General features: G+C 35.7%; 4 protein-coding genes across 5 annotated transcripts; 2 read left to right on the forward strand and 2 right to left on the reverse strand.

Annotated features, from left to right (window-relative positions):
• The first annotated feature begins 7,111 nt into the window (after positions 1-7,111).
• LOC128986056 (lipid droplet-associated hydrolase-like) lies at positions 7,112-27,671 on the forward strand. Of its 2 annotated transcripts, none has more exons than XM_054406151.1 (5): positions 7,112-7,373; positions 7,838-8,052; positions 17,751-18,067; positions 20,630-20,818; positions 24,232-27,671. In XM_054406151.1, the coding sequence occupies exons 2-5, from the start codon at positions 7,839-7,841 to the stop codon at positions 24,445-24,447; spliced, it is 936 nt and encodes a 311-aa protein (XP_054262126.1). In that variant the 5' UTR covers positions 7,112-7,373; position 7,838; the 3' UTR covers positions 24,448-27,671. The 2 variants fall into 2 exon arrangements, with proteins under 2 accessions (XP_054262126.1, XP_054262127.1); XM_054406152.1 differs by lacking the exon at positions 7,112-7,373 and adding an exon at positions 7,551-7,640.
• A 9,698-nt stretch (positions 27,672-37,369) lies between these two features.
• On the forward strand, positions 37,370-53,341 carry LOC128985916 (zinc finger protein 182-like). Its single transcript, XM_054405901.1, has 2 exons — positions 37,370-37,703; positions 51,842-53,341. The coding sequence occupies exons 1-2, from the start codon at positions 37,668-37,670 to the stop codon at positions 52,868-52,870; spliced, it is 1,065 nt and encodes a 354-aa protein (XP_054261876.1). The 5' UTR covers positions 37,370-37,667; the 3' UTR covers positions 52,871-53,341.
• Positions 53,342-55,386: 2,045 nt separating this feature from the next.
• Positions 55,387-58,993, reverse strand: LOC128984038 (uncharacterized protein K02A2.6-like). Its single transcript, XM_054403322.1, has 2 exons — positions 56,627-58,993; positions 55,387-55,413 (listed from the first exon to the last, which is right to left on the reverse strand). Exons 1-2 carry the CDS (start codon positions 58,991-58,993, stop codon positions 55,387-55,389), a joined length of 2,394 nt encoding a protein of 797 aa, XP_054259297.1.
• A 135-nt stretch (positions 58,994-59,128) lies between these two features.
• On the reverse strand, positions 59,129-63,309 carry LOC128984039 (uncharacterized protein K02A2.6-like). The gene is made up of 3 exons (XM_054403323.1): positions 61,002-63,309; positions 59,858-60,020; positions 59,129-59,138 (listed from the first exon to the last, which is right to left on the reverse strand). Exons 1-3 carry the CDS (start codon positions 63,307-63,309, stop codon positions 59,129-59,131), a joined length of 2,481 nt encoding a protein of 826 aa, XP_054259298.1.
• Positions 63,310-72,089: the final 8,780 nt, after the last annotated feature.

Consider the following 72,089-nt stretch of genomic DNA (forward strand, 5'->3'; position numbering starts at 1 on the left):
ATCTTCTTTCAGAATATCACGTGCATTTTCTACGATTTACTCACCATTTAAAAGTTATTGTCAAATTAGATAAGTGACCTCCAAATTTTTAGTTGTTAAAAATACTGAATTAGGGATATTTTTGTTAAACTTTGTACAACTAAATCTAGACTTCTACTGGACCGATTTTGTTAACTAATGTATCGTTTGAAAGCCTAATTTGTGTAGATTTGCAAATAATTATGAACGTTTGATTTTATTAAATATTTGTGGTGATTAAAGAATAAAAAGCAAAAATACACTAAAAACTGATTTTTTCTATAGTTAATATTTTAAAATTTCAATTTATAGTTAACTTTAGGTTGCCTTTTTTGAATATTTTCAAAAAACGCCTAAGAGTACTTTGTAGCAAATTTTATTTTCTTTCGGAATATCACCTTCCACTTTGGTCGATTTCCTCACCGTTTAAGAGTTATTTGCAAAAAAGCTTAGCAACCTCCTAATTTATTGTGGTGAGAGAATATTGAATTGGAGAGATTTTTGTTAACTTTCTACAACTAAATCTACAGTTCTACTGGACCGATTTTATTAATTAATAGGTCAATAAAATCTGTGTAGATTTCCAAATAATTAGTAAAGTTTGAGTTTTATTTATTTATGGTAGTAATACGTTTGCCGGTATGAATAATCGAAAAAAAAATATGGTAGTAATAATGGGTTAGCCAGTATGCATCATTTGATCATATGGAACACATGTATTAACCTATAGTTTAACAGCTGATTGTTTTATAGTTATTTCCTTGATTTTTCTTTGTTTAAATTTAGTTGTTTACTATTTGAATTGGTGGTTGAGGTCCGTAAAGCGTGTTTCTAAAGTGATGTTTTTTAGGTAAGTTAAGTGATGTATGGATTTCATAACCAAAAATTATTATTTTAAACTGTCAATTATAAATTATTCAAATTTAATTTATAATTTACAGTTTAAAATAGTATTTAATATTCGTTATTTTGAAATGTTAATTATAAACTCAATATTTTACATTAGTTTAAAAATGAATAACTTTACTCTTCACTACATGGTTGGTGATGGAAACTGTTTCTTTAGAAGTGTCTCATTTTTATGCCATAAATCTCAATCCAGATTCATCCACGGATACGATCCACGGTAGTTGATGAAGTCGTCAATAACTGGGACTACTATTGTCCTTTGATCGTAGGGGATAAGACATATAGACTAGAAGTAAAAAACGCGACGGAATACAGAAATTTGATGACCAAAGATGGGGAATACGCCGGTAATGTCGAAATCGAAGCTGCAGCAAGAGGTTTTGACTGCCAATTCAAAATATATGCTGAGAAATTTGATTATTTTGTAACGGTTGGTGAAGGCACAACGATCTATAAACTACGATTCTCAGGAAATGTGGATGCTGGGCATCAAGAGGATATAATCTTACCAAAATCAAAACGTGGCCGTGCATCAAAAATATAGAAAAAGTAACAAATGTTCTGGCAGACGTGAATCAACAGCTCATAAAAATAAATTGAAGAAACCAAATTATAGTATGGATAAAGATTTACTCCAAGGGGTAAAAACGTGTTTATCAAGCAATCAAAAGGATGGAGAACCAGAAAATGAAAAAGAAACAGAACAAGATAGTCTGACCAACACTTCACTCAGAGATGATGCATCTTCCTCAACCTACTTAATTTGTGTATTGGGAATGCCAATACACAAATTAAATTTAAAAATTGGAGCTGTAATAATGTTGCTTAATAACACAAAACGGGGGTTATGTAATGGCACACGATTAATTGTTAAAGAACTCAAGCCCAATTAAATAATTGCAGAGGTTTTAACTGGATCAGCAGCACGTGAAATTGTATTCATTCTAAGGATTGACTTAGCACAGACGGACACAGATTTACCATTTGTTTTAAAAAGACGGCAATTTCCTTTAAAATTAGCGTTTGTTATTACAATAAACATAGCACAAGGCCAGACATTGGATAAAGTTGGGATATACCTTCCAGCAACAGTATTCAGCCATGGACAAGTAATTGTATGTTGCAATATCAAGGGTTAAAAGGTTTGAAGACATAAAAATTAAAATTATCCCTGGCAAAGAACAAGGAAGATTATTAAAACAATCAGATGAAGTCTTTACAAAGAATGTTGTTTACAAATAAATACTGTAAATAAAATATTTTTGCAAAATAGTATTTGTTTTTCATTATTTTTCTCTTTTAGAAAATCAGTGTATTTTCTAAACAATTTCATTCTTTAAAAAATGTTCAGGTACTTACAAGGGCATATATTATGTACTACTGTACTTTCTAGGGACCGTTGTATTTATTAACTACAACGGGCTCTGTTGCTAGTACAATAATAAATAATAGTCAAACTCGAAAAAATAAATAGGAAGATCAAAATTACGCAAAATAGTGGTTGAAAAATAAAACCAAGTGATATATCAAACATTATAATAAAAAAGTATGAATGAATAGTAAAAAATATTTATTCACGATAAGAAATACGCAAAGTGATATAACAACTATAATAATGGCTAAGTATGAGTTAATTGCAAAAAGTATATATAAAGACTACTGGGGAGAACGCACGACATACGATAAAAATCGTATAGTGGGCGAGCGCCCATTTGATTGTGTACGCCACTGCGAGTAAAACAGTCGTACGACAGTCGTGTATCACAGTGGCAGTGAACGACTGCTTCACGACAGTTTGTCGTAGTCGTGAGATTATCGTACAGTGGGCGAGCTCTCATAAGATCCAATGGTTCACTGTGGAAATGTTGTCGTTCCGACACAGTGTCGTACGACCGAAATCGTATAGTGGGCGAGGGGCCTAACAAAACGTTCAACAGCCATCGGCCTCGGTGGTCTATTGGTTAGCGTGCCGGGCTGATATACTGTAGGTCCAGGGTTCGAATCCTGCTCGTAGCATTAACTTTTTGTCCAAGATTTTTTTATTATCAGCAAGTTTGGTTGGTTAGGTTTGGTTATTACAGTTTAATTTTATTATTAAGTCATTATAAAATTTTAATTAATCAATTTCTAGTTTTATTTAATAAAAAGAATTATTTTTCCGATTACTAAACTTTTGTTATATTATTTCTTTATCAGCAAGTTTGGTTAGTTCGGTTAGGTTATGATAGTTTAATTTTATAATTAAAAAATAGTAAAATTGAATTCGAGGCATTTATAATTTTATTTTATGAACAGAACTATTTTTGCGACTAGTAAACCTTCATTGCCAAAGTGCTCTCTACTACAGCGCTGTTCACGGAGGAATTTTGAACTAAATGCCTCATTTGTACCTCCCCTAAGTCAGACCCCAGCAAGTTTGGTTAGTTATGTTAGGTTATATTTTTGGAAACATTTAATTTCATTATTGTTTATTGATGCTGAACAATATTTATCGTAGTTGTCTGCTGATATGTATCAATTTGTGAATATCGAAATATCGAGAAAAAAATCATCGATAATAATGAATGTTCCCTTTAACAGGAAAGTGCCGTTATTTGTCAGTAGGTAATTGAAGGATGGCGTGATAAATAGTAACAACCTAAAACCATCCGTAGTTTTAGAATAGTAAACTTGGTAACAAAGCGTGAACTTACCCTACACCGAGTTGAAAGAGCCGTGGCGCCTGACTGACGGACGTAGCGTCTCCCGAGCGCCGAGTACCCCCAGCGCCAAGGCCATAAAATACCAAAGGGTCTGCTCAGTGATGTAGAAGTGACGAGGGTTAATACCTTCTCTTTTAAAATGGTATCAATGAGTTTAATCTGTGAAGCAGTATAGAATGTATTGTATGTGAATACATGTAGGATACTGAAAATATAGTACCAAGAATGTTGTGTCACAACACCCCCTCCCCCAAAAAAACCTTAAGTGGATGAAGGTTACTGGTTAGACATAGTAAAGAAATTTTACTAGTTAGTTACGTTTCAATCATAATAGATACTATATAATAGTCTGAAAAAACAAACAAATTATACGTCTAATAACACTAGTACTAGTGTACAATTTGTTTGTTTTCCGGGGAATTTAATAACACGTACGATGCTGATCAAGAAGTTATTAATATAATAGTGCAATTATAATGATAAAATAGTGTTTGAAATGTAACTCCCCTTTTGCTCCTCACTTGGTCACTGGGAAACAGGAGTGAAGTCAGTGAAATATATCCTAAATCGGATTGTTGGTAATACTCAACTTACATATGAAGAGTTCACTGCCATTCACACACAAATCGAGGCAGTCTTAAATTCTAGACCATTCTCCAAATTACCGATGATCCTGATCTACATAGTCCAACGCAAATTTTCTTCTTGGTGCATCACTATCATTATAGATTATAACTGGAGTCACCACATTGTTTTGCTGGTTTTTCAGTTTTTCGTGTTGTTATGTTCTGTATTTCATGTATTTTATGACCGGTTGGTTCAAATTCGCTGTCAAATTCGATCCAATCAGGGGCCCATTTCATAATAAAGTACAAACTAAGTAAATCAGCTGATCGCCCAATGCAAATGTAATGGAAATTACAAGTTACAAGTTGTAACTTGTAACTTGTAGCTTATTATGAAATGGGCCCCTGATGGGGTTATTTTCTTCAGCAACCGCAAACAATTTATAAATGGATATTTCCAAACAGAGAAATTAAAATAGGATCAGTAGTCCTTGTTTACTGACGAACAATATCCTCCGTCAAAATGGCATTTAGGAAAAGTTGTACTAGACGTTTATCATGGGTCTGACAACCTCATTCGCGTGGTAGTTGTTAAAGAAGTACTCTATGTCTACTATCTACTGCCTGCCATAGGGAGATAAAATCACATGTTTTATTAATTGTTGTTATGATCTGTTTGTATTACATGTTTACATTTATCAGTTGTTACTAAACAATGTTAATTAAAGCATCTATTCTTTTTTATCCAATCAATTTCATCAATCACTAGAGGACCCATGCTGTTCCGCAGCCTTAAAATAAATATATTATCCGAGAAAAAAATCAAATTTATGATTTTTTTATTTTGTAAAAATCAATTTACAGTATCTTGAAATTTACTGATTCAAACTATCAATAGCTCAAATTAAAGCCCATAATTTACTGATTATTTTGAGTCGAAAACATAAAAATAACATTGAAAATACTGGAGCTATTAATTTTTAATCATAGAAAAATCTTATGAAAAATAATTTAATGTTGGTTGTTCACCTTGCGTTTGCTTGAAACTCGCCCGATTTAAATAACTAATACTGTAGCTTAAATGAAAGCCGGTATTTCACTGAAGGTTCTGGACCAACATTGCCTATATAGGATTATATAATTATAACTGGTGAAATCCATCTTAAATTGAAGTAAGAATTCAAAAGGTAATCAAATTATGTTTTTTATCAAAGAATACAGTAGGTAAATATATGCCGATGCTTGATGTGAAATCTTTGTGGGCATACCTTCAATATGAAACATCAATCATGAAAATCGGTCGGGTAGAAGAGCCAAACGAACTCGGCAAAGAAAAACCAAATTTAACTCCCACAAGAAATACATGGGGAGCAAATTTGGTTTACGTATAGGCCGTAGAAGGGAAGCTAATTTAATTAGGCAAGTAGTTATGCTCATTTCATATTATTCAACATTTCACTTGCATTCGTTATTACTTTTTTTTCAACTTTCAATCTTTCAATATTGTATTTGTATTAATATCGGCATGTCAACTCTGAAAAATGATGTAACCATAAATAAATAAATAAGGGCAAATATTGTAATTTTTCTTTTCTCTCAGTGTAAAAATACCTAAATGGTCTAGCCAGCCAGTCATAAGTGTAAAAATTAGTGATGAGTCAGTCCACGACCAACTTTTTAGGTGGCCGTGGTCAGTCAGTGAGGGTTCTTACTTTAATTAATAGAGGAGGGGAATAGGAATAGTCACGGCCGCCAAAGGCAGCCGTGGAATAGTTGATCCAATAAAAAGATACTTTTATGTTAAAGGGAACATTCATTATTATCGATGATTTTTTCGATGTATCAATATTAGGGAAATTCGCTAAAATCCGGATTATAAGCTATAGAACAAAATCGGAATTATAAGCTGCGCCACTATTTGACCATCATAAGTTGTGAAACTTGAAATCGTTTCATACCAATGATTTAGAGAAATGGTGGCATAGCTTATAATTTTTCGTGAAAGTGTGGCGTAGCTTATAACTGATTATGAGCTATGCCACATTTTCAAGATTATAATCTATGGAACAAATTCACGATTATAAGCTATGGCATTATAAGGTATGAGACCTCACGCATTCTATTGTGCCTACAAGAACGAAGAATAATATAGCATAAAATAGGCTATGTAAAATTATGAATGACATTTCGTGATACTTATGTGGTTACACTGAAATAAAACACCTAAACAAAACAAACAGCTGTTGATTTATTGCTGTGCTGACTGCTGTTGTTGTTTGGTGGCTCCAGGCCGGTGGGGCACACGGGAGATTTCTCAGGTGCCGTTTGACGTCACTAACTGCTGACGTCACTAACTGCTGCGTCTGAAGAACAGACAATTTTATAATTTTTCTATAATTAAATTAAACTGTCATAACATAACCAAACTAACCAAACGTGCTGATAATGGAAAAATCGAATGAAGGTTTACTAATCTAAAAAATAGTTTTGTTCATAAAATAAAATTATAAATGCCTAAAATTCAATTTTATAATTTTTAATTATAAAATTCAATTTTATAATTTTTAATTATAAAATCAAACTGTCATAACCTAACCAAACGAACCAAACTTGCTGATATGAAAAAAATTGTTGACAAAAAGTTAGTGCTACCAGCGGGATTCGAACCCCGCACATTCAGATTATCAACCCGCCACGCTACCCACTACACCATTGAGGCCGATGGCTCATATTCGTATCGTTGCGGTATTGGTCTTCCCTCAAATTGACGTCAGCAGTTAGTGACGTCAAACGGTACCTGAGAAATCTTCCGTGTGCCGTTTCGGCTCCCGGCTGAAATTAAAAAAAAATCATACAAACAAACCTAACCCACAGAGAAGTCTTCAACCTTCAACCATGGCCTTGCTTAGGCTTGATCTTGATTTTGTCTGATTCTGATTTGTTTAAGGCAAGGGTTGAAGGGTTGTTTGTCAAGTAATTGTAATTGTTGTGCTGTTTTATTAATCTTATGTCGATTATTTACAGTTCAAGGTCTATGTAAACTTCCTTGATTTCAGTACTCTTACTCTGGAGTTATATAGTTGAAGTCTACAAATTAATTTCTTTCTCATTCATATTATGTTGTGAGTGGAATGATCACAGTTTTATACACAACCCATTTTTAGTATCAAATTTTCAGGTTAGATTTACAACTAGCTTTCTTATTTGATTATTTGATAACCTAATATTATTCTGAAATTGATTATTTGATATGTATATTTTAATGTAAACTAGGTTATAACTACAGTTATAAACTATGACACCATCACCCTACATAACCTTTAGTGTAGATGTGACTGTACAATTGAAAATACCTGACAGTTGTTAGTTGTACAATTTTGTAGGCCTAAGCTATAGACTATGATTTAGTCAGATATCAAAGTGTTGCTTTTATAAGTACAAGTAGGTAAGTTAGTAACTTAGACCTCATATTGAATTGATGTAAAATTAACTTTTTTAATTCTCACTAACATTTTGAAACCACAGGAAGTTAAATAATGTTTTAAACAGGCTTTTAACTTACATATCTGCTTCATAGGTGTTATACTATTAAGTCAAACTTATTGTAATTTTCTTTTTACGTTATAACTTGGTTCTTTTTAGAATGACATACCGTGAAGGATGGATTGATGTAAACCAAGTCCCAACCAGAGTTCAGACTTGGGGTGGATGGATTGAGGATTCGTTAGGGGAGAGTAGTGGTAGTGATATCATAATATTTATCCCAGGAAACCCTGGTATAACTTCATTTTATCACAACTTCCTCAGCTCTCTACATCAAGAGTTGGGAGTTCCTGTTTGGATAGCATGTCATACAGGTCAGTGCCAATGTTAGGCCTACTTAATAAACCCTGTTCGGTAAAATTTTACCAAGCATTACTAAGTTAGTCTTCCACAGAAGAGCTCGGCTGGAGTTGTAAGTTAAGTTATCCTCAACTTCACATCAAGGGGTTTCCCTTTTGTTGACTTGGGTCTTAGGCTAAAACACCGATAAAAATGAAAGTTTAAGTTAACTTAATGTCTGGTTTAAGAAGTAAACATTGCTTGGCAGACACAAGCAATATGTTTGTTGCTCATATACTTGTGTTGTATTTGTAAATTTTACTGTAAGGGAACCCTTACCATCATCCCATCATGTAAGATCTTACTAAAAGCACAGAAAACATACTACTAAACTTATAACCCGGAATGCTAACCGCATGGTAAAAAGCATTAAGTGTTTTGAGAGAGCTTTGCCTGTCAATTCATAGGCAGCGCCACCAGCGTTGCTATGCTGAGTGCATGGCAACGCTGGTGGCGCTGCCTACGAATTGACAGGCAAAGCTCTCTCAAAACACTTATGCTAATGCATTTTACCATGCGGTTGGCATTCTGGATTATAGTAGTATGTTTTCTGTGCTAAAAGTAACATCCAGGCCTATAAGCTAGCCTATAACTTAGGCCTAGCCTATTATAATTTTTTAAGTGTTTTTTTTTGTTGGAAGGCCTTAACCTCCTTATTTCTTCATCAATTTGAATCATAGTAAATGATTAAATATTTTATCTTTATCTTCACCAAAAAAATACCTAGATACAATTTATTCACATTTCAGAAGATTCTTAACCCTCCGAATGTTATTTGTCGATGCTTCGACACATAACACACTTTGTGTAGTTGTGTCGATGCATCGACTCACAAACACTGTTTACGGCGAAGGCTCTATGACTGACAAAATCGGATTGAACTGGATCGAGTTAGGTATCGTTTTATTTTGCACATTCTAAGCTTTCTCCCTAAGTCTGTCTCTAAGCGCTTTTTTTTTCTCGAGCCGATCATAATTGTAGCAGACAGATGACGTGCGTATTTTTAAACAGCTTGGTTAACCTCCCACCGATGACTGATGTGTTTTATTACGTTTATCATTGTTTTTGTGTTAAAAATCAAAAGTAGTGATATACGTGGTGCATTATAAGAAGATTTAAGTGATTTTCAAGGGCTGGTTGATGATCCTGAAGAAGTAGGTAGTGATATTGATGTAAATTATCAGCCAGATTCCTAGCTATGGTTAGGCTATGCATTCTTAGCTAAACGCTATGTACCGAAATCTGTTTTTTGCCCATAACTTATTTATTTGCAAATCTACTTCCTTATATTATTATATTTTTGGAATCCTCATAAAATTTAGAACAAAGTGGCTATTTTCAAATATTTATAGGTCTATAATTATACAATTTCATTGAGCGCAAACTTATTTTTTTTTTGAAAATTTTCCAAAATATTTTTTTTTACCTAAAAACATTTTTTGAAAAAAATGTTGCTTATGTTTTATGTATAATATTGAAGACCATGATTTTCCAAACAAAATGGTATATAGGACAGTATAATTAACATTGTTTTTAAGCTTCTCAGATCCGTTTTAATAAAACCTTGCAAATGCGCAAAAAATATGCAGACATTAAGGCCAAAACTAGGGACACTCGGAGGGTTAAAAAATCAATTTAGGCCCAGCCTAAGTTTATTTCATAATTTAATTTTAACTTAAAATATTGATATAACTTAATCTAAGTTATTTGATCAGCTAACTGATTTAGGCCTATTTATAAGGTGGATTAGACCAACCAAAACTTTGATTTAAGCGTATAAATACTTTCCCAAATCTTTTACAATAGAACCTCTTTAATCCGAACCCCTGTAATCCGAACGTCCACTAATTTCTGTACTCTATACACAGTACAGTAGTTTTTTATTGTATGTAGGCCTATACTGTATTTATTGATGTACGAACCATAATTATTTCAATTGTAATGTATAGTAGGCCTACCGTTTATTCCTTATGTTTACTACTGTATTAAATAAACACTGTGTTTTGCTTTATAAAGCATTTTTCACTTTTCCCTAGCTTTTGTTATGTAAAAACAACAATATGTTCTGTAATCCGAACTATTCAATAATCCGAACTACTCCCGGTCCCAATTAGTTCGGATTAAAGAGGTTCTACTGTACTGGTAGGGCTGTTCTTTGACTTGACATTATCTATGACGACCAGTTTACTTTGTCTCTCAATGGGACGTCCGCAAGAATAACACCAAATGCATCGAACAAAAATTCACCTTCAATCTCACCGATATCAAACGATATTATCTTTAGTACTCTCCACGCTAGAGGCCCAAGTTTTTAGAGGACCTTCGGATGGTAGTTGGAGGAAGCTGCAAATAAACTCACACTGGTAGGCATACCTCTAACATACAATAACTGTACGACACCTTCACAGACGCATTTAGCGAAGAATTCCTTAGACAAAAAAAACCCGAACAGGCGTACAACATCGTGCTGCAGCAACCAGAAGCAATTTTTTGTCAGCTCGTTACAAACTGCAAAGCTTTTCATCGGCCTTAGCCAGTTGTTATGAGGGCACAAATCACAACACACCTCTTCAACATCCAGGAGGAACAGGCTAGCCAAAGAACAGCTTGGATATGTAGGCCTAGTTGAGGAGCAGAAAGTCATTACATATGAGATAGTCCAATCAGTTCGAAATAAAATTCAAGCTTCATATTTCATTATAGGCTTTGAAGGAATTGGAAAAACCTTCAATAAGTAACCTTCAGTATGTTCGCTATGTAACCTCGTCTTTATAACGCTAACCCGTATTTTTCACAGACAGGACTAAATCTTTTGGCAACTTGCGTGTAAAGGAATAGCTTCACAGCGAAAACCTTCAAACTTCAGTACCTCATCTCAGGGTCTAACGTCTCATCGATGCACACTCACACCGAGAACGTGACACAGCTTCACAGACAATGAAAAGTCTAAACTTAAAACACATGAGCAAATGACGACCCTATTTCAACTAAATGGTTTCTTAATCCTACAAACTTTAATTTCAATATTTTATTAGAATCAGTATCCCAACTTATCCATCTCCATTACACAACATTTCCACTGTGACAAAAAATTCCTTATTTCAAACGTAAAGTTTCCAACGACAGGAATTAAACCCCCAATATCAACTAATTTTATTCAAGAGCCATATTGTGCAAAAACATTTACGACTTTACAACAATGAATGCTTAATATTATTGATACTGGTAAATAAAATATTTGTAAGAGCAGGCATGAAACATTTGTTCGGTAAAATATCAATTAAAACCTGAAAAATACTCGAAAATTGAATTTTTGTCATTTTGAGCCCGACCCGAAAATTACCCGGACTCGAAGTGATCTTTTCAGTACCCAAACCCGAACCCGCCCGAACTTAATATTTCACTACCCGCAGACCCCTAATGCTTAGCCTATGTTTTGTCCAATTTGTTACCTACAGATTAACAGATTAATCTTCAACCTAAAATATAGAGAGTCTTGTAGATCTGTCTTTCGTACAAATAATATGCTGACCTTCCCATCAATTTTCATTTTTGAATCTTTGACCTTCTTAAGAAAAAATTCGACAATGTTTCATATTAGAGGGTCATCTCACCACAGCTACAATCTCAGGAGGAACTTTAACCTACATATTCCACTATCTCGTACCACTTTCCATAAAAACCAATCATTCTCCATGTGTATCCGTCTTTTTAATTCTCTTCCTAACTCAATCAAGGGCGAACATGATTTAAAAAAATTTAAGCGTGGTCTGAGGGAATATCTAGTTGATAAGGAATTTTACAGTGTTTCTTCGTTTTTAAATTGTAAATAGTTTGTACCTTTTGAAGTTTGTATCTTATTTTAATGGGTCTGATTTTATTTGTTTAGTTTTAGTGACTTTTGCCCTGTACATTTATGTATTATTATGGCAATAAAAAATTCTGATTCTGATTCTGATTCTACAGTAAACGGTTTATCTCAGTTCTGATTTGATTCTTTGCTAAGGGACATAAAAAGCTCTGTTGTATCTCCATTACAATTTGTTTATACTCATTAAGCCCTTCACGTTTGTCACCTCATACACGATGCTAAAAAGAACTCTATTAGCGTATCATGTTGATCTGAAACCTAAACACTAAGCAGGGCCCAAGATTGGTTGTAGCCTATTTTGGGCAACTACACTATCATAGCAAAGCTGGCTGACTAAAAAGCACCGTTTCCAATTTCCATTACTCATTTTGACCCAACAAAGTTGGGAGCTAAGCTCAAGTTGATTTTGGCACACTTTTTCCATTCCAAGCAGTTTGCGCCAATATTATAAATACACTATACTACACAAAAAGAGAGGAGCGCACCCGCACCTACCAGCTCTCGCAGGAGATCTGGGAACAAAAGACATGGATACAATGGACATTAGACAAGGAGACTGATTCAGCAAGAGCAACCTTGGGTTACTTCCCAAACCGCCGAGGTTTGGAGAGGTGGATTATTACTTCACCCAATTTCTGACAGGACACAGATTTTTCCAGTCTATCACAGTATCACATGAGCAAAGCCAAGACATCTGATTGCATCTACTGCCTAGCACTCCTGAACACACTTTTTTCCGCTGCCCACGTTAGTAAAGGTCCCGCCTAGAGGCTCAACATAATGTTGGACTGCTAGCTGTCAGTGGAAGACACAGTCATGCCAATGATGACAGAAGGTGAGGACAATTAATTGTACCTGTGTGTTACATTTTGTCAAGGGTATTCTCTGTCCCAAGAAGCTTGACTTAACACTGACCAAGATGTAGTCTAGGTCATAGAAGAACTGAATGCCTGAAATGGTGCGAGTCCTAGGGCTTAAATTTCATGTTGGCCTGACTTGAAGAAATATGATATAACAAACGATCCCAGGTCTTTGTCCAACAGAGTAAAGAGGGATATTTAGCAATAAGTCTGATCCATTCAGAAGTCTCAAACCACATACTGACCACCTGTGTGTGTAATAGTATATTTCGTACCTAGGGCCGAAAATGAGGTTTTGCCGGCTCGAGATAGTTTTTAAGTTCGAGACAAACTCGAGAACTTAAAACAATGGAGAGCTGCAAAACCATTTCGGTCCGTGGTACAAACGCTATTTTTCACCACACTATACCCTTTTACCACTGTTCACCTCAATAATAATGCATACTGATAGTCAACACAACTACAACTTTAAGGTTATGAGAAGAAATAATTTGAGGAATCAGCAAAAATAATAAAAAATAGTTGCTAGGCAGCGGTGACAATAAAAGAATTCTATTGCAATGCTATGGATACTGATTGTGTATTTAATATGCATTCATGTTTTAAGAAAGTAAGCGGGCAGCTGATTTTGCAGGGGACATGACCCTAGGGATGTAAAAACCTGCTCGGTCCCCAAATGACATTGACAGCTAGCATGGCCAGCAAAACGTAACTTTCAGCCACCAATTAACGTATGTAAAACAGCTAAAATAATCATAGTGTGGTGAAAAAGCATTTTCTCTCCTCTCCTAAAAACAGGTTATCAAATCAAAATATCTTTGTTTGTCCATGAGCTTTGTACATGATTGGTACTTACATTGAATAGTGTCAATATATTATTGACAATTATGCCAAGGTATTGTTATTCGCTTAGCTTTAGCCGTGTGCTGGGATCTTTCCAGGGGTCTGAAGTTGGTTTTCGGCTTAGGAAAAAGGGTTAAATGGGCCTCAGATAGACATGGCTGTTACACAGGAACTGGCAAAATAAATCTGGCAAAAGATATTAACCAGTTTAAGAACCGCTCTTCAATGTCATTTAAGGCCTGTTCACACCGGCGTTGCCAGACGTCTGCAGACGTACTCGGTGTATTAATACGTCGCAAGTGCACTGTTCACACCGCAGCTACGTAGCCAGTGAGCCGGTGATTGTTCATTTATTTTATTATATTATTTTATATTAGTTTATATTTGTTAATTTATTCTTTATTTTTATTAGTGTTTCATGAATTTCAGTTGAGATTGCCACGGTTTAATTGCAGCTTTTATAGTACACTGAAAAGTCTGTTGATTAATGTGTTAATGTTGACAAAAATATTTCACTCTAATGTTAGGCCGTATATAGTAGACTATAATTTTTGCGCTATATTATAATATAAAAAAATATTACCAGAAAACATGCAATAATTTTGCTTATACATAAGGATTACATAATATAATAGTCTATGGTGTAAGTAAAGTCTAGAAATAATTCAATAATCTTTATATATAAATGCGAAATTCCGATCAACGCACAGGCCAAACCATAGCACCTAGAAGCATGAGATTTTGCATACATATTCCTCTCATAGCTTAGGCAGACAATAAGAAGCGATTTTACAAAATTCCCAATTGGCCCCGCCCCAAAGGAGGCCAAAGTTGGCATGGATTTTGTTTAGGAAGAATAATTAGTTTTGGGTTTTGTTTACATTTGTCTGCAATTTATTTAATCATCAGCTGTTATATTAGAGTTGTGTGTCAGTGAAGTTAACCTAATTCATTGGGATTTTTTAGTTTTATCCACTTCAAATATGTATGATTGTGATTAGTGTTGAAGAAAGTAGAATTGAGCTTAGTTTTTTATTGCATTTTAATTTGTATGATCTTATGATAGCCTACCTATAGTTCTGTTAATAGTTTTGTAGTTTTTTAAACCGTTTCATAGTATGGACACTGAGATTTTAAATGTTAATGACGAGTTCGTTCCACCTTGAGGAGTATGTTTTATCTATGGTTCCACTTAATGTTAATATCATTCACATCAGAGGAGATGGTGCGAGTTTATTTACATCACTCTCATTCATAATTCACCTTACACACACTAACTGTGCTCAAAGCAATTGTTGAACATGTTGTGAGGTTCATGATGGAATGGCCTCTGGTTCGTCGGTTGTGAGGAACTGGGACTACTTCTCAATCTTATCCCACAACAGTAACGGGAATAATTACCTTAATTTCAAATACTTCTATGAAATGTCTAAGCCATTTGCCTTTGGTGGGTTGTGTGAGCTGGTTGCGGCACAACTATTCATATTTGTTTATGAGGTTCCTTTATCGGAAGGGTGAATTATATGTCAAGTTGGGTGATGAACGTAATCCCATGAAAAGACTCAGATTTACACAATCCCTGTCTAGTCTAGCGGGTACTTCGATGTTTTAAAGCCACAAAAAGAGCCCGTTCCTCCCAATTAGCCTATCAGCCGATCCCGGAATCTCAACAAAATACATCAAGGCGTAAATGGCGTAGCAGTTGCACAGACAAACAAAGGAAAAAGCAGGTGAGGAACGCAAGCATAAAATATGAAGAAACTCATCATGAAAGACATTCGACAAAGATTCAATGGATGGTGAAAAATCTATGAGCAATGAGATACAACTGGAAAATAGACTATGAAGGAGATAGCTCGGTGGCGATAGATACCACGACGTTCAAATTTAAGTACTGCGAGGCCTTAAATGGAAAGAAGAAACACCGGGCATTTGCTGCAATGGTGGTAAATGCAAAGCTACTACCTTTATGCAGTCTGGTCATACTTACTTACTTACTTGGATACTTGAAGGCTTCGTCTCTGACCGGGATTCCGGATGGACTGCGTCAAATTTATTTTAAAAAGTAAACTGAGATGGCGGCGAGTTAAAAAAGTGGCACGTCATCTAATTCTTTAAATGTGTAAATAGGCCTATTTTGAAGTTTTTCCTTCACTGAGGTTTTAAACCCAGCCACATCCATACTTCTGACTTCTTCAGGCAGACTATTGTAGAGTTTAATTGCGGTCACTGGGAAGCTATTCAGGGATTTGGACAGTCTGCATTGAGGGGTGTCGAGGTTTCTAGCGTTCCTGGTGTTATGCTGATGTATATCTTGTCTTCTTCCATACTTAGAGATGTTCTGGCGTACGTGTATCAGACAATTGAGGACATATTGTCCATAAACAGTCAGTATGCCGAGACGTTGAAAGATAGGCCTATGAGTAAAATCTTTGCCTGTTATTTCAGTAGAGGTTATCACTCTCAACGCCTCCTTTTGGAGTATCAACAATCTACTGCATGCGGGAGCGTGACCCCAAATGAGTATACCATACAAGATATGGCTGTGGAACAGCGAGAAATAGACAGTAACAAGGTACTGCTCAGTGACCACATGACTTAGCTTTCTGAGGAGGAAGATCACTCGAGATAATTTGGTGCAAATCTGGGCTATATGGTGATCCCAGTTTAATTTCTGGTCAAGCCAGAAACCAAGCAACTTTACTGGTTGATTCTCTTCAGCAGCAATTTGTCTCCCAAGAGTGCAGATCAGGAGTTGGGTCTTGTCCTCGTTTAATTTTAACTTATTTGAAGCGAACCACTCCATTGTTGTCTCCAGCAATGTACTTGCTTCCCTCTTAACCCGTTCAATACATCTACCTTCCGTCACCAATGTTGTGTCATCAGCAAATAGTAATGCCAACTTAGGCATTGACTTCCAATTCTTCAGCGACATCTAGAGAATTCACAGCTGCTACACTAACTTCATCATTGTTCGCAACACTAGCATGAACATGGGCAACCACCCTGAGCATACACACTTTATGGACTGGGTGAGACATTATAATAGCTGCTTTAATATGACATGGTTTGGAGCAAAGCAGGTTGTAGCTGAATTGTACACAGAAGGTTGTTGGCACTTAAACACTAATCTATTTTTAATTTCAACCAATTTGAAAGTTTCCGTAGCGAAGCACGGGTATTTCCACTAGTGTTTCATAAATTTAAGCCCATTATATGAACCATAATAAACCATATTAAGAGAGACATTGTTTTTGATAAGGGGATTTGCAAGCATAAACAAAAAAATTTTGGGGACATTAAGTACACGTATGATGAAGTATTATTATATTGATCATATAAAGTTGTCTTAAGATTGTTATGTTATAGTCTAATTTTAATGTGATAGATTAATGCGATTTAATGATTTTTTAAGTCATAGTGAATTTTTATGTTATAGTCCAACATTACCACTTATAAATTAATTATGAGGTGGAGGGAGGGTGGCGGTGACAGCCCCGTGTGCTAATGCGCATGCGCATATTCGGCTATACGAGCTACGCGTAGCTAGCCGGCGTAGCGGCAGCGCCGTAGCTGCCATAGCTCACGTATTAATACGCCCTTGTGAACACTCTCTATGAATTACATTAAGAGCTATGTCAGCTACGTATTTCGAAAAAGTAATTATACGTCTGGCTACGCCGGTGTGAACAGTCCTTTAGGGGATGCTTGGGCTTCTCTGGCAGGATAGCGGAACAGCTTGGATTCCTCTAGCAGGAAAGCAGACTGCTCGGATTTCTCTAGCAGAAGAGCAGACTGCTAGGATTTCTCTAGCAGGCCAGCCAAATGCCCGGATTTCTATAGCAGGAAGGGGGCCAGCTCGGATTTCTCTAGTAAGAAAGCATTTGGATTTGGTTTTCTCTGCAACTCGTTATACAGGCTGCACTGTACTCATGTGTCTCCACTGCACTCTTGATTTCCCACTGTACAGCTGTCGGAGAAAATTTGTGGTGAGAGACCTCACAGTATTATTAATATATGCCTTTGGTTAAAATTTCCAAATATTTAGAAATAAAGGTACTGTAAATACATATCTTGATTGATTGTTTTTTTATCATAGGTCATGAAGTTCCACCAAAATCTTCTAAGTTGAAGTTCCCTCAAGACCCAAACTTGTATGATATGTCTGGCCAAGTCGCTCACAAGCTATCCTTTATAAAAAGTTTTGCTCCAGCTAACAGGAAATTGATCCTTATTGGACATTCTCTTGGAGCAAAGATAGTCTCAGAGCTGCTTAAAGATGAACAAGTAGCAAAGAATGTAAAGAAGTGCTTCTTGCTTATGCCTACGTTAGAAAGAATTGCTCAAACACCCAATGGAAAGTTCCTTAGTCGGCTTTTGGCCTACTTCATGTCTGTGATTCTATTCTTAGCTTGGGTAAGTAGATATGATTGACAAAAATTTCATAACTCTTTAAGAATCTGATGAATTTTGTTTTAATTCTAGTCATGCCTATTATTAGTTGTAGGGATGGTCAAGTCTCCTAATTACGGGAAATTTTTAATCTCGTTATACGAGACGAGATTTATTTTTGATTGAGATTTTTTCGAGACGAGAATAAAATTTTTTTTAAATAAAATAAAAAACGCCTGCAGAAAGTTAATGCAATACTCGCAATACAGGAGCGCTTTGTAGTTGCGTTTCCTTTTCGAAGGCGTTCTAATTTAATTAATTCTTTACATGTAAATATTACTTTAATTATTTTATCATTTGAGAAGTTTTGTAAACAAACAAAGCCAAAACAAGTAACTATTTTATACAAATTAATATTGCTTTTATTTTATGATTTATTTTATTTTAGGATAAGTTTAACTCTATCCTAACTGATATCACCAATAAGTTAGGTGTAATAAATATAAATTTTTTATGGTGATGTTTTGTTAATAAAAGATTTTAAATATTTGTCCTATTATTATTATTTTTGTATCCAAACAGTCATCTTAGAGAATCAGGTAATAATGTCGAACGTACATTTCCCGTTGTGTATGAAAAGGGAAATCCCGTCTCGATCTCGTCTCAAAATTTTATGAGAACTAAAAATCTTGTCTCGTGTTGAACTAAAAGTCCAATCTCGTCCATCCCTAATTAGTTGATACATTGCTTGATTTATAACTGTTTTTCTTTGTCACAGCTAATTTTAGAGAACGTCTGGGCGTAGAAACTTGGTAGGGTTGTCTAAAGAAAGGTCTTGGTCTGTAGATGAGCCATCAAAAGAGAAACGAGGTAAATTTACTTGGTCTTTAAAGTTCCCTCCCCAGATTTGTTTACGACCATATGGATAGTTTTAGACTACTTTTTAATGAAACAGCTGATAAGATTTAATAAGAATTTACTGAATATGTCAAAATAATATGTTTACATAGTTGGAAACGGAAACGTAATAATTTGCATTATTACGATATTTTTTTATTGTGTAGGTTACTAAGCTGTTGTGCAGTTATACAGTTTTTATTTAATTTACCCCGTTAGGACTTATTTCTCTATCTAGACCAATAACAAAGAGTTTAACAAGGCTTGATGATGAATACTCCCAACGAGAAAGACAAGAAAATGTTTTAAGGTAATTTAGGCTAATCATGCGATTTTGACAAACTTTTGGACTCTTCAGCTAAGTTAGGCGGTCCTAGGCACTCTTTTCCTCTGGCACTATTGGGGCAAACGCCATTTTGACCCAAAATTTGTTTTAAGGTTGTCAAACACATTAACGGGATGGACAAAATACTAGTTTGTTTTTTTTTACTTTATGTTCATTTCAGTAGGTTATGTGGGTATTTTAACATAAGTGTTACACTGAAAATAACAGCTAACCGAATTGAACCCAACCTAACCTGAAATATTCTAACATAACCAAACTTCTATTACGTTGGCAAGTTCCTTTGATGTCTTAAAAACCATGTAGATGGTTTCGTTCTTTATGCAATTTCGTGACTGCATTAAGTCCTTTGAAACTAGGTTGGATTAGGTAAAACCAATCTCCCAAATCTAAACTAACTTCAAAACCCTTAATTTAACCCAAATTCGCATATTGATCAATCTATTTTACTCACATTCGTAAATATGGCAAACGGGAATCTCAGGATGAAAACCACATTTCCCCCAAAAGTGCCTAGAATCATTGCCTAATTTAGCTAAAGAATACAGAATGTTGTAAACATTAGCTTAAGTTTGTTATCAGCTAGGCTCTGATTAAACCATGTCCAAACAAACTTGTGGTATTTGTAATCTGATTGTTAAATACCAAGCTATTTGCTGCACTGGTCCCTGCAAAAGTGGCATCATTCCCGATGCTTGAATGAGGCCAGAAAATAAATTCAAGAAGCTTACCATGCATGAAATTGCATCCTGGTTGTATTATAAATGCAAATATGACGTTGAAACTACTAAAACTTAATGATATTGAGGATATAGAAACCAAAATACTTGGTCTCTCTAGAAAAATGAAAACTTAGACCATGAAACATCTTTAAGCCTGGCCTCAGAGGTCGGGAATGCACTACTAAACGAAAATAAATTATTAAAAAAAGAACTACATCAGGGAAAAAGACTAAAAAAACTGAGTGCTACGTAGAGCTGGAAGACAAAATTTAAGCTTCAGAAGAAGTTATAGCAGAACTTAAAGATGAGAATATCAACAATTATTAAATCTTATCAGCTGTTTCATTAAAAAGTAGTCTAAAATTATCCATATGGTCGTAAACAAATCTGGGGAGGGAACTTTAAAGACCTTTGGGGCAGAACCCCAAGTAAATTTAAATTGTTTTTTTTTTTATGGCTCATCTATAGACCAAGACCTTTCTTTAGATACCCCTACCAAGTTTCTACGCCCAGCCGCTCTCTAAAATTAGCTGTGACAAAGAAAAACTGTTTCAAATTAATATATAGATTTATTTTTCTGTATTATAGCCCGGTGGGAGCTACAATTTTTACATATTTTCACAGGTATTTTCTCATTTCTCACACAAGTGCAGAGTGTTCCTTATTAGTGGATGGTTTTACCTGACTCGTCAACACAATGTAGACAGCCATTGTATGGATGCTGTTTGTATTCTGACTCTACCCTCTGTTCTGCGACGTGTCTTCAATCTGGCCTTAGACGAAATGGAGAAGATTTTGGAATTGGATATTGAGGTAAAAACACATAATTGTTAAGTTTATTTTATCACCACCTAGAGGCTAAATCAGTGAAATGAGTGTGTGCTATGTTGAATAACCCACATCACCGGGCCAACAATTATAGAATGGTAGGCCAGTTGCGCCTGAAGGCCGGACGAGGCGTGTGGGTGCGTTCCGCATGTGTTTGCTAAAAATATCATGTCCAGAGCTAAACAAAACCAGGTGGACTTTATTGCTATATTTAAAGAATCGTCGTGTTTTTGGTTGACAACATCAAAAGATTACGATGACCTCAAAAGGGAACGGCTTACAAAAAATTACTAGAAAAATTGTTTTGATAATTGATAATTTTTGATAATATTTTGTTTTGATAATTGACTGCCTCAGATCATTCAATAATTTTACATATGAATAAACTTGCCTTTTCTGTAACCAATCTTAAGTCCATAACTTTCATCTCTCTTTATTTTCACTACAGTTTATAGCTAACAACAAACCAACAACAGCAAGAGTTTTCATCATCCGTTGATGCCATGTTGCACAAACAAACAGAAGCACCTCAATGCTTGCCTTCGTATATTCCGGAGCATGTGGAGACCCCCCTATTTCTTGGTTTGCCTTAAGGCCGGCCTTCTAATATACCGAAGCGTGTGGAGTCTGCTTATGAGCTGATCTCATTACTATTCTAACTGCCTTTTTCTGAAGTAACAAAACATCACTTATATTACTACTGTTTCGCCATAGAATCAGTCTATAGCTTAACACTGACTGAAATAATGCAAAATAGGGTACACGGATATAATAACGGTTTTTAACCTATTCACTTAATAAATAACTCTTGACAGTTTTGAAAAGACAAAATCTATATGAGCTGACCAAGAAAGGCTGCTGTCAGTCGACACACAGAGGATTTTTATTGGCCTGTCCTCTTTACAATTTATATCTGAGCTTAAATCTTTGTTTTTTGTATGGCAAACTAGGTATCCATAGAGTATCTTTTATCCACATTAAGAAGTAGATTTAAAACCCAAACCAATCACCAGCTTGTAATTGTCTCATTCTCTGTTCTACAGCTAAGTTTAATCGATTATAATCTGTGTGGACAGTTAAGAATGTTGTATCATCTGCAAACATTGTGGTTTGGGAACTCTCAATACTAAGTGGCAAATCATTGACAGAAATCAAATGAGAAGCGGGCCAAGGACTGAGCCTTTTGGATCCCCGGTTTTAACTTCAATGCATCTGGAATGCACACCCTTTGCAAGGGCGGTCCTAGACATATATTTTTGGGGGGGGGGCCTGGGGGGTATTTCATACCCCAGCAAAGGGGAAAAATTTGGAAATAACGTGCTAAAACGAGTGGTTTTGAAGCTATTTTGAGGGCCTAGTTTAATGTGTTCAAGCTTCCCAGTTTATTTAAAGGTCAAAGAACTAAACCTGTATAATGTCATGTTTTTGCATTCTTGAGACTTGGGGTTTTAATATCAAAGGAATACCGCAACATTACAACACATTCAAGCATTATTGATTTACGAAAACACCCTTTCAACTCATGGTGGATGTATTTTCCTTCCACCATGCTTTCAACTGGTGCCAATGTGCATGCTAAACGGAAAATGTCCAAAATCAGACCAAGATTTCGAACCAGAGAACTCATTTTATCTAAGAAGTGTTTAAGAACTTGGACCCAAAACGACTGCATTATACCTGCCCAGTAAGCAACAGTTAACCTACACAAAGTACACTACCCAACTAACGTTGCCGTCGGCGTCCCGTCACTGCTACCGCCTGGAGAATTGGTTCTCAGTGTTCTCATTTTTTCTACGCCAGTGCCAGTGACATTTTACAAGGGGTCAACGTGAGAATAAAGTTTTTGTGCAACGATTTCGTGGTTGTGCTGGGAATTAAATCTGTCCCTTCCACATCTATGTCTGAGACACTACCATTTTGTTGTTGTTTTATAGCTAGCAACATGTCAATTGGGTTGTGGTATTCTTAAATATGATATCAGGTGCTCTAAATATGAATACTATTTAATATTGAAAGTTTTGAAATTTGCTACGGTAATCATTGAATTACATTACTGTAATTACAAATTCCTAACGCTCAACTCAGATAAATTAATATTCAACTACCTTTCAAGCTTTGACTATTGATACAACTTCTTTTCTTTATCCAATACCCAAACCTAATTCAAGTTTTCAATCACCTAGGTTCAAATGAATGATAACATTAAATGCCGAAAAATTAAATAAGAAGAAGAATGCGGCCGAACGTCGAATGTCAGCATCGGACACTGCCGTTGCTGTATATGGCTGAAGGTGTCCGTCGTCTGCCGATCTTCCCTACTTTTCATAACGTACAAAAAAAAAACAGTCAGACTCGAACGTTGAGTTTTAGGTTAGAGTTTGTAATTAGTCATTTCATTCGCCACAAGTGTAAAGACTTCAATGAATTTCAATTTGACAGAACGATTTGCAATACAAATTATTAAAGTTCCCCTGGTATAATAGTTTATATATATAAAAAATATTTTGGGGGGGTCATGACCCCCCTGACCCCCCCCCCCTGGGACGCCCTTGACCCTTTGCATCAACAAACTGTGATCAACCACTTAAATAAGAATAAGAAATTAATTGGGGAGGACAACAATGGATGCCATAGTGCTCCAATTTAGCCAGCAAGAAAGTATTCTATCAACACCATCAAAAGCATTTGCTTAGATCACACACAGTCACCTGAGCTTAACTTCTTCCCTCAAAAGCTTCCAAAACTCTCGAAACAAAGCAATCAATGGCATCCGTAATTGACCTTCCACTCAGAAACCAAACTGACATGCAGAAAAAGGTTGAATCTATCAAAGTGTGCTCATACCTAGTGCTTTACAACCTGTTCAATTAATTTACCTACAATAGGCACCAATGACACTGGATAGTTATTGAAATCCCTTTTGCCACCTTTTTTGTGAATAGGAACTACTCGTTCCAATGGTTTACAGTTTGCCTTCATACTTTTTATAGTGGATATAGTAGGACGTTTATCTTATCTTATCTTACTAATTATAATATTATAAATCTGAAAGTTTGTGTGTGTGTGTGTGTGTGTGTGTGTTGCTCAAATCACGCATAAATTACTGGATGGATTGGGCTGAAATTTGGCATGATGATAGTTCACATTCCCGATTAACATTTAGGCATATTCTTATTTCAAAAATCCAATACATGGTCTTCGTGGCAGCTGGGAGTTTGTTGAAGAAACGGATGGCGCTTCTGGGTTATGAGTCTCGATTTATTCTGAGGCATATGCAAGCAACGTACATCAAGTTGATTGCGGCCTGTTGTATTATAGTTGTGTAAACTGTGTTATTTATTCAGTAAAGTTTTACTTATGTAAATTTTATTTAATTACAGAACTGTATTTGATTTCAGGTTCTCAATTCCAATTGGCGCAAAATGCATGTTTACTTTGCCCGGAAAGATGGATGGGCACCACTTTCGTACATGGACTCTTTAAAACAAGCATTCCCAGATATTAATGCCAAAGTTTTAGGGGAGCAGTTTCGCCATGTGTTTGTTTTGGACAATCCAGAAGAGATGGCAGACTTGTTGGCATCACAGATGAAAACGGACATAAAGTCTTCTTAGGTTATGTATTTACATGCAGGTTTGTTGGTCAAGAGAGAGGAATATTAAATATAACTCCATAAGGTGTTTTGTCTCAAAATAGATGGCATAAGGTGTTGTCTTTCTTTTAGGTCAGAAAGTTCTTCTATTAGATTAATAATATAATTGATTTTAAGATCAGAAGTTTCTAACCGATAACTAAGGGGGATACAGGGAATATATTTAAGACACAAAATTTGGGTAGTTGTGAGGTTGTAGTTTCGTCTGCACAATGTAGCCATCCTGTAATGACATTCTCCTCTCCCCTCTCTCTCTTTGTCATATATTACTGCTCTGCTCTGTTGTGCATCACGGCATAACTTAACAGTCAACAATTGAAAGACAACTAGGGCTTTTGCCTCGTCATGAAATGTTGAATCTTCCTTCTTTGTCAGTGTTACATCCAAAGTGCAATTAAATTTCTTACTAATAGCTCAACTGAATCGTCACATTCCAGAAAAAACCTTTGTACATACACATGTATTAGTCAGATAGCAAAGATAAACCATTCCAATCTATTTCTGTACTTCAAATCTTATTTTAAATTTATTATAGTTTTTAACTTTAGATTTATTTGGTCCTTTGATGACTAATTGTTGGATAGCTAATTTGCAAACTCTGAGCTTAGTACGTTTTACTGAAGCCATGAATGGTAGATGTTTGTTTTTTATCAAAGAGTGATTTTATCCTCTTAAGCTCATGACACACTTTGTGAAATTGTAATTTGATTATTTAACCAAATACATAAGCAAGTCATTTGAAATGCTGCGGTTCGTCCAGCTTGAAATAAATTGTTTAGCTTTCCTCCTAATTATAAAATACTACAGCAAACAAATATGAAAAAAATAAAAGGTAAATTTTTTTATATAATTTTTTTATCATAGACAACTAGGAAACAGCTCCTACCACAAATATTACAACATAATGCCACACATATTAATATATATATATATTAATATACAGGGTGTCTAGTAGTCGGGAAAATCGGGAAAGTCGGGAATTAGTATTGAATTTCAAAATGGTCTTGAAAAGTCGGGATTTAGTCTTAAATTTGATTTCAAAGTCGGGAATTTTCATGATTTTGCCGCGATCGTCGTCTTGCGTTTACGTAACCGCAAAAGCCAATGATTATGTCTACACGGCCTCGGGAAATGTTCACGATTTTGCCGCGATAGTGGACGACGACGATGACGTTTCCGAAACCACGAGACACGACGATGACGTTTCTGTGACAGCGGGAGACTACGATGACGTTTCCGTGACCGCGGGAGACGACGATGACGTTTCCGTGACCGCGGGAGACGACAATGATGCCTACACGGCAGCGGGAAAGGTTCATGATTTTGCCGTGATCGCGGACGACGACGATAACGTTTCCGTGACCGCGGGAGATGACGGTGATGTCTAAACAGCCGTGGGAAATGTTCATGATTTTGCCGCGATCGCGGACGACGACGATGGCGTTTCCGTGACTGCGGGAGACGACGATGACGTTTCCGTGACCGCGGGAGACGACGATGATGTCTACACGGCCGCGGGAAATGTCCTTGATTTTGCCGCGATCGCGGACGATGACGATTACGTTTCCGTGACCGCGGGAGATTACAACGACGTTTCCGTGACCGCGGGAGACGACGATGATTTCTGCTCGGCCGCGGGAAATGTTCATGATTTTGCCGCGATTGAGGGAGATGACGATGACGTTTCCGTGACCGCAGGAGACGATGATGACGTTTCCGTGACCACGGGAGACGACGATGATATCTGCTCGGCCACAAGAAATGTTCATGATTTTGTCGCGATCGCGGACGACGACGATGACGTTTCCGTGACCGCAGGAGATGACGATGACGTTTCCGTGACCGCGGGAGATGACGATGATGTCTACACGGCCGCGGGAAATGTTCATGATTCTGCCGCGATTGCGGACGATGACGATGACGTATCTGAGTCCTCGGGAGACGACGATGATGTCATTGATGTCTACAAGGCCGCGGGAAATGTTCATGATTTTGCCGTTATCGCGGACGACGACGATCACGTTTCTGTAACCGCTGCAGTCAATGATGATATTAATGATGATGATGTGTACGGTACGTGGAAGATTTCATGATAGAATAAACCAAATTTGCTAGTTAGATTTTTTTATTGCTGTATTATTTCTTTACTTGAAAACACCACATTATCATAATACTACTTTATGAGGTTGGTGTAGTATTATTCAGAAAATTTGGTTAAGCTATAAAAATTGGTATTGGTATCAAGAATCGAGAATCGATACATTTTGGTATCAACACCCACTAATTGTTGAAAAAACTAGTCTTGAAAAATCTGGAATTAGTCTTGAAAAGTCTGGAATTAGTCTTGAATTTTATAATGGAAATAAACTAGACACCCTGAATATAGTTTTAGTTTATATTCTTTATGTTAACTGTGATCATATTATTTGTAAGGTGATTTAATACTTTTATTGGTTGGGTATTTGTGTTAATTTATAAACATTTTATACGGATTCATGTAATACAGCATGTTTTACATTATATAATTTTATCATATTCTCAACTAATTCACACTCAATGATTATTGTAAAGACAACCATTATAAATTATTATGAACTTGTAACTTATTGTATTGACGTGAACAAAAAACTTACTGTACTCAAAGAAATGTTTTTTAATGATATGTGAGTCAGCAGGGGCGGCTCCAGAGGCCAGGGCAAATAAATAAGGACATTTAATTACATGTAATAAAGGGAAAGCATTAAAACTCATTATTTTGCAATTAATTTTTTAAATTCCCCCCTCTTTGCAGGGAAGCCCCTCAAACCTCTTATCAAACTCCTTATTGATCCTTGTCAGGCATAGCCAAAAATTATTCCTAGAGCCGCCCCTGTGAGTGAGCTTGTTTATGATAAGAGGGATAGTTCTCCTCTGTTAAGGATCTATACTAGTTTCTGGATATGGAAGAGGCAACTACAGCTTAAAGGATGGTTTTGAATTCGTAATTTTACAGCAAATAGCCAATGATGACTTAACATTGAAGTGTTTTATATATTTTAAAAAAAAGAAACTAATAAACAAGTTTTGAAATTTAAAAAAGTTTACGTGTTTGTATGATTTGTCATGTTGTTTATATACTTTTATGTTATCAAATTGTAAATCCTCTAAAAACATTCCAATTAAAGTTTCTATTGAGTTTTGTTATAATGTGTTATCAATTTGTAAGGATCCTACTTCAAGTTAGTCTATGCAGTGCTCGATTTGTAAAAAAATGAGGTGCTGGAACTGTAACCCATATGTGATTAATACCTATTTATGTTAGTATATTTATCTTTCCAAAAGAGAGGTACTGGAATGCGCTTCCGCCCCAAATTGAGCACTGAATCTATGTAATGATACCTATTGTAGCTGACGACTTAATAGCTATAGGTACATAGCCAGTTTTCCACTTGACTTTTTAACTACTAGGCTACTGGCAAATTTTTACCAACCAGGAAATTATCGTCTCTTCCCTGGTCAGCATTGATTTTACTCCTTTACCATTTATGTATGGACACAGTTTTGTTGCAACACACAGTAGTTAGTAGTCCGTGGTAATACGTATCAAATCCACACAATTTCCTCCTGCTCAGTCATAGTTAGCTTCCAAGGACATTGGCCAAGTAATAGGCCTACTACTATTATATTATATATATTATATATGCTATTATATGTTATAGCATACTAATAAAAAACTAGTGTACATGTTGCTCGAATTCGAGCAATTGCAAAGTATTACAGGAGTTATTTTAAAACGAATAACTGTCATATTTACCATTAATTTAAAAGAGTCAACTCAAGATTACCGGTGTGTAGCTCAGACCATTTTTATCTTCGTTATTGATAAACCTAAAGCATTCCTGCCGGTTTTCTCCTTCTCAAAATGCCTCGCTGTACAGGCAACACAGGTCATTGATAGAGGGCCAATTGAGAACGAAAAGTCGTTTTGGGGTAGTGTTAGGGCGCATTTGTAACCTAATAGTTGAGATTGTCCAGGGTCAGGTGCTGACTGTGATGAGTTAAGCCTATTACGCGCCACGGTTCTGTAGCTGCGGTCGTTATCACGATTACGCCTCCTGTCTATGTTTCGTTGTCGTCACGTCGGAGGCATTTAAAAGAAAAAAAAACAACAAATAAACAAATTATAGCTACACAAAACAACGATAAATGCATAAATTCAAGTTACAATCATACTAACACGATCCTTCATAGCGACACAAAACAACGATAAATACACAACTTTAAGATACAACCATACTAACACGATCCGTCTTGGGGGTTATGTTTACATAAACTCAAATAGTAAATAAATGTACTCAATGCGTTTCATTTGAATTGAAAAATAACAGCAATTAAATTATACAGCTGATCAAAATGTAAACAATTATGTTCTCCATAAGGATTACATGGGAACTTTTAAAGCCACTGGGGCAGAGCCCAAGGGACTTTTTCAAAAATGTAAGGTTAGTTTGCAAATCTACGCGACACGCTCTTTCCAATGAGACATCAATGGATAAAATCTGTTAAGAAATGGCGGAGGAGTTCAACCGACAAAGTTTCATGTAGCGTATTAATTATATAGATAATCTCACTTAAGCAAAATTCTATTTACCTGATTGGATTTTTACTAAAATATTCCCTTAAAATTGTCAGCTTTGTTTTATTTTTAACCGACTTCCCCACTACCAACAAAAAAGGAGGAGGTTCTCAATTTGTCTGTGGCGATGTTTTTTTTTTTCTATGTATGTTCACCAATTTCTCTGTGATTCTTTTACCGATCAGTGTGGTTCCACCACCAAAATAACCAGGAGAGTTTCTATTTGGTACCTTATATATTATGTTTAAGTATAATATTAGTTTCGGTGAAAAATTCTGAAAACCTTAAATATTCAACATTTATTTTGTTTACATTTGTGCAGATTGTTTACATTTGTGCAGAGAAGGCAATAGATAATAATAACATTCCTACAGCTGTTAGTTGAAACCATTTAAATGAAGCTACAGACAATTCTTCATGAAACAGTTGCTTCATATTGATCAATAAACTATTTCTTGCCATGGAGCCTAAATTAATTACATTGAGAAAAATGCTTTTTGTTTTGGTTACTGATGTATTAAGTCTGTTCTTCTAGTCATATGATTTATTTGTGTTTAAATATCTTTTGTTGACAGATGATTTTTGTAAACATGTTTTGTAAACATTGGTTTAGTTTTGAAATAGAGTTTGTTGAAACAAGATGTGTGTTTAATATTCTTGGATTAGAAATAGAACGGTTACTATAGAAAATGTATTTTAACGTTTGACCTGATTTGTGTATACAGTAATTCTGTTTTTAGTATTGAATATTCTGACTTACAAAAACATATATGTTTCAGTGAATAGCTGTATGATATCGACAAATAAAGGTGTATTGTGAAAACCAAAGCATTTGTAAAACAGGTCTAAATATAAATTAAATGCAATTATTCCTTACACGACCTAAGAAGTGTGACAGTGCATAATCGTCAATTGTCTTAAAAGTGTTAAATATTTTAATTACTAAACATGCATTTGCAGATGTGGAATGTTTATTAATATTCTCTACCCAGTTACTATTATCATATCAGTACTATTATGCCTGCTTCGGAAAGTCCTAGGGGAAGATGATTTGCAATTTCGACTAGGCTATATCTTGATCAAACCCCCTACATGACTTACACCACTTTTAGCTGAACCAATCTTTCATATAATATTTTCCAAAGGTACTATACGTGTTAACGACCAATTTTCCACTTTTGAGAGATTGTTTAGTGCTGGTAGCTGAGGAATAACTTTCATATTGTTCCAAAAGGCTTGAGACGTTACTGTATTTCTTTTTATAATGTAGAAGTACACCGATTGCAGGAAACGATGATGTCTGACATTTCAATGTATCTAGAAAAGACAATTAGTTTTTCATCAGGCCTAATGTAATGGACAACTCTTTCTTTCTTAAGGAATATCTAAAAATGTTTATTTTCATTGCAGGAAACGATGATGTCTGACATTTCAATGTATCTAGAAAAGACAATTAGTTTTTCATCAGGCCTAATGTAATGGACAACTCTTTCTTTCTTAAGGAATATCTAAAAATGTTTATTTTCATAACCAATGATTATGTAACCTCAACAGGTGACTCAAGCAGTTTTAAAATAATTATTGTTCTGTGGAACTTTTGATTGTTTCAAACAGTTTTGCTTATCAAAAAACCTCAAGTGATTGATATATAAAAAATTATACAGTCACTAAAAATCATGAAATAATTTCTTTTTGTAAAAAAATACAACCGACTTCAAACGCTCTAAAAAGAATGAAATAATTTCAATAAAGTAAACTTTTGTATTATGCAAGCTCACGTATTTCAAGTCGGCGCGGCTCAAACTGCAAATATGATTGAAATTAAATATTGTGTGTGTATTTTGAAAATCAATAAATTGTAGCTGGATAACATAAATATATAAAAAACATACTGAACTGTTTTGTTTTATATTAAAGGAAATATTTTCTTGTATTTTATGTTTACTTCAGAATAAATGCATTATGAAAATAACACACACAAATGTTCTATATGAATAGGAAAATAATTTAGTTTGATATTATGATAGGGAAAAGAAGCTAGTTTAGTATTAAAACGTTACTTTTCAAAGTTAGAAACATTTAAATGCATTATAATCTTTTTAAAGATACTCGTTAATACCACTATAATGCCGATCTCTGATTACGGTAATAAAATAACACTTAACGCATAACTATGAAAAACACATGCAGATTAACACCTTTAGTTATAGATAGTCACCTGCAATATGGACACCCTCTTTCAATTTTGTATCAAAAATCATCATAGAGCCGTGCCGACTTAAAATATGTGAGCTTGCCTAATACAAAAGTTTACTTTATTGAAATTATTTCATTCTTTTTAGAGCGTTTGAAGTCGGTTGTATTTTTTTACAAAAAGAAATTATTAGTATTGAATATTCTGACTTACAAAAACATATATGTTTCAGTGAATAGCTGTATGATATCGACAAATAAAGGTGTATTGTGAAAACCAAAGCATTTGTAAAACAGGTCTAAATATAAATTAAATGCAATTATTCCTTACACGACCTAAGAAGTGTGACAGTGCATAATCGTCAATTGTCTTAAAAGTGTTAAATATTTTAATTACTAAACATGCATTTGCAGATGTGGAATGTTTATTAATATTCTCTACCCAGTTACTATTATCATATCAGTACTATTATGCCTGCTTCGGAAAGTCCTAGGGGAAGATGATTTGCAATTTCGACTAGGCTATATCTTGATCAAACAAAACCCCCTACATGACTTACACCACTTTTAGCTGAACCAATCCTTCATATAATATTTTCCAAAGGTACTATACGTGTTAACGACCAATTTTCCACTTTTGAGAGATTGTTTAGTGCTGGTAGCTGAGGAATAACTTTCATATTGTTCCAAAAGGCTTGAGACGTTACTGTATTTCTTTTTATAATGTAGAAGTACACCGATTGCAGGAAACGATGATGTCTGACATTTCAATGTATCTAGAAAAGACAATTAGTTTTTCATCAGGCCTAATGTAATGGACAACTCTTTCTTTCTTAAGGAATATCTAAAAATGTTTATTTTCATTGCAGGAAACGATGATGTCTGACATTTCAATGTATCTAGAAAAGACAATTAGTTTTTCATCAGGCCTAATGTAATGGACAACTCTTTCTTTCTTAAGGAATATCTAAAAATGTTTATTTTCATAACCAATGATTATGTAACCTCAACAGGTGACTCAAGCAGTTTTAAAATAATTATTGTTCTGTGGAACTTTTGATTGTTTCAAACAGTTTTGCTTATCAAAAAACCTCAAGTGATTGATATATAAAAAATTATACAGTCACTAAAAATCATTAAATAATTTCTTTTTGTAAAAAAATGCAACCGACTTCAAACGCTCTAAAAAGAATGAAATAATTTCAATAAAGTAAACTTTTGTATTAGGCAAGCTCACGTATTTCAAGTCGGCGCGGCTCAAACTGCAAATATGATTGAAATTAAATATTGTGTGTGTATTTTGAAAATCAATAAATTGTAGCTGGATAACATAAATATATAAAAAACATACTGAACTGTTTTGTTTTATATTAAAGGAAATATTTTCTTGTATTTTATGTTTACTTCAGAATAAATGCATTATGAAAATAACACACACAAATGTTCTATATGAATAGGAAAATAATTTAGTTTGATATTATGATAGGGAAAAGAAGCTAGTTTAGTATTAAAACGTTACTTTTCAAAGTTAGAAACATTTAAATGCATTATAATCTTTTTAAAGATACTCGTTAATACCACTATAATGCCGATCTCTGATTACGGTAATAAAATAACACTTAACGCATAACTATGAAAAACACATGCAGATTAACACCTTTAGTTATAGATAGTCACCTGCAATATGGACACCCTCTTTCAATTTTGTATCAAAAATCATCATAGAGCCGCGCCGACTTAAAATATGTGAGCTTGCCTAATACAAAAGTTTACTTTATTGAAATTATTTCATTCTTTTTAGAGCGTTTGAAGTCGGTTGTATTTTTTTACAAAAAGAAATTATTAAATACTGTAATATAAATTTTGAAAAGTGCTTAGGTTTGCTGTTACAAAGAATGTAGACAATAGACAATACATCGTTATTTACACATTCATTAGGAATAGTAGTATAGTGTCAATTTACTATTTTTTCTAAATGTGTGATTTAGGTGTTGTTTAGTCAAAGATCTGTTGATGGTATTCTTTTAAGGAGTATAAAGGTTGATTAATGAGCCATTGATGCAAAGCTCTGGTTTGAAGTCATCTTCTGTCTTGCTTCTTAGATCTGGAGGTAGCCTGTTGTAGATTGTCATTCCTGCGTATGAAGGCTTCTGTAACTTCTTTTCAAACTGTGCTGTGCAATGTTGTGGAAAGTTGTACTACATGGTGTTTCTCAGGTTGTGTTGGTGCATTTCGCCACGCCTTGTAAGCTTATTTCTTACCGCAAATAACACAACTTCCTGGATGTAGAGTGCTACAAGGGTAAGTACTTTGAGTGACCTGAATGCTTCCCTGCAGCTTCCGAGTCTGTGGAATGGAGTACTGCAGTTATTCTGACTGCCTTTTTTTGTTTTGTGAGAACTCTTTGCATGTTAGTGGCAGAGGTTCCACCCCATGCTACAAGTCCATATCTCATGTGTGACTCGAAAAGCGCAAAGTATGCTACTTTTGTTGTGATGTCATCTGTTGCATTTTTTATATGTTTAAGAGCATAGAGATGCTTTAACTTATTTTTTTACATATTATAATGTCCACATGAGGGGTCCAGGTTAAATTCTTGTCGAGTGTGATATATGCACAAGAACTTAGCTTCATCTTCCACTTCTACATCTGGAATAAGTCGTGGCACTTCATGAGATATACGGCCAAAAGCTATTTGAGTTGTTTTAGACATGTTTACTGCGAGATCACTGTTATGGCAGTATCAGTATCGGTACGCCATACTAAAGTGACACATAGGATTTTACTTCTAGATTTTCAGCTAGTGGTTCATTAAACAAGGTTTGTGTCATCAGCATACATAAGAGTAAGGCAAGCGTCTCCTATTTGTTGGGGCAAATCGTTGGTAAAAAGAATAAATAGTAAAGGACCCATAACTGACCCTTGGGGAACTCCCTCGATTTATTGGTTGAAAACTTGATCTTGCTTTTCTTATTAGGCTGTTATCTCTGTGCTTTAGTTCTATACAAACTGACTCCTGCCTGTAAGGTAGCTTTGAAACCATTCTCTTACTATCCCTGATACCCCCAGGAAATTCAGCTTTTTAATGATTAGCTATGGTGGTCTTTTTAACTTATTGTCAAACGCTCCTTCATTTGTCCATAACAGCCAGGCTGTCCTCGATTCTACTGACCAGCTCGTTTCACAGGACGCCTGACTGGTAGGCATGTTGGTTGTGATGAAGGGGTGTGTTAAGAAGCAACGCCCTTATATGCCTCTCCAGGAGTGTCTTGAGGAGAAATCAGGAAAGACTGATGGAGTGGCTGAAAGATAAAGCATCAGAGTAGTCTGCTTTTCCTTTAGAGGGAATGAAGACCCCTGCTGAGACACCAGGCCTGAGGAATGTGGGCACGGATGTAGGCCTGGCCAGGCTTCGCCTAAAGAGTTCACGTTTATATGAAATTGAGGGCATCCGGTCCTTGCTGATGAAAAAGAAAACCATGAGGTGCGAAGAAGAAACCCATGGTAGATGCTGTCCCCCCAGGAGACTTAATTAATTAAATGGGTCAAACTTGTTTGTTGCGAATTTTACTTTGTGAGAGTAACAACCCTCTTGGCTATGTTCCAGCTTTTACGACCAGGGGCCTATTTCATAATAAGCTACAAGTTACAAGTTACAACTTGTAACTTGTAATTTCCATTAGATTTGCATTGGGCGATCAGCTGATTTACTAATAATATTAGTTTGTACTTTATTATGAAGGGCCCCAGTCCTCGGCCATTGCGACATTCTATCGGTGCAGCCATAGACACTCCTGTGTTGTCACTCTTAAAAATACAGCCAGGGAAGTGAGTTTCCAGGAGTAGTTCAAGACCCCACCAACCCCAGTGGTGTATTGTCCTCCCGATAGCTTAAGATCCCTAGAGGCCAACAGGTTTGGACGCTCTAGAACCCCAGACTGTGAGACTGTTTACTTTCTGCTTCTGTGTACACTTTATACATGAACTTTGTTTGGGCTTTTTAATTGCAATGCTATAATTGTATTCTGTGAGGGCCTTTGTGATTCATAGATACGGCTCCGTTTGCATTGATTATTGATTAAATAGATTCCTAACGCCTGCCCTCATGGAACTCAAATTCGCAGTCAGTCCACCATCCAATGTTGGAACTGCGTTTTCTCTGTCCCAAAAACAATAATTGTAAATTGTCATGGAAGCAAGTGGTCATTGCGTCCTGTAAGTCGGTTGACTTAGCCAATGTCTACAAAAGTAGCTGGCCCTCCCACACACAGATCACAACCTGGAACTGCAGGTCAGAGCTTAGTGTGACCAGTCGTTCTCCTGGGGGTTTGGAAGGAGATATACATACGCACCTGTGGTCATGAACGATCCTTCTGACTTACGTGCCACGCAGTTTGTCTATGATCACTCTATGGATCGATACGTTGTACTGACAGTAATGCCAATTACATCTTGTCTGGTTCGTGACGTCAGTTGGTTACCTACATTACAATGTACAAGTTATTTAAAACACAATTTTGGAGAAGAGACTCAACTCTTGGATTAGTGTCAGAGCAACAGTACTTCCCTATCCATTGGCGTGGTGTGCGTTGGCGTACAAACCTAGGAGAAGTTGTTGATCACCAACGCACGTTGATTCCACTAAGTTCTCTCAATCAAAATGGTTCCCTGGACTCATAGGGCTGGTATACTTAGCCTGTTTAAACTAGCTCACCCTTTGTTTCTCCCAGGCCTGCAACTCTTCCTTGGTGCATCAGCCATAGGCGAGAGTTCTTGGATGAGGATAAGCGGCAGATTGAGGAAGCACTGGCAAAAGGTAAAAGGCAAATCTATAACATACTTTTCATCAAAATCGTTCTATTCGTTTTCGATAAAATCCTATTTCCCCGTTATTTTATGGGTTTTTATGAAAAATCGCCATTAAAAATAAAAATTTCAAAATATTAAATTATAAAATGCCAGCAGATACCTACCATGGATTTAATACCTAGATACCAAATTTCATCAAAATTGGACAACATGAGTGGTGGTAGCTCTGTACACATCCACACACACGCACACTCAGACACACACACACACACACACACATCACTTCTAAAACCACTTTTTTGGGTTCAGGGGGACCCAAAACGGATATATCCACTCAAAACCCAAACTCGAAAATTTGATGAAAACAAAACTTTCTCCATATACTAGGGGAAAAAAGTAAAAAGTAAAAGTGTCTATACAAAAACAGCTTAGAATGCAAAGTAAGCTACATGACAAGTAATCGAGCCTTATAGAAAAGGAACACGTATGGATGAAAACATTTTACCAGGTACAGCTGCCTTTAACTACAGGCCGCGGCCTGGTAGAATTGGCAACGTCGCAAGTGGTGTTGTTCAGTGACAGACGCCCCGATAACATGACAGACAGGTGACATCAGCTCATTAATTCGCACTTTATTGATTTAAATTTAAATTTATGAACATAAATTTATTAAAATATTGAAAATAAAACATACAGAATTTAAACCCGAAACAATATGAATTAAAATCTATATCTGTACATTTTTAAGTGGAGTCAATATTGTCATAGTCCAGTAACCAATCTTTCGTAAATACACAAATACCATTAGCTGCTACCAAACAAAAACAGCTGTTACAACACCACTTGCGACGTTGCCAGTTCGAGGGCCGCGGCCAAGATTTTGCTTTGAATGCGACTACTTCTTAACTTAGAATTTGATGCATTATAATTTTATTAGATTTTTTTTAAATAATAAACCTTTATTCGGTTTTTATCTTATATCTTTTTTTATTATCAGCAAGTTTGGTTGGTTAGGTTAGGTTTTTCATAATTGAAAATTTTAAAATTAATTTTATGATAAACATTTTTTTTATAATTAAAAAATTAATGTTATAGCTAAAAATTATAAAATTAATTTCAAATTTTTTCAACTTAGCGGTTCTAGCGACGAACGCTGACACTACAAGATATCTTAGCCATAATCCCTCCCGTGTGCCCCTCCGGCTCATCTCATCCTGCTTCCGGCCCCTGCCTCTGCCATCAACCAACCAGTCAACAAAAACAAAAACAAAGTCCACCTACCTAACCAAGAACCAACATCAATCAAAATCAAAATCATAACCTATCAAATCCCTAGGGACTGGGCTTGGCCTTTTAATAAGATAAGCTGTAACTTATTTATTGTTATAGGCCTACTGATGAAGCATAAAAGATAAAATAAAATGTTTTGCTAGTGTAACCTTAGTCGTGTAGCCTTAAAGTACTAACTAGGTACCTAAAGTGTAGAAAATGAAATTTTGATTGGAAGACTAATCAACAATGGCCAGCATTACAGCTTATACAGTTAATAATAAATTACATTTGGAATGTACATTATTTTTACATCTATGACAACAAGAGAGGTGAGACAAACCTTCATCATATCTAGTCGGGCCTCTAGGCCTATATAGGGTGTGCCAAAATCTGTTTTTGGTTTTAACTTTAGGATGTTAAGGGTTCTGCTAAAGGAAAAGCCGTTTTTGGATAGGCCTAGATAGATTTACCTTGTCTATTAGATACACATTACAGTTTAAAAGAAATCTAGGTTACAGTATAGGCTACTCTGTTTAACAAGTACTAGGGTATGTACGTGACGGGTTTAAAATAGGCTATTACAGTAGGTCTCATAGTAGTGATGGGCGATACGGACGCGTATCGCGATACAGCGATACGATACGTATCGGAAAAAAATATCGTATCGCCAGATTGAATCGGAAATCTGTATCGCGATACGCGAATCGTATCGTCAAAAATATCGAAAAACGATACGTATCGTATCGTTTTCCCCCTCCCCTACCTAACCTAGAAACGGCAAATTTATATAAGTACCTGGGGACCGAGCTTTGCTCGGGGAAAATCATTAGTTTACTCTGAAAACAGTCTAAGTATTGCAGATACATTAATCCATTCCCACACTCCATGTTGATATATGTATATAGTGAAGTCCATGTTTAAAGGTATTACTCTTTGGTCTTTGTGTATTCTCTTTTAAGTGTATTTGATTATTTGATTTCCGATTGAGAATAAAAGATGTCGGCTCATTAACTGCAGCCTAAATGTATTTCTGTCGATGTTAATTACAATTTATAATAAATAGTATTGAAACTTCAATTGTGTTTTTATTTAAAACATGAAACATGGTGTCTTATAAGTGGGATACAAATAAATTCAAGTGCGTGAGTAATAAATTAACATAAAAATGTGTTATAACAATGAGTGAGTCGGAAGATGAAAACGTGCTTCAACAAACTGAACAAAGGACTGTGTCTAGAAAAACTGAAAATTTCACAATGGTTCCATGCAATCTTCAGAATTTTAATTTCGAGGGCAATTTAGCCGAAAATTGGAAGCACTGGTATCAGAAATTTGAGATTTATCTCTTGGCTTCTAACCTAAATTCTGAAAATGACGCTAGGAAGGTTGCTCTACTACTACATAATTTGGGTGACAAATGCATAGACATTTTCAATTCGTTTAACCTCTCATCCGAAGATGCAAAAAAGTACGACGTGGTGGTAAGTAAATTTGAAAACCATTTCTCGCCTAAGAAAAACCTCACGGTTCTGAGACATAAATTTCTAAATAGGAAACAGCTGCCATCTGAATCCATCGATAGTTTCTATACAGACTTAGTTAACTTGAGCCTCGCTTGTGAATTTGACTCTGTCCGCGAAAGTCTTGTTTGCGATGTCTTAATATCAGGGCTTAACTCTCAAAACCAGAATATCAGGGAACGTTTATTGAGAGAGCCGGAGATTAACTTGGAGAAGACTTTAGCAATCTGTAAAGCTGCTGAGCTGTCTAAACAACACATCAGAGAACTTGAAGCAGAACATAATGTCCATACAGTAAACGTCCATAAGCAACGAGAGAGGGGTTACCAACAACCACAAACGTTCAGACAGAAACAGGTTCATCAGGACCAACGGAACAAATTTCATCCACCGTCACAGCAGAAATCAACTGGGACAGGTAGGCCTAACAAAAGTACAAGTGCTAAGAAGTTTATTTCAAACTGCCGTAATTGTGGGAAAAATCACGGTATTAACAAGTGCTCTGCGTATGGCCTAGTGTGCTATAAGTGCGGTAAAAACAACCACTTTGCCAGTGTATGCAAATCAGCCAAAAAGGTTTGTGAAGTAGGCCTAAGTTTAGATTCTAATTCGAGAGATGTAGCTATAAGGCAAGGTAGGCAAGACAGTTCTTCTAAAAGTACTTGTGCACAAGAATATTTTTCAATTGATACGGTATCGCTCACGTCTGAATCTATACCTAATTACGTGATTGACAAAAACTTTTTATTCAGTAATATATGTTCAGTTAATGATTCTGTTCCTAAAAATTACATGTGTAAAGCCAGGGCTAATGAATGGCTAGAGAATTTGAACATTAGGGAACACACAATATCATTTAAAATAGATACAGGTGCTCAGACAAATATCATCCCAATTGATTTGTTTAATAGGCTAGGCCTATCAAAGGCATTAATACGCACCTCAAATATAAATCTTAGTACACTAACTGGTGAAAAAATACCGGTACTAGGTATTGTAGATTTAGATTGCTCTTTCAATAGGAAAATGTTCTGTATTACTTTTGTAATAGTTGATGTGAAATGTTCGCCAATTTTAGGCTTAAATTCTTGTCGCGTGTTAGGTCTTATAGCAGCCTACAACGGTCAGGTATTGTCTGATGTTAAGAACCAAAGTGTAAATAATATTGCTCTAGGTCAAAATATGCACAGGCCTAATGAAAGTGTACATTCTGTTAGTAGCATTTTGAATGAATATAGCTCACTTTTTGATGGTAGTATTGGTAACATTCCTACAACAGTTCATTTGTCATTAAGTGAAGATGCTAAGCCTATTATTGAACCATGTCGTAGAGTACCATTCGCTTTGTTAAATCCTTTGAAAAATGAACTTGAATTAATGGAAGCTAATGGAATTATTGTAAAAGAAAATGAACCTACAGAATGGGTTCACAGTTTAGTTTTAATAAACAAAAAAAATTCTGGACTAAAGGTAGTATTAGATCCAAGAAACCTGAATAAGTATATACAAAGAACACACTGTCAAATGCCAACTATAGATGAAGTGTCATCAAAGTTTAATAATTGTAAGATATTTTCAACTCTTGATGCAAGCAGTGCATTTTGGATGCTTAAGTTGGATAATATTAGTAGCAAGTTGTGTACGTTTAATACACCTTTTGGTAGATATAGATACCTTCGTTTGCCATATGGTATCTCAAGTGCACCGGATATATTTCATTCTACTGTATCTCAAATATTTGAAGGTATTGATGGTGTAGTCACCTACATAGATGACATTTGCATAGGTGCTCCTGATAAACAAACACATGATTTAAGATTAAAGGAAGTATTAAAAAGAGCTAAGGATTTTAATATTAAGTTTAACTCTAGGAAATGTAAATTTGCTGAGAGTGAAGTTTTGTTTTTGGGTCATCGGTTTACTGAGTATGGTTTAACTCCGGATCCTTCTAAGCTTAAAGCTGTACAGGAGATGCCAATACCTAAAGATCGTAAAGACTTGGAAAGATTTTTAGGAGTTACCAATTACTTATCAAAGTTTATTCCAAATTATTCGACTGTAACATCTCCTTTGCGAGTTCTTTCACATAAAGATGTTTTATTTCAATGGAATGCCGAACAACAAAATGCATTTTTGACTTTAAAGTCTTTGTTAGTATCTCCTCCTGTTTTATCATATTATGACCCAAGTAAGCCAATAACATTGTCTGTAGATTGTTCCTCAACTGGTTTAGGTGCTGTATTGTTATGTGGTGATAATCCAATTGCGTATGCGTCTAGAGCGCTCACTAAGACTCAGTCAAATTATTGTCAGATAGAACGAGAAATGCTAGCCATAGTTTTTGGTTGCACTAGATTTCACCAATTTATTTTCTCTAGGAAAGTAACTGTTGAAACTGATCACAAACCCTTAGAATGTTTGTTTAGGAAGCCCATTACTGCTGCTCCTTTAAGATTACAGCGAATGATGCTAAAAGTTCAACGCTATGACTTAATTGTTGTATACAAGCCAGGTAAATTGATGTATATAGCTGATACACTGTCACGTGCAGCACTTCCAGTAGAAGGTAAAGAAGATATTGATGTTTTAGATGAGGACATCATTTGTGAGGTAAATATGTTAAAATCTTATCTTCCCGTGTCTGAAAGTAAACTAAACCTGCTAAGAGAAAAAACCAGTTCAGATGAATGTCTAGGTATTTTAAAGATGTATATATCTAAAGGTTGGCCTCAAAAGCCTGAAGTCAGTAATATGGTTTTACCATTTTGGAGTATTAAACATGATCTTCATATTGTAGATGATCTTGTTTTCAAAAATCAATCTATTGTTGTACCTAGTTCACTTCATAAAATGATGCTTGAAAGTTTGCATTGTGGCCATGTAGGAAAACAAACATGTGAGATTAGGGCACGCAATTTATTGTATTGGCCCACCTTACATAAAGACATTGAAAGTTTTGTAAATAAATGTAGTGTTTGTGCTAAGTTTAAGCCTATGAATGCAAAAGAACCGTTGTTGTTTCATGATGTACCAGATTTGCCTTGGCATAAAGTGTCAGGTGACATTTTTGAGTTTGATAACCAATATTTTCTTGTACTAATGGACTATTATTCTAAATATATTGAGTTAGTATCTTTGTCAGACATTACTTCAAAAACTGTAATCGAGAAATGCAAATCAATATTTGCTCGCCATGGAATTCCTGTTACTTTAGTAGTTGATTCAGGAAGTCAATTCACTTCTAACGCTTTTCACGAGTTTTCTGTGTTGTACGATTTTAAGCTAGTGATAGTTAGTCCAAAACACTCTCAATCTAATGGTCAAGCTGAGTCAGGTGTCAAAATAGCGAAAAATTTACTGAAGAAAACAAAAGAATCTAAGTCTGATGTGTATCTTGCATTGTTAAGTTATCGTAACACTAGTAAACAATATCAACCTTCACCGGCAGAGTTAATGTTTAGTAGAAAACTCAATGGCCTATTGCCACTGTCTAAAAGTAGTTTGCAGCCTAAAGTAACAAAACCTAACAAAATTTTGTCAGACAAGAGAAAAGATTGTATTAAAAAGTACTATGATAGAAATAGCAAAGAGTTACCCTCTTTAAATGTAGGAGACAAAGTGTATTTTAAGAAAACTGTTGATTCACCTTGGACAGCAGGAAAAGTTGTAGAAAAAAATAGAATCCCCAGATCCTATGTTTTGTCTGATGAGAAAGATAAAATGTTTGTAAGAAATAGGAAGATGATTAGGCCAGATTTGTCTAATGATACAGTTAATGAAACCATAATGCCTGAAACAAGTCCTAAGTCAGATTCACAAATCAGTTTGTCAGGTACTAATGGTAATAGCCTTATTTCTCCGCAAAGTAGTCCAGTGTTGTTTCAAAGACCAGTAGGCCCAACTCCTAGAATTTCATCAGAAGAACAAATTGTTAAAAGTTTCGATGGTTGTGTAAGCCGAAATGGTAGATTGATAAGAAATCCAAAGCGGTTGTCTTATGATTAGGTTTTGGTGTATATTTTGTTAGACTTGAAAGGAAAATGTTAAAGTTGTATTTTGGAAAGTTAAAATTTTCAATTTTATAAAAGAGAGGGGATGTTGATATATGTATATAGTGAAGTCCATGTTTAAAGGTATTACTCTTTGGTCTTTGTGTATTCTCTTTTAAGTGTATTTGATTATTTGATTTCCGATTGAGAATAAAAGATGTCGGCTCATTAACTGCAGCCTAAATGTATTTCTGTCGATGTTAATTACAATTTATAATAAATAGTATTGAAACTTCAATTGTGTTTTTATTTAAAACATGAAACACTCCAATACTGCTCGCCTTTACTACTTCCTTCCTTCACAACTCCCTACGTCTTGGACCTGTTTCCCTATCCTTCCCATAGAATTTTAGCATTGCAGACACATTAATGTAATTGCCACAGACAGTTCCCACACTCTGCACTGCTAGTGCTAGATATAACGCTAGTGGAAATGGACTGGACTGGGATGGGACTGGTACATTATAAAGTAAAAACCAAAAATACAGACGTCAAAAACTCCTATTTCAAACTACACATCCACAGAGTACAGATTTTGCAGTTTGCTCGGCCTGCGCAAAAAAAGCTTAAAAATATCGTTTTGACATGAATCGTATCGCTCTATGTGCCGATATAAATACAAATATCGTTTTAGGCGATATGATACGTATCGTTTTTCAAATATCGTATCGAAATATCGTATCGTCCCTCGCGTATCGCGATATTCCGATACGATACGATACGTATCGTACATCACTATCTCATAGTCAGACCTCTAAATCCAGGACCGATTTAGGTCCGAAAACGGAAACGAAACCTACTTTTTCGTTTTGAGTTTTCCAGAAGGCCAAAAACATAATCTGATTCAAATATCTGTCGATTAACTTCAGCATAAGTTTTTAACTTGAGTAGGCCTAGGCCTAAGTTGAGTAAAAATCATCAAATTTTTATGAAATTGTTTTCAAACATGTAACTTTAACCTAAAATAAGTTAACCTAATTAAGAAAAAGTGTTTAAAGAACCTGAATGGTTGCAGATCGGGGGGCTTTGTGGAGGTTTTAACTGGGTAAAAATGTTTTTTTTTTCAATTTTTATCTAACTTAAAAACAAAACTTTTCAGTTTCCTTCAAACCATTAACTTAAGTTATTGTTTCGAATTAGGCCTCAACTTAAGTTTAACTTATACAAAATGTTTTGAAAAATAGTAGGCCTCTACAAAGTACGGTAGGTCACAGTTTATAAAGAAGAGTCCGTTACTTTTTGCATTAAACAAAAGTAGGTATAAGTTAAGTTAGGCTAACTTACATTTACTAACCATCAGTTAGGAATTAAGTTATGTAAGAAAAAATCCATTAGTGTGAAAAACGCACTAACTTAACTTACTTATTGCTGAGTTATTGCCAGTTTCACACAAGTGAAAACTTCCTACTCAAAGATTGTTTGCAGTCTTATTGATAATTGCGGTAGACTTCCGTATCTGTTGTCAAAAACAACTGAATGAAAATATCGATCGATTATTTATTTCATTCGATATATCGTTTGGTTGCTTAGGTTACAGTAACCTTACCTAACTAACTAAGTTAAACGATATCTTTAATGAAATACCGAATCGATATATATCAAATAATTTTTCATTCGGTTGTTTTTGACAACAGATACAGAAGTTTAGGCCTAGGCCTACCCCAAATTGCCTCTTTCAATCTGGTTAGAAAATATTTTGCTAAGTGGAATATAATTTGGACTTACTTGATCGGTTATTATTTACTTCCCCAACTCACCTAAAACGTCCTATAAGACGTTTTCAAACTGTTCCTAGACACCAACACTAACGTTCTCAAATGACTTTTTTGTCGCCGAGACTACCTGTAGACACTACGCCTAGATTGACAATCTACAATTTTGAAAAAGCTTGAAAAACTCAACCCTAGATCTGGCGGTCATTTTATTCACCAACAGTGGTGGGTATATTTTGGCCCTCTGTAGTGGTACCATATCAATTATTTCGCCACAGAACAGTCCTAAGTTGTTTGTGAATATAAGTCACACACATTAAAGGTTGTGTGAAATATGATTACATAGAAATATAGGACCAACACTTTCCACCGCCAATAGGCCTACCTATTTTGAACTCTAGTTTTTCAAACTGTGTTTCTTGCTACATACTCGCTCAAAAATGTTTTACACACGAAAATGAATCCTCAGAATCTCATCTTTCTAATGGTAAAAGATTCATTGCGATTTAAAACGGTTTTTATAATTTAATAATAGAAAAACCTGACCCGTGTCGTCTTGGTCGATGATCAACCAGCACCACTGAGGACTCGCGGTTTAGTGGTTAATAATCGACCAGCGCAAGATCTAGAGTTAAACATCGTGACATGGCAGTTTCCTACAAGTTACTAGACACCTCACCAATATTACTAGACACCACACCCAGATTACTAGACACCATTACCAAGATGGAAAACTAGACACCACGCCGAGATTACTAGACCCCATTACACCTCCAGAGACAACTTAATTTGAGAATCAATTCAAGCCAAATGAAGAAAATATCTCAATTACTAAATAAAAAAAAAACATTGGTAAAGATTTAACAGTGTGTAATCCCATCTGTAAACACTTATCTGAACCTAAGGAGTAAATACGCAATTGTGATTATCTTATTCGGAGGGGTTTTAAGTACTGTAGGCTTATAAGTATTCTATTGTGCAAACTACAAAACGTTAACATTTCAGTACAACATAAAATGTCTAACAGATGTAAATAACAAACAATAACCAGGCGTGCAGAGAGAAATCACGGGCCCCTGGGCAATCGTTGCCGCGGGCCCACTCGACTCCCCCCCCCCCCACCAACACAACGCGCTGCTGGCTCTGGCTCTGGTTGATGGTCTTAGTGCCAATTCACACAGAACGGGCGTTAGGCGGAGATGTGGCAGAGGTGGAGACGTGTACAATGCACACAGAAGAGACAGGACAGTGGCGAGAAAAATTGTAGACGTTTTGGTTGAGGCTATCTGTAGTTATTTATGTCAACTGGTTTGGTTTAGTCCTAACTACAACTCAATGGAGAGCAGTGAAGAAGATGATGAAACATGTTAGATGTGGTACCGGTACTCTTGGCCAACTGGCAAAAAAGGAGAAGATATTGGGTTCATTCATTATGGTTGAAAAAGGGAGAAACCGAAACATTTTACGTTATTCGTGAGTTATATATGGTTATATTTATATCCAGAATGTTTCCAAAATTTCTACAGCATGTCCCATGAGTGTTTCTTCGGGAATTATTCCAAAGTATTGGCTTTACGGCATTAAAATATTGCTAAAAACAACATTTTGCAGTACAGACAACGGTCGCGCTACAGACTTGCCACTTCCGATACCCCACGAGGGATAGCAAAGGGAGGTGGCGAGGGCGGCCACCCGTGCCACGTCACTTGTGTCTGCATTAGCCAATTTGTTTGTATTGGAAAACGGGGACGGGACATAGGCATGTCCTTGCCAGGTCTCCATCCGTCGTCCGTTCTGTGTGAATTGGGCCTTAAACTTATTATTAGCACTATCACACTGCTTAGATTTTAAATACATTTTTAAGACCATTTAAAGGACTTTTGTTTTCTTTTCTTTTTCAAAAGAGATCTGTTATTTAAAGATCTCTTGCTTTTGTAATAAAAAGCTTGTTTGAGATATTTATATTTTCATACTTAAATATTTTTTCTGCTGTACAATTACGTTAACACGTTCACTGCCGGTTACCCCGGCGCCCGGTAGTCCAAGCCAACGCCAAGCTTGGTAGATGAAACCCACTAAGAGTTAACTAGGTTATAATTTCATGGTAAATTAAATATCTTAATACAAAGGTTCCTGGCATAATAAAGACACAATTTAAAAACTAAAACTAGTTACAAGTTAACACGTTCACTGCCGGTTACCCCGGCGCCCGGTAGTCCAAGCCAACGCCAAGCTTGGTAGATGAAACCCACTAAGAGTTAACTAGGTTATAATTTCATGGTAAATTAAATATCTTAATACAAAGGTTCCTGGCATAATAAAGACACAATTTAAAAACTAAAACTAGTTACAAGTTTATTAATAGTTGGTCAACGAGTAAACAATTACATTTATTCCCTTTAATATATACATTAAGCAACGCCACTACTCACACGGTAAACAGCAGAACAAAACAATAACCTCACTGCATAATCAAAACAAGGAACTGACACTAAACCAGTGTTTCCACTTCACTTCAACAGTTTCTCCCTTGCCAAAGCCCGAATCTTTATCAATAAATCAATTTATTATCATCAATAAATCTTAAGCAGACGTAAAAAATATTTTATTTAAAATACAACATGGATTGTGAAATTATTGAAAAAGTACGTTCAGAAATATTCTCTATTATATTATAAGGTTATAACTACATACTACATTTTAGACCAGGCCCAGCCTGGGCCCCTGGACAACGCCCTCGCTGGCCTCCCCCCACCCTCTCAGGGGCCTGACGATAACAATGACTACCACTGACTGAACTCTACATTACTCCCCTCCCTCCGCCGGTAGATATTCTGGTCTCTAGCGGTCACTGCTACAAGCGAAGATAGCCAGGCGGCGGGCAGGAGCTTGAGTCTGTTGAATCAACCCTGAACTCGCACAAACTATCACTGTCTGCCACGGCGATGACTTCGCGCATGATTCTTGATAAATATTTCATATTACGGTACCTATTTTTTCTTCATATCCATTATTTCAGGGGGGGCGTATACGCTCCGCTGGCATGTTGATAACTTAACCATTTTACCACTATCTCAACTCTCAAGTCAAATTTTTCAGAAGCGATTTTTTCAACAGCCACAGTTGGGCCCTATTCCCTTCCCTACCGTAAAATTAACTAGATGTAGAAAAACTGTTAAAATAGTACCTAAGTAATCTTTAAATTGCTTATCACACTAATTAAGCATTTAACAGGTTTCAAAGATTATCTTGATCGCCAGGGTATCCCACTGGCTACATGTATGGCCAAGGGATGGGTTTGTGTTCAACATTGTATTCCTGTTCCAACTCAAACTATAGTTTTTTCGGCAGCTGCTTTCTTCAATTTTTCAAAACATCTTCCGGGACTCATCGAAATCAGCATTTTGTTAGAGTTGTAAGCTGCACACATGACAACACTGTTTATACTCTTAAAATCCCCTAAACCTATCCCCTTGGGCTCTTACTATCGTTAAAATGTAGAGGTTAGGTTTGCAGGAATTTTGTTAAGTCGAGGTTCAGAACCAGCATTGGTCAATTAATATAGGTCAGGATTTGATCTCATTAAAACATAATTAAAAGAAAAATGGTCTGAAGAAGTTAAACTAAAAAATGGAGTATGCATTCAAGCTAATAGACACTGGAGCTGACGTTTGTGTCTTGCCCTAATCAGTTTAGGCCGGTTTCATACGAGCCACTAAACGCCCCACAATCGCGGAACGCCGCTTCTGACTGTTGTTGCGCGCTTGTGGCTCGAGAATCGCAGCCTGACGCAGAAAAGAAGAACCCCATTCACTTAACATTGGCGTGCCTTTCTCACGAAGTGGCGTCTTTTTGCGTTTGACGCTAGAACGCCCTGCAATCGCCTGCAGTGGCTCTGTCCTCGACAATTTTGGCGTTTGTAGCTGGTTATTGCCGAACTCCTACGAGCTGTAGGAGTTCGTTAAACGATCTCTCTGACATTCTGTAGTTGGTGAAACACTTTTCAGGATATTCACGAAGCTCAGAGTGTAGAGTGTAAGATTGGCTTGACATCAGCCTTGAACTTAAAATCGGAAGAACCCAATATCTGCGGAACACCTTCCTACGACGTCGTATCGCACGAAAAAGCATTATAAAAAATGAGCCTTCTTCATCGTCCATTGTAGCACTGAACTGTACTCGTAGTCTTTCCAAGCGGACTGGTGTTCTGGTGTAGTTCAGGAAGGTGCGGTATGAAATGGCGATAAACTGATGGAAATCGCACGTTTGTGACTCTTGTGAAACCGGCCTTATAAGTTAAAATTGTTTATGCACCCACCAAACTCAAGTAAGTTCTCATTTATTTCCAGACCCATACGACTAGCCTCTTCTTCAATAGTCTGAAACATTTCTTTTAGGTCTTCAGGGTGTCTAGCAACAAGCGCTATGTCATCAGCATAGGCATGCGCTTGTATTTTCCTACGAGTAATGTTCCCCCTCAGGTCTAATCTACACATGCAAGGTCAAATTAAAAAGCATATGATAGCGCATCACCCTGCCTGACACCTCTTGAAATCCTGAACATTTTACTTTGTTTACCACCCACAGCTACTAAACTATAAGTGTGTTCTAGTGTAACGTTTGTGAGCCGCACCAGCTTCCCTGGAAAACCATAACACTCAAGGGCATCAAGTGGTTTTCTCCTGTCTATACTGTCAAACGCCTGTTTAAAGTCAATTAACATGTGCAAATCAACTGCGTATTCATAAGTCTTTTCCATAGTCTGGCGCATGTTACATATTTGATCAATAGTTCCTCTTCCTGGATACTATATACAATAGTTTTATTTTTAATTTAAACTAGCTGTACCCGCGGGCTTTGCCCCGTTTAACTTAATTTGTGAGCTCGTTCGCATGGCTCAATCACGTCCTGGTTGAAGTTCGTTCGCTACGCTCACTCACCTTTAGGTTGGAGCTCGTTCGCTGCGCTCACACGTCCTGGTTGAAGTTTGTTCGCTACGCCACAGAAAACGTACTACTATAACCCAGAATGCCAACCGCATGGTAAAAAGCATTAAGCGGTTTGAGAGAGCTTTGCCTGTCAATCCGTAGGCAGCGCCACCAGCGTTGCCATGCAATAGCATAGCAACGCTGGTGGCGCTGCCTACGGATTGACAGGCAAAGCTCTCTCAAACCGCTTAATGCTTTTTACCATGCGGTTGGCATTCTGGGTCATAGTAGTACGTTTTCTGTGGCTACGCTCACTCACCTTTACGGTTGGAGCTCGTTTGCTGCGCTCACTTGCCTTCAGGTTAGCTCGTTCGCTACGCTAACTCGCCTCCGAGTTGAAGTTCGTTCGCTACGCTCACTCACCTTTTGGTTGCAAATTAGCTGTTGTCATAAATTTAAAAAAATAATAGTGCTGCACTCTGTTGGTAATCCTTGTAACTTAAATGCTATTGAACATCACAGAACAGAACCAACTTGTTTAATTGAAACAGCTGTTATGATTCATTAACTCCATTTAAATATGAGTACTGTACTCATTAGGTTAACATGGGAAATTCCAGAGCCACTGGGGCAGAGCCCGAGAGTCCGATCAGAATAAAAACCACTTAGTTTTCCTATTTAATGCCTAAAGAATCAGTGTACCAAATTTCAGCCTCCTAGGTAAGTGGGAAGTGGGAGAATTAGTGATGAGTGAGTCAGTCAGTCAGTCAGTGAGGGCTTTGCCTTTTATATATATAGATGCTGGATTTTTCAAATATTGGGTTGGATGTGTTAGCCTAATGTTAATTGTGTGTTGTATTGGGGAGTTTTTAATTATAAATTTAAGATTGGCAATCTATTAATTATATAAATTGATTGGTGTTCCAAAAGGTTATTCCATTGTAAAACGTTTACATATTATTAATTCAAAGGACCACGTACCAAATGTACCAACATTAATTAAAAAAAAGACTGGTTAATGTTTAACTATAGTAGAACATTGTTTACACACTAACCAATAGTTTGAAGTTGTATCACAAACTGTCCGCCATTGGGCGCCAGGGGCTGGAGAGGCCATGGCCAGAGGACGCTGTCAACGCAGCTTGTGAAGAAAGAAATTGGGGAAATTTAATCACTGAGGGATCTTGATGTCGGTTCGATACCACACAAAAGTTTAATGTTAACCAGCGGTCTAAAAATAGTCTTTCAATTTAACGCGGTTGCCTAGCCAAGTCAATGCACACACACTGAGGACACTGAGAGAGTTGGATTAATACACAATGTTACGATTAAATGGGTTAATTTACACTTTAAAGGAGGTTCACAAAGGACAATAAGGTGGCATCAATTAAAGTAATTAAAAGCGTTACATGGGAGCCACAAAACTACACGAGAAATAACTCACGATGGAATGCGATGAGTGTAACAAGAGTTTTTCTTCACTGAGGCAAAAAACCGGTAGAGTCCCTATTGTAACCGCGAGGGAACACCACACAAACCGAAAATTTCTGTTTCGACCAATAGGTGAGCGGGAAACGATGTGGTTCCGTTTTTGACGGTGTTGGAACATCATGGGTTGAATCTCCACCTCTCTCTCTCTCGCGCTTAGCGGTAAATTTGAATTTACGAATCATAAACTTAAAACTAAATACTTAAAATTGTGTTTTTAGTAAATTTTCTGGACGTTGTTTGTAGTTGTTGTATGCTTTTTTTTATTAACATTAGTATGTTATGGTGCATAATTCCAAACAAAATAGAGCAACCTCCCATTGCTGTAAAAATTATGGTTCAAAGGTTAAATTGCAACTTGTGATTTCCCTTATAAAATATCATAGTTACTACCACCGCTTGTCCATGATAAAGGTTGTTGACAAGCTAATGGGAGAAATTATGTGTCAGATTGCTGATACTGTTTATTTATTCATGTTGTGTTTGTAACGAATGTTCTGTGATGTTGGCATACGAATATAAAAAAAATGTAGCTTGTCTTTTACATTTTGTCTAATAAAACTATTACCAACCACAACTATCAACATGGAAGTTATATTTGCCAAAACAGTTTTTTATGGTATTATAGTGCATAAACATAACAAAAACACCCAAACATTTAAAAAGCATTTAAAAAAACCCAACATGATACTGTCAAAATCACTTTTGGCTTCTTTCTAATAATGGGTTTCCTACTATTGTATTTTACTCATATTACTTTGTCGTTTCAGGTAACATGGAGTGACATCTATAAATGTTTTTCCTCTAAAACTATAAAAGGAAAATCCAAACTTTACAGGATGAAATATAAATGCCCAATGTGTTTCGAAGAATTTTGTGAGGAATACCTCTTAAACAAACATATTCAAATCCGACATGAAGTAGAAATGGTTTTAAAAGAAGAGAATGTGACTATAAAACAGGAAAATAATTTTCTTGAAGAGGTTCCACTTGTTCAGACAAAAGAAATAGGAAGGAAACATTCATTAGACCATATTAATGACTTGGTGAAAAATGAACCATCCATTCCTGTTGAAGAAAACATGTTGTTAGAGTGTTCACAAAACCATTCTGGGGAAAACTCAAGAGAAAAATGTCTGTCAACACTTAATGAAGAAAACACTTTACGAGACCAAGATTCTGTAATATACCCTTTGGTTCAGATTGAATACAAGCACCACCAATGTCATCTTTGCAAAAAGACTTTTACAAAAAATGGACACTTAAAAGTACATTTGCTCTCTCATTCTTCAAAACGACCATTTGAGTGTGTGGTATGCAATAAAACTTTTACTCAAAGTGGTAATTTGAGAAGACATCTTACCACACATGTTAATGAGCGTCCACGCCAATGTACATTTTGTGACCAAACATTTGCACAAGTTGGTCAGTTAAAGTTACATCTGCTTATTCACACTGATGGTAAACCTTACCAATGTACAGTATGTGAAAAATCTTTCACACAAAAAGGAGATCTAAACAGACATATGCTGATCCATTCTCAGGAACGACCCCACGAGTGTCATCTCTGTGATCAAAAGTTTAAACAGAGTTCTCATTTAAAGAGTCACCTGTTGACTCATACAGGGCAACGACCCCATCAGTGCACAATGTGTGATAAAGCTTACAAAGAAAGTGGACATTTGAGAAGACATATGCAAACCCATGCAGATGGGCGCCCTTACCAATGTACAATATGTGACAAGGCATATATCCGCAGAGAACACTTGAAAAGGCATCTTATAACTCATTCCAAGTAATTGCCATAATTCTTCCTAGTTGTAAATAATTGAAACGTATAAGTTAATGTTGAAATGGGTTGTGAGTACCACAACGTCCATAATTCACTATTTTTAGGAATACATGCATAAATAATTCTTCACGGAGAGAATAAAGTGTAACACAAGATACCAAACACTTAAAATAGCTTTAGACCTCATTGATGTTTACACATATCTAAATAAAACATTTTCAGGTTCATTTTAAAAGTATTAATATTGTTAAAACTGTTCTATTAAAATAACTTTAGGAGACAAACAATGTGTATATGGAAGTAAAAACGTAGTAGCCTATCATTTTTCTGCAAAGTATGCCACATAACATATTGCTGTTAGAATTGTACAGTTATGGTTGTTTAAATTGAATGTTGTTTTAAAATAGTTTGATTAAAAAATCTTCCATTACACTGCATGTTTACATCAATAAGCTTTAATTGCATAAATATAAATTAAAAAATCGCTTAACCTCTTTCATTTCCCCCCCTATCTATTTTTAAGGGGAAAAAGATAGTTTTTTCTCTTAGCTTTTATCTTCTCTTAATAATTGTACAGTTATGCATAAAGGTAATGTTAACTATACCTATCTATATTGTTTGGTTTGTGAACTAAAGTCACTGTCGTGAAAACTGTGATGTCATGGATTAGTTTAAGTTTAACACATTCATTGCTAATGATATGTAATACTTTTATAAATGGCAAAAAAACATAAACATTAACATGATCATTAGTCCAGGCGCTAAACGGGTTGAGTATGCACTGAAAGTCTGACAAAATTTGACTTTTGATTATTGTTGGGGACATCTAGTAGATGAAAAAAATCGACGATGTCTCATTTCTAGGCTGGTCACAACTCGGGGGGGAGGGGGGGAAGTTGCGCGGGTCATCGGTTTACGTTTCCGCGTCTAACTCACAAACGGTTAATGATAGAAAGGTGAATTAAGCGTCTATCTACGCCTAAATATATTGTCCTTCAAAAAGGTTATTACAACCTTTCTTCTATCTCTTATACTTTAGGCGCTAATCAACATTTATTGCAAATAATAAAATATAAAAATACTTTAAAATGAAATATCGGAAATATTGCGCTTGTTTAGGGCATGTTACAAACTATTTATGGTTAGAAAAACTAACAAGTAGTACAACAGCACCAAGTTTAAACAAATCTGTGCAAAAACAACAGAGCTACGTTGATTTCAGTAAGAGTAAACGTGGAAAATTCGTAGTAGTATCGAGGCGCGCATGGATGGTACGTAGCCCACAGTCAATATAGGTTTGATGTTGTAAGTAACTATGGGAAAGCTGAATTTTTCTATGCTGTTAGACCATGTTGAGATGATCATTTTCCCAAAAGTCCCCACTCCTACCCCTTTGTGCTTTCCTCTACCCCCCCCCCCTTTTAGATAAATTTACAGTCTCTTAGAAATTAAGCTATAACTTTAAAACGGATAAGGATAGTAACGCAATCTTTAATTAATCATTTTGCGTTACGATACTCTACAAAAAGTGTATTTACCATGGTATCCTAAATATTCATAGTTAAAAAATATCATAAACATAAAAAAGTAATTTTTATGGATTAATTTATGAAACTTTTCTTTGTAGATTTTTTATACGAGGTCGCACAACAAAATGTTTGATACAAAATTTGGGGTGCATAGTTTACATTTTAAAATAATACATAGTTATTAACAGTTTGTTTGCATATAGTGGTTATAGATAGTACAGTATATTGATTTTACAGGACTCTGGCTTTTTTGTGCACCGCAACAATGAAACAATTACGTATATTATGGTTTTTGTATTTGAATTTGCCGCTTTATATAGATTATATTAACGTTATGTAGCTCATTCAGTACATATACAGACTATTAAATACAATTATTAACAAGAACTGTATAAAACTCAATTTAATCATTTCATAATGTTAGCTTGAACTAAACAACAACATTGCATTAAACAAACATAATAATAAATAAATCTGAACATCTGTGAATCTTAATAACATATGTAACAGTGGTCCCCCCCTTAAAGTTTTGTGCGTAGCATCTGGTCGACGTGTCGCCTCCAAGTTTGACCATCATCCATTCTAACGTAATAATGAAGATTACCATCTTTAATTTCAACTGTTCCCAAGGCCCACTTGTCTCTTCCTGAATAATTTCTGACTTGTACGCGGTCCCCAGGATTGAATCTTCGCATTATACCTTTTGGACAGGTAGGTTCGTGTTTTCCCCGAGGCTTTAGTAGACTTAGATAAGTGCGAATCTTTCTATTAAACATGAGGAAATATGAAGAGGTTCCCGTTGAATTAGGAGCTTGGCGGATCTGCATTAGAAATCTATGTAATTTTTCATCGATGGTCCCATGTTCATTTTCCATACATTTAAGTGATTTCTTTACAGTTTGAACAAAACGTTCAGCCTGCCCATTAGATGAAGGGTGATATGGTGCAGTTGTTTTATGTGTAATTCCACACTGTTCAAGGAAGCTAGTAAACTCTAAGGAAGTAAACTGTCGTCCATTGTCTGACACAAGAAGATCTGGTAATCCAAAAGTAGAAAACATTTTTCGCAACTCCTTTACTGTCCAAGTAGCTGTAGTACATTTCGTAGGCAATACTTCTACCCATTTGGTAAATGCGTCAATGACTAACAGGAAGTAAAGTCCATTTGTAGGGCCAGCAAAATCAATGTGAATCCTTTCCCAAGGTCTAGTAGCTGGTATCCAAGGATGGTTCACTTCTTTTTGTGGTGCATTTTGTTTTTCTCTACACGCTCTGCATGATGCAATCATCTCCTCGATATCTTTGTCTTGTCCTTTCCAATAACAAAAACTTCTGGCTAATGCTTTCGTTTTCAATACACCCATGTGTCCAAAGTGTAATTCATTCAAAACAGTTTTAGTAAGAGACTCCGGAATCATAACCCTCCATCCCTTGAGGATACAACCTTCATGAAGACTCAGTTCACCATCGTGAAATCCAAGTTTTTCAACAGACTGGCCATTTTGTTAAGCGTGTACTATCTTATTCATTTCCGTGTCATGGGAAGTTTCTTTTGCTACCAACTTATGATCCAAACTCATTTGATTGATCTGACTTGTTAGGAAAACATCAATTTGGTCAATGCAGGTACTATTTTGTGTCTCAGTAGGAAATCTAGAGAGAAAATCAGCGTTTCCATGTTCATTTGATCTTCTGAACTCAATGCTGTAATCAAAGCCTGATAAATAATGAGAATAATTGAACAAACGAGTTGCAGACATGGATGGAAGATTTTTTTCTGGGTTGAAGATTGTGACTAGTGGTTTGTGGTCGGTTACGAGGGTGAATTTGCGACCGTAACAATAAGTAAAGAACTTTTTTAGGCCCCAAATAATGCCAGTTGCTTCCTTGTCTATCTGACTATATTTTTCTTCAGGCTTCGTCAACGTTCGAGAGGCAAAAGCAATTGGTTTCTCGGTCCCATCAGGAAAACGGTGTGATATAACAGCGCCTAACCCAACAGGAGATGCGTCTGTAGCTAATACTAGTGGTAGTTCTGGACTGTAGTGGCAAAGAACAGTATCACTGGAGATAACTTTCTTGATTTGTTCAAAACTCTGTTCACATTGTTCATTCCAAACGTATTTGTTCCCTTTCTGTAAAAGTTTATGTAATGGTTTCAGTAGAGTAGCTAGGTCTTTTATGAATCGGTTGTAATAGTTTACCAAACCTAAAAATGTCCGGAGTTCGCTTACATTCTCAGGTTTTCTTGCCTTAGTTAGGGCAGCTACTTTGTCCATACATTTATGTATACCTTTTTCATCAATGACGTGGCCCAAATAATATATTCTTTTCTGGAGAAACTTGCATTTGTCACGATTGAGTCTTAAACCTTTTTCTCTTAGTTTTCCTAAGACACTTTCCAAACGCAGAAGTAGTTCCTCTTCTGAATTTCCCTGAATGACTATATCGTCAAAGAAGCACTGTATCCCCTCTAGGCCTGCCAACGTCTTGTCCATTGTTTTCTGCCAAATTCCAGGAGCAACTTTAATACCAAACATTAATCTATGTACCCTGTACTGTCCCTTATGCGTGCTTAAGGTTTGAATATTTGCACTATCACTGTCCATTTCCAAATGAAGGTAAGCATTTCTTAAATCTAGTGTACAAAATAATTTTCCACCATTCATGTTGACAAATATGTCTTCAATTTTGGGAATAGGGTGATGTTCATCTTGGATCTGCTTGTTTACTGTCACTTTGTAATCCGCGCATATTCTCACATCTCCGTTAGGCTTGACTACAGGAACGATTGGTGTTCCCCACTCAGATTCTTGAGTTTTAGAAATTATTCCTGCTTCTTCTAAGCGGTCAAGTTCTTGTTCCACTTTCAGTTTTAATGCGTACGGTACAGGCCTAGCCTTCATAAATACCGGACGAGCCCCATCGACAAGTTGTAAGTGTCCAAGTTGATCTGGAATCTTACCGATACCTGGCTCAAACACATCCTTGAACTTCTCTAAAAGATTGTCAAGACCACCTACTTTTGGGTATTGTTGTACTGCCTTTAGTTCAGCCCAGTCTAACTGTACTTCTCGCAACCAATCGCGACCAAATATTGCGTCAAGGTTGTCATCCACGATGTAAAGTTTGCCTGTAAATTTCTGATCCTTGTATGTACAACGCACAAAAACAACTCCTTTTGGTTTGAAGACTTCTCGAGTGTATGTTCGTAGCTGCACTTGTGTATGAAAAATTTTCCTATTAATCTCAAGTTTCTTGAATGTAGAGTAAGGCAGAGTACTTATAGCAGAACCGGTATCAAGTTCCATTTGAACTGGTTTACCTTCAACTGATAAGTCAAGCATAATTTTATCTCCATTTCTTCTATCTATTTTGAAAATCTCGTGTTGTTCATCTTGACAGTCTTCTTCTTCGGCTTGGTGAATTTTTGTTCTTGTAGATCCTAAACATACTCTGGCTAAGTGTCCCTGTTTCTTGCATTTATTACATATCTTTGAAGCAAACTCACAGTTATTGGCCCTATGGTTTTGAGAACCACATCTGTAACATTTTCCTTTAAGACTCTCAAAAAGAGGTGAAGGCTTTTTCTGGTTTGACGTCATGTGCGATTTAGTTGATACATTTTTGTATTTATCCTCAATCTGATGTACTGTACTAGGCCTATTAGTTTTAGTTGCATAGTATTCAGATAGATCACTCTCGTGGTTTGCAATTTCCATCGCTGTCGCTGCTTTGACAACATCTTGAAACGATACTAATGAATTATCCTGAAGCAATTTGGCTCTAATATCTTTATTAACTAACCCCCTTATGAACTGCATTCGCAAAAGTGTATTAGCGATTGATTTCTGGCAAGACTCACAGTTAAACTCACAATTAGATGTAAGTTTTTGCAATTCAACTGAATAAATCTTAACTGTTTCATTGGGCTCCTGTACTCTAGACATGAATTTGTGCTGTAAAGCCCAAGTACTTGGCTGTGGATCAACATAATCTGTCAACATTCTCACCAATTCTGTATATGACTTATCCAGAGGTACTTCTGGAGCACATAAATCATAAACCTTCTGATGTAGGCTAGGGGTTAAAGAATGAAGTAATGTGTATACCTTATCTGTAGGATGCATTCCTTGTCCATGTAAGTGAATGAAGACTTCTAGACGTCTTATGAAATTCTTGAATGTCTCGTCATCTTGAAAGGGTGTGAACGAAATTGTTGATGTAAGCGGTCGCAATTTCTGAGTATCAACACTGTATGGTCTGATCTGCTGTAGTTCTTCTGTTTCGTTGACTCTTTCCAATTCACTTAATCGGAGTTGTAATACATCAACTATTTTGAAATACATATCCTCCATGTCGGTCCTGTATGTGATTTCAGTGTCAAGTTCTTCTTCATCTGTTTTTACTTCAATGTTGTGCTGGATTTGCTCGAATCGTTCCCAATAAGCATGTATCACTGAGAGTCTTGTTCTGATACTATCAATTTTAATACTAGACAATTCTTCCAGCATTCTCCCAGCTCTAGTCAACTGACCTTTAACAACAGCCCTTGCTTTCTTCAGTTCACTCAATGTTTCATTTCCTTGTAAGGAGGCCATAATCAATTATTTGTACTAGTAAATGTAATAAGTGTAAAATAGAAACGTAGAAATAATTAATTGTCCTCGTCGCCAATTATTAAATACAATTATTAACAAGAACTGTATAAAACTCAATTTAATCATTTCATAATGTTAGCTTGAACTAAACAACAACATTGCATTAAACAAACATAATAATAAATAAATCTGAACATCTGTGAATCTTAATAACATATGTAACAGTGGTCCCCCCCTTAAAGTTTTGTGCGTAGCATCTGGTCGACGTGTCGCCTCCAAGTTTGACCATCATCCATTCTAACGTAATAATGAAGATTACCATCTTTAATTTCAACTGTTCCCAAGGCCCACTTGTCTCTTCCTGAATAATTTCTGACTTGTACGCGGTCCCCAGGATTGAATCTTCGCATTATACCTTTTGGACAGGTAGGTTCGTGTTTTCCCCGAGGCTTTAGTAGACTTAGATAAGTGCGAATCTTTCTATTAAACATGAGGAAATATGAAGAGGTTCCCGTTGAATTAGGAGCTTGGCGGATCTGCATTAGAAATCTATGTAATTTTTCATCGATGGTCCCATGTTCATTTTCCATACATTTAAGTGATTTCTTTACAGTTTGAACAAAACGTTCAGCCTGCCCATTAGATGAAGGGTGATATGGTGCAGTTGTTTTATGTGTAATTCCACACTGTTCAAGGAAGCTAGTAAACTCTAAGGAAGTAAACTGTCGTCCATTGTCTGACACAAGAAGATCTGGTAATCCAAAAGTAGAAAACATTTTTCGCAACTCCTTTACTGTCCAAGTAGCTGTAGTACATTTCGTAGGCAATACTTCTACCCATTTGGTAAATGCGTCAATGACTAACAGGAAGTAAAGTCCATTTGTAGGGCCAGCAAAATCAATGTGAATCCTTTCCCAAGGTCTAGTAGCTGGTATCCAAGGATGGTTCACTTCTTTTTGTGGTGCATTTTGTTTTTCTCTACACGCTCTGCATGATGCAATCATCTCCTCGATATCTTTGTCTTGTCCTTTCCAATAACAAAAACTTCTGGCTAATGCTTTCGTTTTCAATACACCCATGTGTCCAAAGTGTAATTCATTCAAAACAGTTTTAGTAAGAGACTCCGGAATCATAACCCTCCATCCCTTGAGGATACAACCTTCATGAAGACTCAGTTCACCATCGTGAAATCCAAGTTTTTCAACAGACTGGCCATTTTGTTAAGCGTGTACTATCTTATTCATTTCCGTGTCATGGGAAGTTTCTTTTGCTACCAACTTATGATCCAAACTCATTTGATTGATCTGACTTGTTAGGAAAACATCAATTTGGTCAATGCAGGTACTATTTTGTGTCTCAGTAGGAAATCTAGAGAGAAAATCAGCGTTTCCATGTTCATTTGATCTTCTGAACTCAATGCTGTAATCAAAGCCTGATAAATAATGAGAATAATTGAACAAACGAGTTGCAGACATGGATGGAAGATTTTTTTCTGGGTTGAAGATTGTGACTAGTGGTTTGTGGTCGGTTACGAGGGTGAATTTGCGACCGTAACAATAAGTAAAGAACTTTTTTAGGCCCCAAATAATGCCAGTTGCTTCCTTGTCTATCTGACTATATTTTTCTTCAGGCTTCGTCAACGTTCGAGAGGCAAAAGCAATTGGTTTCTCGGTCCCATCAGGAAAACGGTGTGATATAACAGCGCCTAACCCAACAGGAGATGCGTCTGTAGCTAATACTAGTGGTAGTTCTGGACTGTAGTGGCAAAGAACAGTATCACTGGAGATAACTTTCTTGATTTGTTCAAAACTCTGTTCACATTGTTCATTCCAAACGTATTTGTTCCCTTTCTGTAAAAGTTTATGTAATGGTTTCAGTAGAGTAGCTAGGTCTTTTATGAATCGGTTGTAATAGTTTACCAAACCTAAAAATGTCCGGAGTTCGCTTACATTCTCAGGTTTTCTTGCCTTAGTTAGGGCAGCTACTTTGTCCATACATTTATGTATACCTTTTTCATCAATGACGTGGCCCAAATAATATATTCTTTTCTGGAGAAACTTGCATTTGTCACGATTGAGTCTTAAACCTTTTTCTCTTAGTTTTCCTAAGACACTTTCCAAACGCAGAAGTAGTTCCTCTTCTGAATTTCCCTGAATGACTATATCGTCAAAGAAGCACTGTATCCCCTCTAGGCCTGCCAACGTCTTGTCCATTGTTTTCTGCCAAATTCCAGGAGCAACTTTAATACCAAACATTAATCTATGTACCCTGTACTGTCCCTTATGCGTGCTTAAGGTTTGAATATTTGCACTATCACTGTCCATTTCCAAATGAAGGTAAGCATTTCTTAAATCTAGTGTACAAAATAATTTTCCACCATTCATGTTGACAAATATGTCTTCAATTTTGGGAATAGGGTGATGTTCATCTTGGATCTGCTTGTTTACTGTCACTTTGTAATCCGCGCATATTCTCACATCTCCGTTAGGCTTGACTACAGGAACGATTGGTGTTCCCCACTCAGATTCTTGAGTTTTAGAAATTATTCCTGCTTCTTCTAAGCGGTCAAGTTCTTGTTCCACTTTCAGTTTTAATGCGTACGGTACAGGCCTAGCCTTCATAAATACCGGACGAGCCCCATCGACAAGTTGTAAGTGTCCAAGTTGATCTGGAATCTTACCGATACCTGGCTCAAACACATCCTTGAACTTCTCTAAAAGATTGTCAAGACCACCTACTTTTGGGTATTGTTGTACTGCCTTTAGTTCAGCCCAGTCTAACTGTACTTCTCGCAACCAATCGCGACCAAATATTGCGTCAAGGTTGTCATCCACGATGTAAAGTTTGCCTGTAAATTTCTGATCCTTGTATGTACAACGCACAAAAACAACTCCTTTTGGTTTGAAGACTTCTCGAGTGTATGTTCGTAGCTGCACTTGTGTATGAAAAATTTTCCTATTAATCTCAAGTTTCTTGAATGTAGAGTAAGGCAGAGTACTTATAGCAGAACCGGTATCAAGTTCCATTTGAACTGGTTTACCTTCAACTGATAAGTCAAGCATAATTTTATCTCCATTTCTTCTATCTATTTTGAAAATCTCGTGTTGTTCATCTTGACAGTCTTCTTCTTCGGCTTGGTGAATTTTTGTTCTTGTAGATCCTAAACATACTCTGGCTAAGTGTCCCTGTTTCTTGCATTTATTACATATCTTTGAAGCAAACTCACAGTTATTGGCCCTATGGTTTTGAGAACCACATCTGTAACATTTTCCTTTAAGACTCTCAAAAAGAGGTGAAGGCTTTTTCTGGTTTGACGTCATGTGCGATTTAGTTGATACATTTTTGTATTTATCCTCAATCTGATGTACTGTACTAGGCCTATTAGTTTTAGTTGCATAGTATTCAGATAGATCACTCTCGTGGTTTGCAATTTCCATCGCTGTCGCTGCTTTGACAACATCTTGAAACGATACTAATGAATTATCCTGAAGCAATTTGGCTCTAATATCTTTATTAACTAACCCCCTTATGAACTGCATTCGCAAAAGTGTATTAGCGATTGATTTCTGGCAAGACTCACAGTTAAACTCACAATTAGATGTAAGTTTTTGCAATTCAACTGAATAAATCTTAACTGTTTCATTGGGCTCCTGTACTCTAGACATGAATTTGTGCTGTAAAGCCCAAGTACTTGGCTGTGGATCAACATAATCTGTCAACATTCTCACCAATTCTGTATATGACTTATCCAGAGGTACTTCTGGAGCACATAAATCATAAACCTTCTGATGTAGGCTAGGGGTTAAAGAATGAAGTAATGTGTATACCTTATCTGTAGGATGCATTCCTTGTCCATGTAAGTGAATGAAGACTTCTAGACGTCTTATGAAATTCTTGAATGTCTCGTCATCTTGAAAGGGTGTGAACGAAATTGTTGATGTAAGCGGTCGCAATTTCTGAGTATCAACACTGTATGGTCTGATCTGCTGTAGTTCTTCTGTTTCGTTGACTCTTTCCAATTCACTTAATCGGAGTTGTAATACATCAACTATTTTGAAATACATATCCTCCATGTCGGTCCTGTATGTGATTTCAGTGTCAAGTTCTTCTTCATCTGTTTTTACTTCAATGTTGTGCTGGATTTGCTCGAATCGTTCCCAATAAGCATGTATCACTGAGAGTCTTGTTCTGATACTATCAATTTTAATACTAGACAATTCTTCCAGCATTCTCCCAGCTCTAGTCAACTGACCTTTAACAACAGCCCTTGCTTTCTTCAGTTCACTCAATGTTTCATTTCCTTGTAAGGAGGCCATAATCAATTATTTGTACTAGTAAATGTAATAAGTGTAAAATAGAAACGTAGAAATAATTAATTGTCCTCGTCGCCAATTATTAAATACAATTATTAACAAGAACTGTATAAAACTCAATTTAATCATTTCATAATGTTAGCTTGAACTAAACAACAACATTGCATTAAACAAACATAATAATAAATAAATCTGAACATCTGTGAATCTTAATAACATATGTAACACAGACTATAGTGGATACATATGAATGAATATCGTGCATTTGCTGCTGTACGCCAGAGCGTCATTTTATTATACAGGGTGTCTCACCTAAAGTGAACCAATAGATAATTTTTTTATTATGAGATATAGAGTTAACTTCTTATGGGACACTACCCTTTATTTTAAGATGTTTTTTGAGTGGTTTCGAATTTTAAAAATATGTTCGCCATTTTCCAATATGGCTGACAACTTTGTTAGTCCTATGGAATACCCTGTATTTTATGATTGTTTTAGAATCTAAACGCTCAATTTTTAAACCTTTTTATTCTTGACATTTTTCTCTAAAGCTACTTGTTTAGGAGTTACATCGAAGAAGAAATGGTTTGTGAGTACATCCTGCATCCTGTAGCTCATAAACGAGTAAGTTTAAGAGCGAAAATACAAAGAATAAACAAGTTTTCAAATCACATCTACATAAAAAAAACATAAAATAAATTGTTCCAATATCAAAGTAAGCTACCATTTTTGAAAATGGTGACCATTTTTAAAACAACAAAATCAGTATTTTTTAACGTATTTTATATATTTTTTTGAACGAGGACTTATATGTGACTTATTTATTCTTTGCACTTTCTCTCTCAACTTACTCGTTTATGAGCTACAGGATGCCGAATGTACACCACAAGCCTTTCTTTTAGATATAACAGGCTGTAACTCCTAAATGGGGTAGGTTTAGAGAAAAAATGTCACGAATAAAAAATAGCTTTTAAATTCTAAAAGAATACTAAAATACAGCGTATTCCATGAGAAATAACAAAGTTGGTGGCCATATTGGAAAATGGTGGATATATTTTTTTTATTCGTAATCATCTCTAAAAACACTTTTTACAAATAAAGGGGGTCGTCTAATAAAAAGTTAAGTTAAAAGTTAATAAGTTAATTTATGTATGTTCAATCTCAACCGGGATGAAACGTGTACCCTTTTATAGCAGAATGTCCAATTTTAATAAAGATACGTAAATTTTGGTCCAACAAGTTATATTTAAATGAATATGAGTTTTTTTGAATTTTTAAATGGCAAAGATTGGCGGGCACTTGGAAATTATCTTAAAGAGGCGTGGAGTAAAGGGTGGGAATTGATAATGGAGTATAATTATTAAATTTAAGAATTGAGATATCAATACAAAAATGGGAAAAATCTATGTAATTAAAATTTTTTTTTAAATATTGTTTGTTAAGTATCTATCAAAGTAAATTATAAAAGTAACAGGTTTGTTTTATGAATTATTAACTGTTTGTAGGAAACATTCAGATTCTCAGTAGGCTACATTTAAATTTTATTATTCATTCAATTGTTATCTGATCTTTATTAGTATGTAGTGCTATTTGTGTATATTCTGTAGTTTAAATCAGTTTATTTTTTGAATAATTGTATGTGATTCATGGATTTTTTTTTAAACTGTTTTAAAATATTTTAAAATCTGTGTGTCTAACACAAAACAGACGGTCTTTGACCATTGTTCTTTGCATTTAAATATAAAAAAAAACACTGTATTGATATTTTATTACAATGAACAAATTTTTTTCTTCTTCAGAAATCCATAATAATTTTTTTAAAATATTTATTTATCTCATAATTCTTTTTGTAGATTATCGTAACGCAAAATGATTAATAAAAGATTGCTTTATTATCCTTACCCGTTTTAAAGTTATAGCTTAATTGCTAAGAGGCTGTAAATTTATCTAAAAAGGGGGGTTAGAGGAAAGAACAAGGGGGGAGGAGTGTTGACTTTCGGGAAAATGATCATCTCAACATGGTCTAACAGCATAGAAAAAATTCAGCTTTCCCATAGTTACTTACAACATCAAACCTATATTGACTGTGGGCTACGTACCATCCATGCGCGCCTCGATACTACTACGAATTTTCCACGTTTACTCTTACTGAAATCAACGTAGCTCTGTTGTTTTTGCACAGATTTGTTTAAACTTGGTGCTGTTGTACTACTTGTTAGTTTTTCTAACCATAAATAGTTTGTAACATGCCCTAAACAAGCGCAATATTTCCGATATTTCATTTTAAAGTATTTTTATATTTTATTATTTGCAATAAATGTTGATTAGCGCCTAAAGTATAAGAGATTGAAGAAAGGTTGTATAATAACCTTTTTGAAGGACAATATATTTAGGCGTAGATAGACGCTTAATTCACCTTTCTATCATTAACCGTTTGTGAGTTAGACGCGGAAACGTAAACCGATGACCCGCGCAACTTCCCCCCCCCCCCCCCCCTGAGTTGTGACCACCCTAGAAATGCGACATCATCGATTTTTTTCATCTACTAGATGTCCCCAACAATAATCAAAAGTCAAATTTTGTCAGACTTTCAGTGCATACTCGACCCGTTTAGCGCCTGGACTACATGTTAATTGAGTGACAATATATCTTTAATTAAATAAATTTTATACTATAAATTGTGGATTAAAATATATTATGTAATTATATACATCATGTATTATATATCTGCTAATATACTTATGACGCACAAGTGCGTCATTAGCAGTGAACGTGTTAAGTTATTGGTTACCTGCTTTACTTTAAGTTGAAATTTATGAGTTGGATAAAATAAGAGTTATAAGTTTGGTATCAACTTTCTATACTAATTTTACAATTACAGTATAGAATATTTTCTTAGTAGGCTAACAAAAAATACAAACAAAACACAAAAGACAGCTGTCTACAGACATTACTGTAGCAACACTCCCACCTACCTAGTTGTGCTGGGCCTCTTGTTTCTTTACTGGATGATAAGGTATGTAGAGAAAAGCGTAATTTGTTTCAAAGTTGCCTTTCTTTGAGCCTTTTGAACAAGTTAGGATGAATATGATTAGCTTCACAATACAATATTTGATCTTTCTCTTCTGTTTTGAGTGTCTCGTCGACTGTCTTCTCTAGGCTGACATTGATAACGGGAACTATCCTTGACAGATCCAACTTGCATGTTCACATTTTGGTGATATTGTACAATGTTGCGTTGGTTCTGTAGTGGAAACACTTCCTTTGTTAAATCGATCCCATTGACAGGGCTGACTAGTGCTGTGGCTTGTGTACTCGGGCCCTGGGAGACAATGCAGTCGGAACCATTAGAGGTGATGATTTATAGTACTATTTATGTCCCCCGACTGGGCCGACTGACGCACAATCTGTATCTGGAAGATCTCTTCCTCGTTGTTATCTAGCAATCCTTGAAGTATAGAATTGGAACCGTCAGGAGATAACGACTAATCTTTTTCAGCAGTTGTCAGCGACTGGGCTTCAACTAGGTCATTCTCAAGTATTTTAGATTGTTCCCCTTTGTCAACACTGGCATCTAGGCTTTGATCCCAAAAGTCTATGCTTGATCGAGCTGTCCCAAGACTCCTGCCACAGTTGCATGTCTCCTTGGGATGTAGGTGAAACCAACTCCGTAAGCCGGGCCAGTTGAGCGTTCTGATTTGGAACGAATGATAGTCAAGACGATCAAGGCACAGTTTTCTGTTGACTAGTAGCTCGGGACCTGTTTAATATTACCGCAATTTGAGCTAGGACCTCGTCTTAGTCCATCAAGGTATTAGTAAGTTCATTCTCTGTGAAGCTTGCCCTTTGGTACAGAATGCGCTGGTATCTAAAATTCTATTTTCTTCCTTATTTTTTGTTGCTGACATAGTATAATGGGTCGTAACAGTTGCTAGAGTACATAATAAGTCGTTCCATCAGTTTCTTGGTAAAAACTGTATTTGACAGAAATTAGTTATTTAGATCAGCGCAATATGTCAGTGGCTCATATCAACTGCAACGAATTTGATTTTAAAAATTGGTGACAACTTTAACATAAGGATCTAATGTCTAGTTGTATCATAATCAAAGTTGGTATCCAATAGTGTAGTTGTATCAGTAATATACATCTTCAGTCGCAGTAAGGAAGTATTCAATCGAAGGTCCCATCTTGAAGTCAATCTTTGTTGTTCGTTTGTTCGTAGAAGTAAAGTTCAATAATAGAAAGAAAGTTAAAGCAGGTAACCACGCTCTGCTAGCATGTCTTGATTGGTTACCTGCTTTCTTCATTTTGTTTGAGTTAAGCCTCCGAATCACTGATCAATACGTGTACTGGTGAAATTACCTGCTGTCAAGTGATCCTTTTGACCTTGAAAGGCGACCGGTTTCGACCCTCACGGGGTCATCTTCAGGCGGACGTCGTCATCGTCTTTTCGTTCTTGCGAACACGTCGTTTTTTAAAAAAACATTGAGGTTTACAGTTTTTAACATTTAAAACACTTAACACAAAACACGAAAAATGGCCAATAACTATTATGGTACCGATCGGTGGAGCGGCGGGCGACACGGAAGTTGAGTCTAGACTGACCGCTGCAAGCCGTTGTCATTGTTTACTTGTCCCCTCCCCTAATCTTTCTTCGTTTCTTTCGTTTTGTCGTTTCGTTTTGTGAGGGTCGAAACCGGTCGCCTTTCAAGGTCAAAAGGATCACTTGACAGCAGGTAATTTCACCAGTACACGTTACCTGCTTTACTTTAAGTTGAAAGTAAGAGTTATAAGTTTGGTATCTACTTTTTTTCAATATTAATCAATAGTAATCATACAATATTTCCTTGGTAACCAATAATTTATTTTTGTAAAAAAAATACAACCGACTTCAAATGCTCTAAAAAGAATGAAATAATTTCAATAAAGTAAACTTTTGTATTAGTCAAGCTCACGTATTTTAAGTCGGCGCGGCTCTATGATGATTTTTGATACAAAATTTAAAGAGGATGTCCACATTGCAGGTGACTATCTATAACTAAAGGTGATTATAATCTTATAGTGATATTAACGAGTATTTTTAAAAATATTATAATGTATTTACATATTTCTAACTTGGAAAAGTAACGTTTTAATTTTAAACTAGCTTCTTTTCCCTATCATAATATCAAAATAAATTATTTTCCTATTCATATAGAACATTTGTGAGTGTTATTTTCATTATGCAATAATTCTGAAGTAAACATAAAATACAAGAAAATACTTCCTTTGATATATAAACAAAACATTTCAGTATGTTTTTTTATATATTTGAGTGAAAATTTAAAAACATACGTTTTTAGGAAAAGCACTTTTAAAACTTGTTGTTCCTTTTTGTGAAACTTTTTTTATTTTTCTTATTTCATTGACATTTGAAGTTTCATAAAATGTCCATGGTAACGCAATATCTTTGGTGATTTTTTTTAATAGAGCATCTTTGATGGAAAGACACGAAATTGTGTCACGACCATCACGGACATAAAACTGAATATTAAAAATAGTTAATATTATTTTTAAAACTATGATTTGCTATCAATTAATTTACTTTTATGGCCATTATACAATAAACAGCTCACTAAGCTGTTGGTATATTTGGTCTTTCAAAAAAAAAAAAAAAACTAAAAAAATTGAAAAAAACAATAAAATCTTTTTAAGTTTGTATAACTCAGAAAAAACTTACCTGAGACCCGAAAAATCGTAATGTTTTTATAGAGGTGTGCTTCTTTTGTGTATAAAACATTGAAATATGATGATATTTTAATTTTTGAAATTTGTATGAGAGAAATCATAAACGCGATGGTCAGGGACAAGTGGTATGGTCGTGAATTGTCTGGAATAATATAAATATTTCTAAACAATCCTTCAATTATATTGTTAGTTATAATAAAAATATGTGTTTCAATTGAACTAAACTGTTCAATTAAGAATAATATTTAAGTTATTGTCACGACCAAACACAGTATAATCCATAAGGCTGGATTGGTCGTGAAAAAATCTGCGGTGGATGTGAAACTTTGGTTGTGACATTACGTGTTATTTGGCTCTGTTCTAGCAGTAGCCCTGCACCTCATGTTCGAGGATACAAAGTGGATTTCTAGGTTAATGTAGCAATTGAAATATCATATCAACAAAAATTAACACCACGTCTACTTCATCAAATGGCTACGTACGGTCATGGACACACCAAAATTACAAAAAACACAAACTTACCTTTATTAATCTTGTAACTACTTCTTTCAACACAAAACGACTGGCACAAAAAACTTGACGTACATCCCGAACTAGTCTCTAAAACGAACTGACACAATCGACGCCAGGCTTGCCACTGTCGTGATCCAAAGTTGAAAATTTTTCCCAAATGGTCGTGACGCCAAATCGAGGGACAGACTTATTTTGTCATGGTAGTCAGTTTGCAATGACAATAAAATTATAATATGCTCCTTTTTTGTAAGTTTAATAACTATTGATGACATAAAAATATGACTTTATATATTTCGGCATGAATAATTAGTCTAAAAACAGCGTGAAAGTTGGAAAATGTACCCTAGGGACACGTCATGGTCGTGAATTTCGAGACTTTAAAAATACAAAAAAAATACCTAGAACCTATTGAAAACCAAATAAATGTGTGTAACATGTTGCCCCCGTACCAAAAAATATTAAAGCACATAATAATAAAGTACAAATCCAGTATCTACGAAGTAAAAGGCCAGGGACATGAAAACGTACGTTTTTAAATTTTCACTCATTTATTTATGTTATCCAGCTACAATTTATTGATTTTCAAAATACACTATCAATATTTTTTATTTAATTCATATTTGCAGTTAGAGCCGCGCCGACTTGAAATACGTGAGCTTGACTAATACAAAAGTTTACTTTATTGAAATTATTTCATTCTTTTTAGAGCATTTGAAGTTGGTTGTATTTTTTTACAAAAATAAACTATTTCATGATTTTTAGTGACTGTATAATTTGTTATATATTAATTACTTGAAGTTTTTTGATAAGCAAAACTGTTTGAAACAATCAAAAGTGCCACAGAAAAATCATTATTTTTAAACTGCTTGAGTCACCTGTTCAGTTTACATAATCAATGGGTATAAAAATTAACATTTTTGGATTTTCCTAAAAAAAAACAAAACAAAGAGTTGTCCATTACATTAGGCCTAATGAAAAACTAAATGTCTTTCCTAGAGACATTGAAATGCCAGACACATTGTTTCCTGCAATTGGTGTACTTCTACATTATAAAACGAAATACAGTAAGGTCTCAAGCCTTTTGGAACAATAAGAAAGTTATTCCTCAGCCACCAGCACTAAAAAACCTCTTAAAAGTAGAAAATTGGTTGTTATCACGTATATTACCTTTGAAAAATACGTATATGAAAGATTGGTTCAGCTAAAAGTGGTGTAAGGGGTAGGTGGTTTTGTTTGCTCAAGATGTAGTCGAAATTGCAAATCAGCTTCCCATTTCCAAAGCAGGCATAATATTATTGACAGTGAAGAATATTAATAAACATTCCACATCTTCAAATGCATGTTTAGTAATTAAAATATTTAACACTTTTAAGACGATTGACGATTATGCAATCTCACACCTCTTATGTTGTTTAAGGAATAACTGCATCTAATTTATGTTTAGACCTCTTTTACGAATGCTTTGGTAAGTCAGAACATTCAATACTCAAAACAGAATCATACACAAATCGGGTCAAACGTTGAAAGAAATACCTTATTTATAGTAACCAAAACAAAATGCATTTTTTCAATGTAACTTATTTAGGCTCCATGGCAAGAAATAGTTTATTAATCAATATGAAGCAACTGTTTAATGAAGAAACTGGCTGTAGCTTCATTTAAATGGTTTTAACTAACAGCGGTAGAAATGTTATTACTATTTATTCCCTTCTCTGCAAAAATATAAATAAAATAAATGTTGAATATTTGAGGTTTTCAGCATTTTTCACCAAACAAATATTTTTCTTAAACATAATGCTATATATGGTACCAAATATAAACTCTCCTGGTTATTTTGGTGGTGGAACCACGCTGATCGGTAAAAGAATCACAGAGAAATTGGTGAACATACATAGAAAAAAAAACATTGCCACAGACAAATTGGAGAACCTCCTCCTTTTGTTGGTAGTGGGGAAGTCGGTTAAAAATAAAACAAAACACAGCTGTCTACAGACATTGCTGTAGCAACAGTTCCCATAGCAAAATTCAGGCTACTTCATTTACTCTTTCACTTCCAAGTTCAGAGGGAAGTAAGAGAATAAAATAAATGTTTTCCTACACACTACCCATCTTACAGGATCTCCTATCAGAAACAAAACTTATAGAATTCCAGAATCTACCATTGCAAACTGTCTTCCGGCTGATAGATAATCAATTATTGCCCAATACAACCTGAATAGTCATGGGATATGTTCATCAGCAGGTTCAAGACCTTAATCTCTGATCTATCAGCAGTACTACTGGGCATGTAATCTTACTTTTACTCCATTTTAGAGCCATTTATATCGGAGGTGATATTTAGCCGCACCAACAAATTTTCGCCACGTTATCCGGTCCTCTGCATCTTCCTCTACTGCTCCAATCCTCTCCATGTCTGATTTCACTTGTTTCCACCATCTCTGTTTTGGTTTACATTGATTTTTCCTTTCAACCGGATTGCCCTCTAATACATTTCTCAGTCTGCATTCTTCGTCTCTTCTCAATACGTGCCCGGCCCATCTGA

Source organism: Macrosteles quadrilineatus, unplaced genomic scaffold, assembly GCF_028750875.1.
Source record: "Macrosteles quadrilineatus isolate MER2022 unplaced genomic scaffold, UCM_ALF_1.0 Scaffold_2__2_contigs__length_208266976, whole genome shotgun sequence".
Classification (NCBI taxonomy): domain Eukaryota; kingdom Metazoa; phylum Arthropoda; class Insecta; order Hemiptera; family Cicadellidae; genus Macrosteles; species Macrosteles quadrilineatus.

Excerpts from the sequence above, each read along its gene's own strand:
- LOC128984038 (XM_054403322.1), bottom strand. The coding sequence starts at position 58,993 with ATGGCCTCCTTACAAGGAAATGAAACATTGAGTGAACTGAAGAAAGCA. Across the intron at positions 55,414-56,626 it reads AGGCAAGAAAACCTGAGAAT|ACAATGGACGACAGTTTACT; the intron begins GTAAGCGAACTC and ends TTCTTGTGTCAG.
- LOC128986056 (XM_054406151.1), top strand. The coding sequence starts at position 7,839 with ATGACATACCGTGAAGGATGGATTGATGTAAACCAAGTCCCAACCAGA. Across the intron at positions 18,068-20,629 it reads TGATTCTATTCTTAGCTTGG|GTATTTTCTCATTTCTCACA; the intron begins GTAAGTAGATAT and ends ATATTTTCACAG. Across the intron at positions 20,819-24,231 it reads TTTTGGAATTGGATATTGAG|GTTCTCAATTCCAATTGGCG; the intron begins GTAAAAACACAT and ends ATTTGATTTCAG.
- LOC128985916 (XM_054405901.1), top strand. The coding sequence starts at position 37,668 with ATGTACATTATTTTTACATCTATGACAACAAGAGAG. Across the intron at positions 37,704-51,841 it reads CATCTATGACAACAAGAGAG|GTAACATGGAGTGACATCTA; the intron begins GTGAGACAAACC and ends TTGTCGTTTCAG.
- LOC128984039 (XM_054403323.1), bottom strand. The coding sequence starts at position 63,309 with ATGGCCTCCTTACAAGGAAATGAAACATTGAGTGAACTGAAGAAAGCA. Across the intron at positions 60,021-61,001 it reads CCACGTCATTGATGAAAAAG|GACAAGACAAAGATATCGAG; the intron begins GTATACATAAAT and ends GTTATTGGAAAG.